The following is a 72,089-nucleotide window of genomic DNA, read 5'->3' as shown; positions in this document are numbered from 1 at the left end:
TTATTGTATTTTTGTTTTGTTTGTATTAAAAAATTACTCTAAAAACTACTACACTAGGGGCTTTCTTTCCCGTATCTGGGAGAATCTTCCTTTTTAATAGGAGCCCTGAACTCCACACCACGGGAGAAGAACACCATAAAGGAACATACTATATGCAAGATCTACAAGTCCTGATGGTACTTATTTTTAAACTACCTTAGGTTGTGGATACACTACTGTGTTTATAAAATTGACACTGGGTGAATCATTATTATTTTTTCACTATTCATCACATTTGAAAAAACGTTTTCTATACCAGCACACCTGTCATTGTTGTTTTGCAATATTACACTATTGTGGTTTTCTAAATCTCCTCATGGTCCACCCACGGAGTAACCGGGGAAGTAAGAAGATCGCGACCAGGAGAAGTTACACCCATTCTACAGGCTTGAACACACTTGTGATGCGGTACGCTTAATATTATTCTAGTTTCACTTGGAAACCACACAACACAAAAGGCGCCGGGTTCTACCACCCTTTCACAATTTTATTCAACAGGACTTTGGAAATAGAGTCCACACAAGAGAACCTACCTAGCAGCCCCCCAGAATTAGGGGATGTGTTTTGAACTTTAAATGGGATTTATCATTCTACTTACCTATAATAGTCTTGTTTTATTGGTAGCAGCGCTATTTGCACCACTGTTCACATATATATATATATATATATATATATATATATAAAAGCGTAAGCAACATCTGCATCTTATTAAGATCAAACTCCACTAAAGGAACCCAGTGTATTTAATGTGGATGAATTTGCTTTCACTGCTATGAATCACCTATTATGTACTGTACAGTATATATGGATGTGAACTGTTACCATTGTTTTTTATCCATTTTATTGTGAATACATTTTTTATGTAAAAGTGAAGTGTATAGTGACTTAAAGGAATATTGTGAATACTGTGAATACTGTACTGTTTACATCAGGAAGTTTCACACTCAGATTTTGTACTAATTCTGTTTGGGAACCTTTCGAACAGGATGTTCATCTAAAGGTGCAGCTCCTATCACAGCACAATAGGGGAGTACTTTTGTACGCTATATACATACATACATATATATATATATATATATACATATGAGATTAGCGGGTTCGAATTTTTCGGATTTAATCAGTTCTTTATCACCCTTTCTTATTTTCTGGATTTTTCTTATTGGCTAACCAAAACACGTGACGTCCGATAGCCAATAAGGAGATTCAGGTAAATCCGAATAAATCCGAATAAATCCGAGTATCCGAGTAAAACCGAACCCGCTCATCTCTAATATATAAATATATATATATATATATATATATTAGAGATGAGCGGGTTCAGTTCCCTGAGAACCGAACCCAACCGGACTTCACTAACCGAGCCCGGATCCGAGCCCAGCTCGGGTTTTCCTGCCAGACCCGGCAACCAAAACGAGGCAAAACGTCATCATCCCGCTGTCGGATTCTCGCGGGTTTTGGATTTCATATAAAGAGTCGCATGTCGCCGCCATTTTCACTCCAGAATTGGACAGTGTAGCGAGAGGACGTGTCTCCGTTCTCAGTGTCTGTACACGAAAGAGAAAGTGGGGTGGCGATTCCAGTGCTGTCTTGTGCTACTGAGTCCAGTGTAGTGTCTTATGCTGCATCAGTCCAGTCACAGTGGTGGTGTCCTCTGCTGCCATATGTCCATTGTAGCTGTATAAGTCCAGTGTAGTGGTGCTGTGTTATCCTGCATCAGTACAGTGGTAGTATCTTGTGCTGCATCAGTCCAGTCACAGTGGTTGTATCCTCTGCTGCCATATGTCCAGTGCTGCTGTATAAGTCCAGTCCATTGCAATGGTGCTGTGTTGTCCTGCATCAGTACAGTGGTGGTGTCCCTGTGCTGCCATATAAGCCCTGGGGAATTGCCGTATAAGTCTTGGGGTACTGCTGTATACGTCCAGTACAGTGGTGCAGCTGTATAAGTTCAGGGTTACTGCTGTATAAGCCCAGGGGTACTTCCGTATAAGTCCAGTACAGTGGTGCAGCTGTATAAGTCTTGAGGTACTGCCATATAAGTCATGTGGTACTGCCGTATAAGTCCAGTAAAGTGGTGTAGTTGTATAAGTTCAGGGGTACTGCCGTATATGCCCAGGGGTACTGCCATATAAGTCCAGTACAGTGGTGCAGCTGTATAAGCCTTGGGGTACTGCTGTATAAGTCCAGTACAGTGGTGAAGCTGTATAAGCCCTGGGGAACTGTCGTATAAGCCCAGCGGTACTGCTGTATAAGTCTTGGGGTACTGCTGTATAAGTCTTGGGGTACTGACGTATAAGTCCAGTACAGTGGTACAGCTGTATAAGTTCAGGGGTAGTGCCGTATAAGCCCAGGGGTACTGCCGTATATGTACAGTACAGTGGTGCATCTGTATAAGTCTTGGGATACTGCTGTATAAGTCCAGGGGTACTGCCGTATAAGTCCAATATAGTGGTGCAGCTGTATAAGTCTTGGGGTACTGCCGTAAAAGCAATGGGGTACTGCCGTATAAGTCCAGTATAGTGGTGCAGCTGTATAAGTCTTGGGGTACTGCTCTATAAGTCTAGCAGTGCTGCCATATAATTCCGGTGATACTGCTGTATATATTCAGTGGTACTACCATATAAATCCAGTACAGTGGTACTGCCATATATGTCTAGTGGTACTGCCGTATATTTCCAGTGGTACTGCCATATAGGTACAGTGGTACTGCCATATAAATCCAGTGGTACTGACATATAAATCCAGTCTAGTGATACTGCCATATAAGTTCAGTGATACTACCATATGTGTCCAGTGGTACTGCCATATAAATCCAGCAGTACTGCCGTGTAAATCCAGTCCAGGGGTGCTGCCGTATAAGTCCAGTGGTACTGACATATAAATAAAGTCCAGTGGTACTGCCATATAAATCCAGTGGTACTGCCATATAATTCCAGTGGTACTGCCATATTATTCCAGTGATACTGCCGTATATGTCCAGTGGTATTGCCGTAAAAATTCAGTGGTACTGCTGTATAAATTCTGTCCAGTGATACTGCTGTATAAGTCTAGTGATACTGCCATATATGTCCAGTGATACTGCCGTATAAATCCAGTGGTACTGCCATATAAATCCTGTTCAGTGGTACTGCCATATAAATCCTGTCCAGTGGTACTGCCATATATGTCCAGTGGTACTGCCATATAATTCTAGTGATACTGCCGTATATGTACAGTGGTACTGCCGTATAAATCCAGTGGTACTGACATATAAATCCAGTCCAGTGATACTGCCATATAAGTCCAGTGATACTACCGTATATGTCCAGTGGTACTGTCATATAAATCCAGCGGTACTGCCGTATAAATCCAGTCCAGTGGTACTGCCATATAAGTCCAGTGGTACTGCCAAATAAATACAGTTCAGTGGTACTGCCGTATAAGTCCAGTGGTACTGCCGTATATATCCAGTGATACTGCCGTATAAATCCAGTGGTACTGCCGTATAAATCCAGTGGTACTGCCGTATAAATCCAGTCCAGTGATACTGCTGTATAAGTCTAGTGATACTGCCGTATATGTCCAGTGATACTGCCGTATAAATCCAGTGGTACTGCCGTATAAATCCAGTCCAGTGGTACTGCCGTATAAATCCAGTCCAGTGGTGCTGCCATATAAGTTCAGTGGTGCTGTCCTGTGCTGTATATTATTTACTCCAAATAAAGGGGTTATTCATATTTAAGCCAAATAATTTTTACAGGGTTTGCCCTGCGTGGTGTCGAGGTAAGTTCTCATTGCTGCGTTTTGTTATATAACTCCAGAAAAATAATGAAGAACAAAAATGTGGAGGATAAAATAGTGAAAGATCAAGAACCCCTTCCTACTGCTGCTGCTGCCGCTGCTGTTGCTGATGGGAGTCGATCGTCATCCCAGAGGGGAAGTCGGAAGACCACTTGTACCACTTCAACTAAGCCAGTGATTGTCCAAAAGTCCTTTGCGAGGAAGATGAAATATGACAGCAGCCATCCTGTTGCAAATAAGAATTTACTTACCGATAATTCTATTTCTCGTAGTCCGTAGTGGATGCTGGGGACTCCGTCAGGACCATGGGGATTAGCGGCTCCGCAGGAGACAGGGCACAAAAGTAAAAGCTTTAGGATCAGGTGGTGTGCACTGGCTCCTCCCCCTATGACCCTCCTCCAAGCCTCAGTTAGGATACTGTGCCCGGACGAGCGTACACAATAAGGAAGGATTTTGAATCCCGGGTAAGACTCATACCAGCCACACCAATCACACTGTACAACCTGTGATCTGCACCCAGTTAACAGCATGATAACAGCGGAGCATCTGAAAAGATGGCTCACAACAATAATAACCCGATTTTTGTAACAATAACTATGTACAAGTATTGCAGACAATCCGCACTTGGGATGGGCGCCCAGCATCCACTACGGACTACGAGAAATAGAATTATCGGTAAGTAAATTCTTATTTTCTCTGACGTCCTAAGTGGATGCTGGGGACTCCGTCAGGACCATGGGGATTATACCAAAGCTCCCAAACGGGCGGGAGAGTGCGGATGACTCTGCAGCACCGAATGAGAGAAATCCAGGTCCTCCTCAGTCAGGGTGTGCCCCTGACCAAGTATCAGCTCGGCAAAGTTGTAATGCCGAGACCCCTCGGGCAGCCGCCCAAGATGAGCCCACCTTCCTTGTGGAATGGGCATTTACATATTTTGGCTGTGGCAGGCCTGCCACAGAATGTGCAAGCTGAATTGTATTACACATCCAACTAGCAATCGTCTGCTTAGAAGCAAGAGCACCCAGTTTTTTGGGTGCATACAGGATAACAGCAAGTCAGTTTTCCTGACTCCAGCCGTCCTGGAAACTATATTTTCAGGGCCCTGACAACATCTAGCAACTTGGAGTCCTCCAAGTCCCTAGTAGCCGCAGGTACCACAATAAGCTGGTTCGGGTGAAACACTGACACCACCTTAGGGAGAAACTGGGGATGAGTCCGCAGCTCTGCCGTGTCCGAATGGACAATCAGATATGGGCTTTTTTGAGACAAACGCCGCCAATTCTGACACTCGCCTGGCCGAGGCCAGGGCCAACAGCATGGTCACTTTCCCTGTGAGATATTTCAAATCCACAGATTTGAGCGGTTTAAACCAATGTGATTTTAGGAATCCCAGAACTACGTTGAGATCCCACAGTGCCACTGGAGGCACAAAAGGGGGTTGTATATGCAGTACTCCCTTGACAAACTTCTGGAATTCAGGAACTGAAGCCAATTCTTTCTGGAAGAAAATCGACAGGGCCGAAATTTGAACCTTAATGGACCCCAATTTGAGGCCCATAGACACTCCTGTTTGCAGGAAATGCAGGAAACGACCGAGTTGAAATTTCTTCATGGGGCCTTCCTGGCCTCACACCACGCAACATATTTTCGCCACATGTGGTGATAATGTTGTGCGGTCACCTCCTTCCTGGCTTTGACCAGGGTAGGAATGACCTCTTCCGGAATGCCTTTTTCCCTTAGGATCCGGCGTTCAACCGCCATGCCGTCAAACGCAGCCGCGGTAAGTCTTGGAACAGACATGGTACTTGCTGAAGCAAGTCCCTTCTTAGCGGCAGAGGCCATGAGTCCTCTGTGAGCATCTCTTGAAGTTCCGGGTACCAAGTCCTTCTTGGCCAATCCGGAGCCACGAGTATAGTTCTTACTCCTCTACGTCTTATAATTCTCAATACCTTGGGTATGAGAAGCAGAGGAGGGAAGACATACACCGACTGGTACACCCACGGTGTTACCAGAACGTCCACAGCTATTGCCTGAGGGTCTTTTGACCTGGCGCAATACTTGTCCAGTTTTTTGTTCAGGCGGGACGCCATCATGTCCACCTTTGGTCTTTTCCAACGGTTCACAATCATGTGGAAGACTTCCCGATGAAGTCCCCACTCTCCCAGGTGGAGGTTGTGCCTGCTGAGGAAGTCTGCTTCCCAGTTGTCCACTCCCGGAATGAACACTGCTGACAGTGCTATCACATGATTTTCCGCCCAGCGAAAAATCCTTGCAGTTTCTGCCATTGCCCTCCTGCTTCTTGTGCCGCCCTGTCTGTTTACGTGGGCGACTGCCGTGATGTTGTCCCACTGGATCAATACCGGCTGACCTTGAAGCAGAGGTCTTGCTAAGCTTAGAGCATTGTAAATTGCCCTTAGCTCCAGTATATTTATGTGGAGAAAAATCTCCAGACTTGATCACACTCCCTGGAAATTTTTTCCCTGTGTGACTGCTCCCCAGCCTCTCAGGCTGGCCTCCGTGGTCACCAGCATCCAATCCTGAATGCCGAATCTGCGGCCCTCTAGAAGATGAGCACTCTGTAACCACCACAGGAGAGACACCCTTGTCCTTGGAGATAGGGTTATCCGCTGATGCATCTGAAAATGCGATCCGGACCATTTGTCCAGCAGATCCCACTGAAAAGTTCTTGCGTGGAATCTGCCGAATGGAATCGCTTCGTAATAAGCCACCATTTTTCCCAGGACTCTTGTGCAATGATGCACTGACACTTTTCCTGGTTTTAGGAGGTTCCTGACTAGCTCGGATAACTCCCTTTCTTTCTCCTCCGGGAGAAACACCTTTTTCTGGACTGTGTCCAGAACCATCCCTAGGAACAGCAGACGTGTCGTCGGAAACGGCTGCGATTTTGGATATTTAGAATCCACCCGTGCTGTCGTAGAACTACTTGAGATAGTGCTACTCCGACTTCCAACTGTTCTCTGGACCTTGCCCTTATCAGGAGATCGTCCAAGTAAGGGATAATTAAGACGCCTTTTCTTTGAAGAAGAATCATCATTTCGGCCATTACCTTGGTAAAGACCCGGGGTGCCGTGGACAATCCAACGGCAGCGTCTGAAACTGATAGTGACAGTTCCGTACCACGAACCTGAGGTACCCTTGGTGAGAAGGGCAATTTGGGACATGGAGGTAAGCATCCTTGATGTCCAGGGACACCATATAGTCCCCTTCCTGGTTCGCTATCACTGCTCTGAGTGACTCCATCTTGATTTGAACCTTTGTAAGTAAGTGTTCAAAGATTTCCCATTTAGAATAGGTCTCACCGAGCCGTCTGGCTTCAGTACCACAATATAGTGTGGAATAATACCCCTTTCCTTGTTGTAGGAGGGGTACTTTGATTATCACCTGCTGGGAATACAGCTTGTGAATTGTTTCCAATACTGCCTCCCTGTCGGAGGAAGACGTTGGTAAAGCAGACATCAGGAGCCTGCGAGGGGGAGACGTCTCGAATTTCCAGTCTGTACCCCTGGGATACTACTTGTAGGATCCAGGGGTCCACTTGCGAGTGAGCCCACTACGCGCTGAAACTCTTGAGACGACCCCCCACCGCACTTGAGTCCGCTTGTACGGCCCCAGCGTCATGCTGAGGACTTGGCAGAAGCTGTGGAGGGCTTCTGTTCCTGGGAATGGGCTGCCTGCTGCAGTCTTCTTCCCTTTCCTCTATCCCTGGGCAGATATGACTGGCCTTTTGCCCGCTTGCCCTTATGGGGACGAAAGGACTGAGGCTGAAAAGACGGTGTCTTTTTCTGCTGAGATGTGATTTGGGGTAAAAAAGGTGGATTTTCCAGCTGTTGCCGAGGCCACCAGGTCCGATGGACCGACCCCAAATAACTCCTCCCCTTTATACGGCAATACTTCCATGTGCCGTTTGGAATCTGCATCACCTGACCACTGTCGTGTCCATAAACATCTTCTGGCAGATATGGACATCGCACTTACTCTTGATGCCAGAGTGCAAATATCCCTCTGTGCATCTCGCATATATAGAAATGCATCCTTTAAATGCTCTATAGTCAATAAAATACTGTCCCTGTCAAGGGTATCAATATTTTCAGTCAGGGAATCCGACCAAGCCACCCCAGCGCTGCACATCCAGGCTGAGGCGATCGCTGGTCGCAGTATAACACCAGTATGTGTGTATATACCTTTTTAGGATATTTTCCAGCCTCTCAGCTGGCTCCTTGAGGGCGGCCCTATCTGGAGACGGTACCGCCACTTGTTTTGATAAGCGTGTGAGCGCCTTATCCACCCTAAAGGGTGTTTCCCAACGCGCCCTAACTTCTGGCGGGAAAGGGTATACCGCCAATAATTTTCTATCGGGGGAAACCCACGCATCATCACACACTTCATTTAATTTATCTGATTCAGGAAAAACTACAGGTAGTTTTTTCACACCCCACATAATACCCTTCTTGTGGTACTTGTAGTATCAGAAATATGTAACACCTCCTTCATTGCCCTTAACATGTAACGTGTGGCCCTAAAGGAAAATACGTTTGTTTCTTCACCGTCGACACTGGAGTCAGTGTCCGTGTCTGTGTCTGTGCCAGTAGGACTCACTGAAAATAAAAAACCTAACAAACTTTTACTCTAAGCAGCTCTTTAGGAGAGCCACCTAGATTGCACCCTTCTCGGCCGGGCACAAAAATCTAACTGAGGCTTGGAGGAGGGTCATAGGGGGAGGAGCCAGTGCACACCACCTGATCCTAAAGCTTTTACTTTTGTGCCCTGTCTCCAGCGGAGCCGCTAATCCCCATGGTCCTGACGGAGTCCCCAGCATCCACTTAGGACGTCAGAGAAAAGCAGATAACTGAGGCCTTGACAGCTATGTTGGTGTTAGACGGGCATCCGGTATCCGCCATTAATGCAGTGGGACTGCAATGCCACTCCTAGATGGGCCAGATGTTTGTGCCGCACACTTGTGTCGCTTACCTGCACATCATTTACTTCTTTGCATGATGTGCTGTTTGGGGAATAGTTTTTTTTAAGTGCCATCCTGTCTGTCGCTGCAGTGCCACTCCTAGATTGGTCAGGTGTTTGTGCTGCACACTTGTGTCACTTAGCTTAGTCATACAGCTACCCCATTGCACCTCTTTTACTTGTTTGTATGATGTGCTGTTTAGGGATTACTTTTTTTAAGTGCCATCCTATCTGACACTGCAGTGCCACTCCTAGATGGGCCAGGTGTTTGTGCCGCTCACTTGTGTCGCTTAGCTTAGTCATACAGCTACCTCACTGCACCTCTTTTTCTTCTTTGCATTATGTGCTGTTTGGAGACTAGTGTTTTTAAATGCCATCCTGTCTGCCTACAGTGCCACTCCTAGATGGGCCAGCTGTTTGTGCCGCACACTTGTGTCGCTTAGCTTAGTCATACAGCCACCTTGGTGCAACTTTTAGACCTAAAAACAATATTGTGAGGTGTGAGGTGTTCAGAATAGACTGGAAATGAGTGGAAATGAATGTTATTGAGGTTAATAATAACGTAGGCTCAAAATTACCCCCAAATTCTATGATTTTAGCTGTTTTTATGTTTTTTAAAAAAAATCGTCCAGATCCAAAACCAAAAGCCGAAAGGGTGGTTTTGGCAAAACCAATCCAGATCCAAATCAAGAGCGAGGATCCAGAACCAAAACCAAAACACAAAACACGAAAAGTGCCCGCCACACATCTCTAATATATATATATATATATATATATATATATATGCAAAAGCCCTCACTCACTCACTCACTCACTCACTTACTCACTCACTCACTGAGTGACTTACTCATCACTAATTCTCTTACTTCCTGATATGTTAGGAAGCTGGAACTTAACATAGGTATCCATCAGGTGGGAAATAGGAAAACGACATAATTATAATTTTAATACACCTCTCCTAAGGGAATGAAAAGGGGGTTGACATACAGATGGAGCCTCTGTTATCTTGGCTCCTTGTGTGACTAGGCGCACCTAGACACTGTGAGCATCTCTGTCTGGATGGGTGCGCACGTCCGGACGGAGACGCTCCCCATTCACTTTAATGGAGAGCGTCTCTGTCCGGGCTCTGAATGGGAAGCAGCTCGTGCACTCCCGGCGTGACTAGGCGGAAGGATCACCTAGTCACGCCGGGAGTGTACGTCTGCATCTCAGCCAGCAAAGATAACGCTGGCTCCATCTGTCATGACGTCATTACCGATGCATGGATTGCGTTGTGTGAACATTAACAGACAATCAGATCAAAATTTGGTTTGTACCTCCAGTCAGGGCCTGCTCCAGGCCTACTAGCACTCTGAGTGAGAAAATTTTAAAGTGCCCCCCCTCTCTCCCTGGAAAAGAGGGTGTGGCCTTGCAACTTTATATATTTTCACTAGCGATGAGTTGGTTCGGTTCGTCGAGATCCGAACCCCCCCGAACTTCACCTACTTTACATGGGTCCGAGGCAGCCTCGGATCTTCCCGCCTTGCTCGGTTAACATGAATGTGGCCGAACGTCATCATCCAACTGTCGGATTCTCGTGAGATTCGTATTCTATATAAAGAGCTGCGCGTCGCCGCTATTTTCACTCGTGCAATGGAGATTGAACGGAGAGGATGTAGCTACGTTCTCTCCCTGAAAAACTCCATATCTGTGCTCAGTGTGCTGAAAATATCTGTGCTCAGTGTGCTGCAAATATCTGTGCTCAGTGTACTGCAAATATCTACGTTCTCTGCCTGAAAAGCTCCATATCTGTGCTCAGTGTGCTGCAAATATCTGTGCTCAGTGTGATGCATTTTGGTGACCAACAGTATATAGTTGTACAGTACAGTAGGCCATTGCTGTATTTTGCAGCTCTGTGTCACTGCAAGTATCCATTCCATATCTGTGCTGCATTTTTGTGAGCAGTATATATAGTAATACAGTGCAGCATTTTGGTGACCAACAGTATATAGTTGTACAGTACAGTAGGCCATTACTGTATCTTGCAGCTCTGTGTCACTGCAAGTATCCATTTCATATCTGTGTTGCATTTTTGTTTGCAGTATATATAGTAGTACAGTGCAGCATTTTGGTGACCAACAGTATATAGTTGTACAGTACAGTAGGCCATTGCTGTATCTTGCAGCTCTGTGTGACTGCAAGTATCCATTCCATATCTGTGCTGCATTTTTGTGAGCAGTATATATAGTAGTACAGTGCAGCATTTTGGTGACCAACAGTATATAGTTGTACAGTATAGTAGGCCATTGCTACTGATATAATAATATTACTGGCATATAATTCTACACATTAAAAAATGGAGAACAAAAATGTGGAGGGTGAAATAGGGAAAGATCAAGATCCACTTCCACCTAGTGCTGAAGCTGCTGCCACTAGTCATGGCAGAGACGATTCAATGCCATCAACGTCATCTGCCAAGGCCGATGCCCAATGTCATAGTAGAGAGCATGTAAAATCCAAAAAACTAAAGTTCAGTAAAATGACCCAAAAATCTAAACTAAAAGCGTCTGAGGAGAAGCGTAAACTTGTTCATGGCTAGTGAACTGAAAAGAGTTAAGATGGCAAAAGCACAGCAAAGAACTGTGCGATCTTCTAAATCACAAATCCCCAAGGAGAGTCCAATTGTGTCGGTTGAGATGCCTGACCTTCCCAACACTGGACGGGAAGAGGTGGCTCCTTCCACCATTTGCACGCCCCCTGCAAGTGCTGGAAGGAGCACACACAGTCCAGTTCCTGATAGTCAAATTGAAGATGTCACTGTTGAAGTACACCGGGATGAGGATATGGGTGTTGCTGGCGCTGAGGAGGAAATTGACAAGGAGGATTCTGATGGTGAGGTGGTTTGTATAAGTCAGGCACCTGGGGAGACACCTGTTGTCCGTGGGATGAATATGGCCATTGACATGCCTGGTGAAAATACAAAAAAATCACCTCTTCGGTGTGGAATTATTTTAACAGAAATGCGGACAACAGGTGTCAAGCCGTGTGTTGCCTTTGTCAAGCTGTAATAAGTAGGGGTAAGGATGTTAACCACCTAGGAACATCCTCCCTTATACGTCACCTGGATCGCATTCATCAGAAGTCATTGACAAGTTCAAAAACTTTGGGTGACAGCGGAAGCAGTCCACTGACAAGTAAATCCCTTCCTCTTGTAACCAAGCTCCTGCAAACCACACCACCAACTCCCTCAGTGTCAATTTCCTCCTTAGACAGGAACGCCAATAGTCCTGCAGGCCATGTCACTGGCAAGTTTGACGAGTCCTCTCCTGACTGGGATTCCTCCGATGGATCCTTGAGTGTAACGTCTACTGCTGCTGGCGCTGCTGTTGTAGCTGCTGGGAGTCGATCGTCATCCCAGAGGGAAGTCGGAAGACCACTTGTACTACTTCCAGTAAGCAATTGACTGTCCAACAGTCCTTTGCGAGGAAGATGAAATATCATAGCAGTCATCCTGTTGCAAAGCAGATAACTCAGGCCTTGACAGCTGTGTTGGTGTTAGACGTGCGTCCGGTATCCTGCGTTAGTTCACAGGGACTTTGAAAATTTCTTGAGGTAGTGTGTCCCCGGTACCAAATACCATCTAGGATCCTCTTCTCTAGGCAGGCGATAGCAAGATTATACCAATTAATATCAGTGATTTATAATTATTAATTACAGTGATCTTGCCAAATGATTCCAGCGATTTTGTCATTTTCGTCCAGTGATTTGGACCAATAATACCATTGATTAGAACGAATAATTCCTGTGATTTTGTCATTTTCTTCCAGTGATTTGGACCAATAATACAATTGATTAGAACGAATAATTCCTGTGATTTTGTCATTTTCTTCCAGTGATTTGAGCCAATAATACCATTGATTATATAGAACGAATCATTCCTGTGATATTGAGGTGTTTGTGTCGCTTAGCTTAGCCGTCCAGCGACCACAGTGCACCTCTTTTTCTCTTTTCTTTGCATCATGTGCTGTTTAGGGACTATTTTTTTAAGTGCCATCCTGTCTGACACTTCCGTATATGTCCAGTGGTACTGCCATTTGATATAATTCCCGACATTACTGCCATTTAATTCCAGTGATTTTGTCATTTTCTTCCAGTGATTTAGACCAATAATACCATTGAGTAGAACGAATAATTCCTGTGATTTTGTCATTTTCTTCCAGTGATTTGGACCAAAAATACCATTGATTAGAACGAATAATTCCTGTTATATTGAGGTGTTTGTGTTGCTTAGCTTAGCCGTCCAGCGACCACAGTGCACCTCTTTTTCTCTTTTCTTTGCATCATGTGCTGTTTGGGGCCAATTTTTTTAAGTGCCATCCTGTCTGACACTGCAGTACCACTCCTAGATGGGCCAGGTGTTTGTTCCGTCCACTTGGGTCGCTTAGCTTAGTCATCCAGCGACCTCGGTGCAAATTTTAGGACTAAAAATAATATTGTGAGGTGTGAGGTGTTCAGAATAGATTGGACATGAGTGGAAATTATGGTTATTGAGGTTAATAATACTATAGGATCAAAATTACCCCCAAATTCTATGATTGAATCTGTTTTTGAGGGTTTTTTGAAAAAAAAACACCCGAATCCAAAACACACCTGAATCCGACAAAAAAATTTCAGGGAGGTTTTGCCAAAACACGTCCGAATCCAAAACACGGCCGCGAGCCGAATCCAAAACCAAAACACAAAACCCGAAAAATTTCCGGTGTACATCTCTAATTTTCACACACCTCTACACACACAATTAGCACCCTTACACATAACGCCCTCAGTAGTGTACTTTAAACATAAGGGGCCTAATTCAGAGTTGATCGCAGCAGCAAATTTGTTAGCAATTGGGCAAAACCATGTGCACTACAGGTGGGAGAGATGTAACATGTGCAGAGAGAGTTAGATTTGGGTGGGTTGTGTTCAACCTGAAATCTAAATTGCAGTGTAAAAATAAAGCAGCCAATACTTACCCTGCACAGAAACAAAATAACCCACCCAAATGTAACACTTTGCAAATGTTATATCTGCCACACCTGCAGTGCACATGGGGTGTCATTCCGAGTTGATCGCTCGCTAGCTACTTTTTGCAGCCATGCAAACGCATAGTTGCTGCTCACTGTGGAGTGTATTTCAGCTTTGCAAGTGTGCGGACGCCTGTGCAGCCGAGCACTACAAAAATAGTTTGTGCAGTTTCTGAGTAGATCTGAACTTACTCAGCCGCTGCGATCACGTCAGCCTGTCCAGTCCCGGAATTGACGTCAGACACCTGCCCTGCAAACGCTTGGACACGCCTGCATTTTTCCAACCACTCCCTGAAAACGTTCAGTTGACACCCGTAAATGCCTTCTTCCTGTCAATCTTCTTGCGATCGGCTGTGCGAATGGATTCTTCATTAAATATATCACCCAGCAACGATTTGCTTTGTACCCATATGACGTGCCTGCGCATTGAGGTGCATACGCATGCACAGTAGTGACCTGATCGCTGCGCTGCGAAAAACAGCAACGTGCGAGCAGGTCGGAATGACCCCCATGGTTTTGCCCCCAGCATTGCTATATACACATAGTATGCCCCAGCAGTGCCAGATACACATTATATGACCCCCACATTGCCAGATACACTTTATATGCCCCCACAGTGCCAGATACACATGCCCACCACAGTGCCAGATACACATGCCCCCAGAGTGCCAGATACACATGCCCCCAGAGTGCCAGATACACTTTTCCCCAGAGTGCCAGACACACTTGCCCCCAGAGTGTCAGATACACTTACCCCCAGAGTGCCAGATACACAATACCCCCACATGTGTTCGGCTGCAGGACAGCTGCACTGAGTCTGCAGCAGCATCCGTCCTGTGGCCCGCTCCTATCAGTGGGTGTGTGTGCTGATGAGAGGGAGTGCTGTGGGCGGACTAAGGTGAAGCTCCTCTGTGCGCATTGTGTGGCATCGGCGTCTGATGTCAGATGCAGGCCTGCACAGAGCACACAGAGGAGTTTGTCCCACCCACAGCACTTCCCCCTCATCGACACACACAGACAAAGCCAGCGCAGTGCTGCAGGACCTGTCCTGCTTCTGGCTCCAGGCAGGCTCCAATATGGCAACATTAGCATACGGCGACCTTTAAGGGTGGCGCCCTGCGCTGCCACTCTATTGGAACATGCTTGGAGCAGTGTGCAGAATTTAATAAACTACGAAAATGGTCCTGTCACTTTTTACTGTATCTGCTACGGGTGCACCTCGGGTAACGCCAAGAACCATGGATTAATACTTACTTACGATAAGACGTCTCAAATTTACATCTCTACAGATTTACCAAATTGTTAACACTCATTTATATGTACAACCGTGAAAATTCAGAAACTCCCGTGCAAAGAACAGGAAGCACAGCTAGTATTAGCAGTGCAAGTGGGTGGGTACGCGTGAGTACGGCGTACCCTTAAGAATTTAGCCGTGGGTACCCCATACCCACTGCCGCCGGGCCGCCGCTCATTGCACTCACTATCTAGACCTGCAGTGGCCAACCCACGGCTCTCAAGCCACATGCGGCTCTTTCAACCTCCGCATGCGTCTCAATCGCCTCACAGCCACCGCTCGCTCCCTCCACTGCTGCTCACCGTGCTGCTGCTGTGAGGGGAGGAGAGCACAGCGTGCACCTCTCCTGCCCCTCAGTGTCTACCGTCAATTCGGCGCGGGCCCGTGAGCCAATCAGAGTTCACAGACCGGCAGCCAAGGCTCTTGATTGGCTGCCGGACCGCAAGCTTTGATTGAATCACAGATCAGTGCCTAATTGAAGGTAGTCACCCACACCACTGCCGGAGACTGAGGGGCAGGAGAGGTACACGCTGTGCTCTCCTCCCCTCACACACAGGACAGCAGCAGTGGAAGGGGGGGCTCTGTGAGGACATGTGTATCTGGCACTGGGGGCATTTCTGTAACTGGCACTGGGGGCATACCAAAGCCAGCGCGGCATGGAGTGAGTCAAACTGACTCATTACATGCCGCTGTGCCGAGGAGAGGAGCAGCAGGGACACAGCGGCCACGGGGAGGGGGGAGGAGAGAGGTGGAGAAGGGAGCTGCAGCAGCGCAGTGTAATTGGTGGAGGCGCTGCTGCAGAGGGTAAAATAGGGAAAGATCAAGATTCACTTCCACCTAGTGCTGAAGCTGCTGCCACTAGTCATGGCAGAGACGATGAAATGCCATCAACGTCGTCTGCCAAGGCCGATGCCCAATGTCATAGTAGAGAGCATGTAAAATCCAAAAAACAAAAGTTCAGTAAAATGACCCAAAAATCTAAACTAAAAGCATCTGAGGAGAAGCGTAAACTTGCCAATATGCCATTTACAACACGGAGTGGCAAGGAACGGCTGAGGCCCTGGCCTATGTTCATGGTTAGAGGTTCAGCTTCACATGAGGATGGAAGCACTCATCCTCCCACTAGAAAAATGAAAAGAGTTAAGCTGGCAAAAGCACAGCAAAGAACTGTGCGTTCTTCTAAATCACAAATGGATTCTGATGGTGAGGTGGTTTGTTTAAGTCAGGCACCCGGGGAGACACCTGTTGTCCATGGGATGAATAAGGCCATTGACATGCCTGGTCAAAACACAAAAAAAATCACCTCTTCGGTGTGGAATTATTTAAACAGAAATGCGGACAACTGGTGTCAAGCCGTGTGTTGCCTTTGTCAAGCTGTAATAAGTAGGGGTAAGGACATTAACCACCTAGGAACATCCTCCCTTATACGTCACCTGGAGCATATTCATCAGAAGTCATTGACAAGTTCAAAAACTTTGGGTGACAGTGAAAGCAGTCCACTGACAACTAAATTCCTTTTTTCCTCTTGTACCCAAGCTCCTGCAAACCACACCACCAACTACCTCAAAGTCAATTTCCTCCTTAGACAGGAACGCCAATAGTCCTGCAGGCCATGTCACTGGCAAGACTGACGAGTCCTCTCCTGACTGGAATTCCTTCGATGGATCCTTGAGTGTAACATCTACTGCTGCTGGCGCTGCTGTTGTTGCAACTGGGAGTCGATCATCATCCAAGAGGGGAAGTCAGAAGACCACTTGTACTACTTCCATTAAGCAATTGACTGTCCAACAGTCCTTTGCGAGGAAGATGAAATATCACAGCAGTCATCCTGTTGAAAAGCGGATAACTAAGGCCTTGACAACTATGTTGGTGTTAGACGTGCGTCCGGTATCTGCCGTTAGTTCACAGGGACTTAGAGAATTGCTTGAGGTAGTGTGTCCCCGGTACCAAATACAATCTATGTTCCACTTCTCTAGGTAGGCGATACCGAGAATGTACAGAGACGTCAGAAAAAGAGTCACCAGTGTCCTAAAAAATGCAGTTGTACCCAATGTCCACTTAACCACGGACATGTGGACAAGTGGAGCAGGGTACACTAGGGACTATATGACTGTGACAGCCCACTGGGTAGATGTATTGCCTCCTGCAGCAACAACAGCAGCGGCGGCACCAGTAGCAGCATCTCGCAAACGCCAACTCTTTCCTAGGAAGTCTACGATTTGTATCACCGCTTTCCATAAGAGGCACACAGCTGACAACCTCTTACGGAAACTGAGGAACATCATTGCAGATTGGCTTACCCCAATTGGACTCTCCTGGGGATTTGTGACATCGGACAACGCCACCAATATTGTGCGTGCATTACATGTGGGTAAATTCCAGCACGTCCCATGTTTTGCACATACAATGAATTTGGTGGTGCAGAATCTTTTTAAAAACGACAGGGGTGTGCAAGAGATGCTGTCGGTGTAACAAAGAATTGTGGGCCACTTTCGGCATTCAGCCACTGTGTGCTGAAGACTGGAGCACCAGCAAACACTCCTGAACATGCCCTGCCATCAGCTGAAGCAAGAGGTGGTAACGAGGTGGAATTCAACCCTCTATATGCTTCAGAGGATGGAGGAGCAGCAAAAGGCCATTCAAGCCTATACATCTGCCTACGATATAGGCAAAGGAGGGGGAATGCACCTGACTCAAGCGCAGTGGAGAATGATGTCTGTGTTGTGCAAGGTTCTGCAACCCTTTGAACTTGCCACACGTGAAGTCAGTTCAGACACTGCCAGCCTGAGTCAGGTCATTCCCTTCATCAGGCTTTTGCAGAAGCAGCTGAAGAGATTGAAGGAGGAGCTAAAATGAAGCGATTCCGCTAGGCATGTGGGACTTGTGGATGGAGCCCTTTATTCGCTTAACCAGGATTCACAGGTGGTCAATCTGTTGAAATCAGAGCACTACATTTTGGCCACCATGCTCGATCCTAGGTTTAAAGCCTATGTTGTATCTCTCTTTCCGGCAGACACAAGTCTGCAGATGTTCAAAGACCTGCTGGTGAGACAATTGTCAAGTTAAGCGGAACGTGACCCGCCAACAGCTCCTCCTTCATTTTCTCCCGCCACTGGAGCTGCCAGGAAAAGGATAACATTTCCAAAACCACCCACTGGCGGTGATGCAGGGCAGTCAGGAGCGATAGCTGACATCTGGTCCGGACTGAAGGACCTGCCAACGATTACTGTCATGTCGTCTACTGTCACTGCATATGATTCTGTCACCATTGAAAGAATGGTGGAGGCTTATATGAGTGACAGTATCCAAGTAGGCATGTCAGACAGTCCGTACATATACTGGCAGGAAAAAGAGGCAATTTGGAGGCCCTTGCGCAACTGGCTTTATTTTACTTAAGTTGCCCGCCCCCTCCAGTGTGTACTCCGAGAGACTGTTTAGTGCAGCCGGTAACCTTGCCAGCGATCGGGGTAGGAGGTTACTTCCAGAAAATGTGGAGAAGATGATGTTCATCAAAATGAATTATACTCAATTCCTCCGTGGAGACATTTACCAGCAATTGCCTCCAGAAAGTACACAACGACCTGTGATGGTGGATTCCAGTGGGGGCGAATTAATAATCTGTGAGGAGGGGGATGTACACAGTGAAAGGGGTGAGGAATCGAACGATGAGGAGGAGGTGGACATCTTGCCTCTGTAGAGCCAGTTTGTGCAAGGAGAGATTGATTGCTTTTTTGGTGGGGGCCCAAACCAACCAGTCATTTCAGCCACAGTCATGTGGCAGACCCTGTCGCTGAAATGATGGGTTTGTTAAAGTGTGCATGTCCTGTTTATACAACATAAGGGTGGCTGGGAGGGCCCAAGGACAATTCCATCTTGCACCTCTTTTTTTATTTATTTATCTTTGCATCATGTGATGTTTGTAGCCATTTTTTTAAGTGCCATCCTGTCTGACACTGCAGTGCCACTCCTAGATGAGTCAGGTGTTTGTGCCGCCCACTTGGGTCGCTTAGCTTAGTCATCCAGCGACCTCGGTGCAAATTTTAGGACTAAAAATAATATTGTGAGGTGTGAAGTGTTCAGAATAGACTGGAAATGAGTGGAAATTATGGTTATTGAGGTTAATAATACTATAGGATCAAAATTACCCCCAAATTCTATGATTTAATCTGTTTTTGAGGGGGTTTTGAAAAAAAACACCCGATTCCGACAAAAATTCTTAAGGGAGGTTTTTTCCAAAACGCTTCCAAATCCAAAACACGGCCGTGGAACCAAATCCAAAACCAAAACACAAAACCCGAAAAATGTCCGGTACACATCTCTAATATATACTAGACTAATATAGGGCTTGGAAGGAATTAAACCTAGGACCTCAGTGTAGTGCAGTGTCGGACTGAGGCATGAAGGGCCCACCGGGGGAATGCAGTGGTAGGGGCCATACTTAGGGGTGTGGTCAGCCTACAAAGGGGGTGTGGCCAGCCTCCACAGAGGATTAAAATACACTGTTGTCTTGTGCAGTGTAATGCAACATATCTATCATGTATAATACAAGTGCACAGTCTGGAACCTGATCCCTAGAGGAAAGAGTGGGCCCTCAGGCAGTGGGGCCCACCGTTGGTTTCCCCTGTACTCCTGTGGGCCAGTCCGACCCTGGTGTAGTGAGACATTATTGCTAACCTCTATGCTAAGTGCATAATATGGCTGTACCATTAGCTGAAACCAGTTTCTTCAGTCCACTGCGCACCCATAGTGGCGTGGGGATCTCTGCAATTCAATACTTTCTATAATGTATAGTGTCACTGAGTATTGATTTCTTCTTTAACCACTTAAATGGCATGGTCAGATCACATGTGACCGCATTGCCCCACTGTTTCCCCCAGTGTTTGTCCCCCCATTCTGCAAATGTGCATAATATAATATTTAAATATTTAAAAAAAATACTTTTAAACTATATTAAATAAAAAAAATAGTAAAAAAAAATTACGTGAACTGTTTTGATGGGTGGTGGAGGGGGGGGGGGACCCATACCCATATGTGTACTTCTCAATACATTCTGTAGTGTTGCCCCAGAAAATAACTTCCAGGTGGCCTTATCATTTGAAAGAGGCCTCTTTCATACAGGGTGCCCCTTACATTCTACACTTTATTGTCCTCCTCCCCATCCCCCGATCTTCATCTTTTTTTACTGTAGTGTAGGACTCAGTGAAAACATGCTCTGTGGTGTAGTTGTGCACCATTGTGATTACATCATTAGCTTACATCATTAGCTTATACAGTACCTCTAACCCTAGTGCCCACCAACCGTAAGTAGGTATGATTAAAAGCATATTTACCAATCCTGGCACATCCACAAACCTAATTATATCTAAACCTAGAAGTACTGTATCCTCCGCCTGAGTACCAAAGACCAGGAAGTGCCACATTTTTGTGCTTTGGAAATGTCTTATTATCAGGGACAGATCCACAACAAAATGCCAGGGAAGCGCACCATGTCAAGGAAATGGGAAGGTGTTATTTGCACGCAGCTTTGGTGCGCATGTACCTGAAAAGTGGGTGTGGCCATGCAACAAGATCATGGCTTCATCACAACAATAGGTGTGGCCTCAAAGGGAATGCCGTATCCAGTAACGGTGGGAGGGTGATGCCTTGGAGAGGCAGAGAGTAACAGGAGAGAAATGGTGATGCAGAGATAGTGACACAAGGGAGAGGGTTGGGCTGTGGGTGACGGGGAGTCAGTGGGTGGCAGGAAATGGTGACTGTGATAAGCAGTAGGCAATGCCATGAAATGGGTGACAGGGAAAGAAAGTGGGTGATGCCAGGGGAAGGCAGTGGTTAACTTAGAGGATGGTGGGACAATGCAGTTGGTGACAGGGAGAGGATGACAGGAGAGAGGCGATGGGAAGAGATACTGGGAAATGTAGAGGTGGTGGGTGACAGGAAAGGCTGATGGGGAAAGGTGGTGGGAGACAGAGAGAAGGTGATGGTGAGAGGCAGTAAGTGACAAGGATTGGGTGGCAGGAAAAGGCAGTGGGTGACAGGGAGAAGCATGATGGGGAGATGGTGATGCCTTGGAAAGGCAAAGGGTCACAGGTAAGAGGATGATGGGGAGATAGTTATGCAGGGTAGAGGCAGAGGGTGAGGCAGCAGTTACAGGGAGAGATAGTAGGAGACAGAGAGGCACTGAGTGAAAGGGTGAGGCAGATCCAGGATGCCAGGAAATTGATGATAGGGGTAGGAAGTGGGTGATGCCAGGGGGAGGCCATGGGTCATGTAGAGGATGATGGGGAGAAGAAGTGGGTGAAATGAACAGGGTGACAGAAGAGAGAGGAGACCGGGAGAGATAATGAGAGATGGAGAGGCAGTGGGTGACAGTAAAGGGTAATGGGGAAAGGTAGTGGTTAACAGATACAAGGTGATGGGGAGAGGGTGACAGGGAGAGACAGTGAGTGATGCCAGGGGATTAGTAACAGGCAGAGGCAGTGGATAATGCCAGGGGGAGCCAGTGGGTGATATAGAGGATGACAATAAGAAGCAGTGGGTGACAGGAGAGAGAGGTGATGGGGAGAGATAGTGGGAGACAGAGAGGCAGTGAGTGACAGGAAAGGACAGGAAATGGTGAAGGGGAAATTCAGTGGGTGACAGGGAGAAGGTGGTCAGAAGAGGGTGACAGAGAGAAACAGTGGTTTACAGAGAGAAGCAGGGGGTAAAAGAGAGCGATGCCTTGAAGAGGCTCTCTGCTGATACTGTGCCAGAGGTGCCAGCATGCTGTAAACTTATGCTGATCAGAGGGGGAACCCAAGCTATAAGCAAAGAGGTGATCAGCAATGGCAGATCTATTTTTAATTCAATTGGATTGAATCCAGCTGGTTGAGGAGAGCTGCATGGTGTGGATTTGTCTGTGGACTATCAGGTTCCCTGAATTCTGAGCCTGGTGGCTCCAGCACATGCAGTGGGGGTAAGCTCCCTTAATAACAACAGCCAGGTGAGCCTGATTTATTAATTATCAATTGAAAGAGTGACACTGATTGTCACTGTATATAGAAAACTCTTGCAAGTGTTGAATACATTCTAGTGTATCTCCCTGTTGTGAATACCTTTCTCCTGGGACATTGCATATTATCAGCAGTCACAGTAAGATGGGGAAAATGGGGCAGACAGCTGCTGATGCACGATTGGAAAAATATGTCCGTTCTCAAGCAAGTGGTGGTTCACATATACCCCAGTCTACACCACAAACCATTCTTTCTAAAGCAAACAGTTCCTTTATTTCTCCAGAAGTCACATTACAGAAGTACTGTACTAAAGGCAGTAAATTCTAGTGAGCATTGCTTATCAGAGAAAATTGGTACGGTTCAATCAGATCAAATGTTTATGTGACAAATTTGGGTGAGACTCTTTTTTCGCGGGGGGGGGGGGGGCAATTTGCGGTGGAAAGGGCACACCAGACTCCTTTTCGTCCATTACCTCCAGGAGTGCCACCCCCAAACCCTTATCACAAAATTGTTGAATTATCAGCATCAGGACATAATGTTAAATTTGTCTCATACCAAGAGGAGATTAGAATGGGGTGAAAGTATCCGTGTTTCCAGACTTTGCAATAGAGGTTCAAGAGGACAGAGCCAAGTTTATACCAATAAAAAAGAGACTGCGAGAATTAAATATACAATATTCTATGCTTTTTCCCTACAAATTAGGGGCTGTGAAAGATGGAGAGACCACATTTTTCTCGACACCAAAAGTGGCTGCCACATGGATGAACTGTCGTGTGCATGAAGCATGATAGACGGCCACTGTTTAATTTTATATTAAGGCCCCCAACTAAATAATACACAGAAAAGGCAGTGCTAATAGTGAATAATTAAAAATGGATGGTCTGTGAGGTGTAAACAATTTAATAAGTATAAAATACACACATGCACTAAAACACTTGTATTAAAGGAAAATAATAAAATATTCACCCCAAAAAATATCTGTGCAAAATTTTGCCACTAAGGGCTGGACTACATGAATTTTTAGAAGGACAATTCTTACTCCTATGGAGCTGAAGGCTCAGTCCCATGTACCAAAGTCCGACTGTAACATCCGCTGGAGGGTACTCCCAGTTGGGAATTGATGATAAGAATCCTCACCAGAGCTGCGGGTGTCTTGATTGCATCAGTCTGTAATAGGTACGTACCAAGGAGAAGTCCGTATAGAAAAGTCCAGTCCAAAGAGTAACAGGCATGCACAGTAAAGAGATGGTTCTGTGAATTGGGGTATGGAGATGCCCACCAATGCGTTTCGCTGCCAGGCTGTGCAGCTTTTTCAAGGTAGTTCTAGGGCTCCACAAACAGCGTATTTATACCATTCTAATTGCATAATCAATGACACCTGACAGACCAATCCATTCAAATAAAAACAACTCAAATTCACTTAATTTAATATAAAACCTTTCAGTTTATTGCTCAGAAGACAGGCATAACATTTTGTAATTAATCCTATAATAACTCTATAATTAAAAGTCCATAATCGTGAAATTAAGAAACACTTCCGGGACATGGGGCGCAAGTGCGGTCACATGGTTTCCAGCCTGTGATGTCAGCGCCGGTCTTTGACACCCACCTTGCGTCTCAGTCTCGGAGAGTTAGAGGAAATGTCCAAATAGTGGTCACATGACATCCAGTATACAGCCTCATTTCCGGACTTTGAAATGCATTTTGCGTTTCAAGTCCCGGAAGTATACCGGACCTAGTTTGTATATATACTACGGCTCATAATAAAGTGATTATTTTATTAAGGAATTTAGTCTCTCTTTCTCTAAATCATGATTTTCGTATGATAAAGACAGCCAACACCTGACAAACAATTATAATAATTCATATTATATGGATTCAAAATATCCTGTGTTCTCCCTAGTGAGGCGCAGGCGCAGTATGGTGGCTTCCATTGGATAGCATCCAGACTGGTGCCTTACACTCCATTTACCTGGGAAACACTTAGACAATTATGGTCCGACTAAACATATTACAGCATAGGGAAATAACATCCAATTTTCACTCAATGTCTGTGGTCTATATTGATATTAGGTCAACGACATAATTAATCTTGTTTGACATTTAGTTTTACTCCAAACGAGAGACGAAAGAATACAGAATAAAATATCAATAAAAAAATAAAAAAATAAAAGCAAGGAAAAGAGGGAACCCAAAAGACAGAATCATATCGAAGTCCAGCAAAAGGTGTATCCTATAAAACAACATTTAACTCTACTGAATCATTCAAACCCGCAGGGTAGATGCAATTCATCTTCAGCATCCAGAACACCTCCTGTTTACATAATTTAATATAGCGATCACCACCTCTCACGGTTTTCGGAATATGTTCAACACCTAGTATTCTCAAACACTTCGGATTTCCATTATGGGCATCATTATAGTGCTTTCAGACACTATGAGTCAAAACTCTCTTTAAAATGTTTCTACGGTGCTCCAAAAAACGAATTTTTAGAGGTCTTGTGGTCCTCCCTATATAATTCAAACCACACCCACATACTAATAGATAGATTACATATGATGTTGTGCAATTAATAAAACTTTTAATCTCATAAGGTATATCATCACATTTTGTCTTAACTGACAATGAATGGTCCAGAGTATAGTCACAAGTAATGCATCTGTTTTTACCGCATTTAAAGAAACCTTTTGTTTTTTGGTTGTATTGTGTAAGCCAATTGCTTCCACTTAATTCGTCTTTTCCACTTTCCCTAATAACCTTCAGGCAACTGGGTGCTAGGGCATTCTTCAAGGTCTTATTTCGCCTAAAAAGAAATCAGGGTTTTTCCGGAAGGATATTACACAGAATATTATCTTGTTTAAGAATATTATCATTCTTAAGTACGATATTTTGAATCTCATAATGGCACATATTAAAAGTAGAAATGAAGGAAATGTCATTCTCCTGTACATCATCTCTAATTGTTTCTTTTCCTTGGTACTAACAATGTTTTTCTATCCAGAGCTCTTACTTCTTGTACTGCTTTCTGTACTAGATGCTCTGTATAGTCTCTTATGAGGAAAGATTCGGCCATATCTTTGGCCTGTCTATCATAGGATGTTAAATCGGAACAATTGCGTTGTAGCCTAAGCAATTGTCCTTTGGGTATACACTTCTTCCAGGGCAGGAAATGAGCACTTTTATAATGAAGATAGGCATTAGTGTTGTTCTCAATTGTGAGGGTAATATCCAAGAAATTTATTGAGGAGGGGTGGTAGGAATAAATAACTAATAAATTGTAAGGATTTGTATTCAAAGAAGAAACAAAATAGTGAGCAGATTCGTGATCCCCATCCCAAATAATAAAAAGATCATCAATATAACAGCCATAGAGGACCAGGTGCGCGCCGAGTAGTAAGTAGAACGTGTCTAAGAAAAGGAAATAATTGTGTTTCAAAATAAAATAAGTAGAATCAAGAATAAAGTCTCAATGTTTCTCAGCAAGGTCACCATCCTGTTTTAACCTTGTGGCTATTGTCTGTAAACCTAAATCATGAGGTATATTTGTATATAATCTCTGTACATCAAGAGTTAAGAAGGTGTAAGATTCCTTCCATTCAATTGGATTAATAAGATTCAAAAAATGTGTGGTATCTTTGATATGTGACCTTAGCTGAGAGACTTGACGCTGCAGGAAGGAATCAACATAAAAAGATAGATTAGAAGTTAAAGAATTCACACCAGAAATAATAGAACGGCCCGTGGGTGCTGTGAGGGATTTTTGAATTTTTGGGAGATGATAATATACAGGTACAGTTGGATGAGGACAATAGAGAAACTGTAATTCATCTTTTGTGATGACTTTATCATCAAGAGCCTGAGATAAAAGATCTTGAAGTTCCACCAGATACTCTTGAGTAGGATCTTTATTCAAAGTGATATAAAACTCTTTGTTATTCAATTGCCTATCAACTTCCTGTATGTAATCTGTTCTATCCTGTATTATAAGACCTCCCCCTTTATCCGCCGCTTTCACTATGATTGAATTATCTTTCATAAGTTTGCGTAGGGCCTTCTCCTCCCACTTTGATAAATTTGATTTCTTTTTTGATAATTTGGTAGTGTCTGTACATCATTTTGTTAATTCATCTAATGTAGTCTTATAGAAACTTTCAATATTTGGTCCTTTAGATTTTATAGGGAAAACGTTATTTCTGACCCTTTTTGTTAATATCAAAAATAGGTCTGGTTTTTTATTTATCTTCAGCTTCACTCTCACTGAGGAGAGCAGATAGTACCTCTAACACTGCTGTATCTCCCGTATCTAATAAAATGGGGAAGGCTTCTTCTCTATTCTTTTTTAAGGTTTGTTTAGCAAAATATTTTTTTCTACAAAGGGTTCTAATAAATCTGTTTAATTCTACGAATAAATCAAAGATATTAGGAGGGGTTGAAGGACAGAATTTGAGTCCCTTCGCTAATAGGTGCAATTCATTATCGGACAACTTCTTGGATGACAAATTAAATATGTTTTTTATCTGACCTGCTATTTTAGATCTGTTTAATTTCTTATTTGCTTTCTTCCACCCCTGCTTCCTCTAGGCTTGAATTTCTTCTTCATTTTGGTGGCTCTCTTTGCCACTCTCTGTCCCTGTCCTGTAGATATCTCTTCCGCTGATCTAAAAAACTTTCTGATGTAGTGCCAGTATTTTCTGCCCTAGACTTAGGTTTGGCTCCCAAATCTGAGCATCTAGCTGGAATACTCTCCTCATTGTTTTTGTTGGTCAATTGAACATCATTCTCTCTGAAACCACTAAGTTGAGATGTTTTAGTATATCTCCCTCTATAATTTCTAGGACTATTCACTTGTCGTGTATTTGCCCAGTTCATCTGTCTAACTGTATTATCTTTTTTAATATTCTCATCTATCCAAGTTTTAGTTTAGTAATTCATAAATCCCTCACAGCACCCCCGGGCCGTCCTATTATTTCTGGTGTGAATTCTTTAACTTCTAATCTATCTTTTTATGTTGATTCCTTCCTGCAGCCTCGAGTCTCTCAGCTAAGGTCACATATCAAAGATACCACACATTTTTTTAATCTTATTAATCCAATTGAATGGAAGGAATCTTACACCTTCCTAACTCTTGATGTACAGAGTTTATATACAAATATACCTCATGATTTAGGTTTACAGACAATAGCCACAAGGTTAAAACAGGATGGTGACCTCGCTGAGAAACATCGAGACTTTATTTTTGATTCTATTTATTTTATTTTGAAACACAATTATTTCCTTTTCTTAGACACGTTCTACTTACAGGTGATGGGAACGGCCATGGGGACCAGGTTCGCGCCGTGTTACGCTAACCTCTACATGGGTGAGGTCGAAGATCGACTCGTGTGGGGGGGGGGGGTGGATTCGGCGCACACCTGATCCTCTATGGCCGTTATATTGATGATCTTTTTATTATTTGGGATGGGGATCACGAATCTGCTCACTCTTTTGTCTCTTCTTTGAATACAAATCCTTACAATTTATTAGTTACTTATTCCTACCACCCCTCCACAATACATTTCTTGGATATTACCCTCACAATTGAGAACAATAGAATTACAACATGTATTTTTATTAAGGAAGTGGGCACTAATGCCTATCTTCATTATAAAAGTGCTAATTTCTTGCCCTGGAAGAAGTGTATACCCAAAGTACAATTGCTTAGGCTATGACACAATTGTTCCGATTTAACATCCTATGATAGACAGACCAAAGATATGGCCAAATCTTTCCTCATAAGAGACTATCCAGAGCATCTAGTACAGAAAGCAGTACAAGAAGTAAGAGCTCTGGATAGAGAAACATTGTTAGTACCAAGGAAAAGAACAATTAGAGATGATGTACAGGAGAATGACATTTCCTTAATTTCTACTTTTAGTATGTGCCATTATGAGATTAAAAATATCGTACTTAAGAATGATAATATTCTTAAACAAGATAATATTCTGTGTAATATCCTTCCGGAAAAACACCAATTTATTTTTAGGCAAAATAAGACCTTGAAGAATGCCCTAGCACCCAATTGCCTGAAGGTTATTAGGGAAAGTGGAAAAGACGAATTAAGTGGAAGCAATTGGCTTACACAATACAACCAAAAAACTAAAGGTTTCTTTAAATGCGGTAAAAACAGATGCATTACTTGTGACTATACTCTGGACCATTCGTTGTCAGTTAAGACAAAATGTGATGATATACCTTATGAGATAAAAAGTTTTATTAATTGCACGACATCGTATGTAATCTATCTATTAGTGTGTGGGTGTGGTTTGAATTATATAGGGAGGATCACAAGACCTCTAAAAATTCTTTTTTTGGAGCACCGTAGAAACATTTTAAAGAGAGTTTTGACTCATAGTGTCTCAAAGCACTATAATGATGCCCATAATGGAAATCCGAAGTGTTTGAGAATACTAGGTGTTGAACATATTCTGAAAACCGTGAGAGGTGGTGATCGCTATATTAAATTATGTAAACAGGAGGTGTTCTGGATGCTGAAGATGAATTGCATCTACCCTGCGGGTTTGAATGATTCAGTAGAGTTAAATGTTGTTTTATAGGATACACCTTATGCTTGACTTCAATATGATTCTGTCTTTTGGGTTCCCTCTTTTCCTTGCTTTTTTTTATTATTATTTATATTTTATTCTGTATTCTTTCATCTCTCGTTTGGAGTAAAACGAAATGTCAAACAAGATTAATTATGTCGTTGACCTAATATCAATAAAGACCACAGACATTGAGTGAATATTGGATGTTATTTCCCTATTACTCAGAATCAGATAGAAAAAATTATTAGGATTATCTGTTTCAGAGGTTCATATATTTAATATACAAATTTTGGTTTTCTATTTACATCCATAAACAAAATAATAACTAGTATTAGGGATATATTGGACTTATAATTAATTTTATGCTGTAATATGTTTAGTCGGACCATAATTGTCTAAGTGTTTCCCAGGTAAATGGAGCGCAAGGTACCAGTCTGGATGCTATCCAATGGAAGCCACCATACTGCGCCTCACTTGGGAGAACACAGGATATTTTGAATCCATATAATATAAATTATTATAATTGTTTGTCAGGTGTTGGCTGTCTTTATCATACGAAAATCATGATTTAGAGAAAGAGAGACTAAATTCCTTAATAAAATAATCACTTTATTATGAGCCGTAGTATATATACAATCTAGGTCCGGTATACTTCTGGGACTTGAAACGCAAAATGCGTTTCAAAGTCCGGAAATGAGGCTGTATACTGGACATCATGTGACCACTATTTGGACATTTCCTCTAACTCTCCAAGACTGAGACGCAAGGTGCGTGTCAAAGACCGGCGCTGACATCACAGGGCGGAAACCATGTGACCGCACTTGCGCCCCATGTCCTGGAAGTGTTTCTTAATTTCACTATTACGGACTTTTAATTATAGAGTTATTATAGGATTAATTACAAAATGTTATGCCTGTCTTCTGAGCAATAAAACTGAAAGGTTTTATATTAAATTAAGTGAATTTGAGTTGTTTTTATTTGAATAGATTGGTCTGTCAGGTGTCATTGGTTATGCAATTAGAATGGAATAAATACACTGTTTGTGGAGCCCTAGAACTACCTTGAAAAAGCTGCACAGCCTGGCAGCGAAATGCGTTGGTGGGCGTCTCCATACCCCAATTCACAGAACCATCTCTTTACTGTGCATGCCTGTTACTCTTTGTACTGGACTTTTCTATACAGACTTCTCCTTGGTACGTACCTATTACAGACTGATGCAATCAAGACACCCGCAGCTCTGGTGAGGATTCTGATCATCAATTCCCAACTGGGAGTACCCTCCAGCGGATGTTACAGTCGGACTTTGGTACATGATACTGAGCCTTAAGCTCCATAGGAGTAAGAATTGTCCTTCTACAAATTCATGTAGTCCAGCCCTTAGTGGCAAAATTTTGCACAGATAATTTTTTGGGTGAATATTTTATTATTTTCCTTTAATACAAGTGTTTTAGTGCATGTGTATATTTTATACTTATTAAATTGTTTACACATCACAGACCATCCATTTTTAATTATTCACTATTAGCGCTGCCTTTTCTGTGTATAGTTTCTATGTTATATGTAGGAGCAGAGGCAGAACTCTGGGAGTCAACGGAGTCATCTGCCGCTGGGCTCCTGCTCTGAAGGGGGGCACCTCTCCTCCCATTCTGTGACATCATTGAATTAAGTTAATTGATAGGTGTCGCTGTTTTTTCAGTGGCCGACTTCCTCACTGGTCCCTGCAATTTACAAATCACACCCTCTTTATTATACTGAATATACTCATTTTACAAGTATCACACCCAGGATTACAAACCACAACCTATTACACTGGAAGCAGACACCTTACTGATGAAGCTATTTGCTCCTGTATGGGAAATATGAGAATTTTAACTATATGAAGATACTTCTCTGATGACAATTACACCTAACTTCATGTAGTTAGAATTCTCATGCTTCCTCTACAGGAGCAAATAGCTCCATCACTAAAGTGTCTGCTGTCAGTATAACAGGTCATGGGTTCTAATCCTGGGTATGACTGCCAAGAAATGTGTAATTTAAAATAAAATACAATTAAATGTATAAATACAGTATATAAATTGTTTTCAGAACACTCCATACATACACAAACACACACACACACACACACACACACACACACACACACACATATATATATACACACACACGCACACATACATAGATATATTTATCTTAATATAGGAAATAGGGGGGCATAAATATTTATCTTGCCTCCGGGCGACTGTGATGAACTTACGCCACTGTGTAGGAGTGACTATCCTATTTTTTGACATCTGCTTATTGGTGTACCAGCCTTGTGTGAGCGCCTGACTTCCAACTTCTTGGTATTTTTTGTTTTTGCCCCAACTAAATAAGCATATTTAGTCCCATTATAATAGATGGTTAATTTGTAATCATTTATATGTTTGCCAAATAGCAATGAGTAAAGAAGAAATTATAGGGGAAGTTAACGAAATGGTTTACAGTATGTAGGGATCTACAGATACTATTGGTTGGGGCGGAATTCGGTATGGGATATATAGTGACTTGAAGTTGAAATATACCGTTTTTTAGAGTTGGGAATATATATAGTAATTGGAATTACGGAGAAAATGCCATGGTGGCGCTTAGTATTTATTGCCTCTGCCAAGATGTATTGTAATGTTGTTGTTAGGGTCTCCTGCCCTGTGCTGCCACGTCGTCATGGCAACCGGGAGACAAGTGCTAGCGGAGTAACCTGAGCGCAGCTGATACTCCGGTTCGGGTCTTTTGCTGTGCAGTGGTTACAGGCTCTGTGCACGGCAGGGGATCCGGTGCTGGGTTTTGTGCCCACAGTCTGTGAGGTCTGAGTGGGGCGTGGACAGCACCTGCTTTATAAGGCCTCTTCTCAGGTTAAGCAGATGCTGCTGAATCTTTGTTGGTTAGTCAGTTCCTGAAAGTTAGCCAGTACTGTGTAGCTTTGTATTTGTTGTTGCTTACTGCAAATAGGCCTGGGGATTTGGTACTACACTCTGCCAATCCAGACCTAGCAGTAAGACTGGAGTCAGTCGTTTAGCTTGCTGGGGTTCTTTTACTACTCTGTGAACTTAGCAAGTTTGCGGCTGTATTCTAAGACTTGCCTGCCTAAATCCTGTCTCACTGTGCAAGGTGTCAGGTGTCAGTTTAGTGGCAGTAAGCTGAACCTGTGCACTGCAAGTGAGAATTAGGATTGTGGAGACTCTCCTTGTGTCTATCATTCCATCTCTGACCAAGGAGTTTACTGCCACACCCGTTGGTAACCCTTTAGGGTTTTGCTGTTGCCCTTAGCAACAGCATTTCGGGTTCTCTACGTATTAAAAAACAACATCTTGCTTTTCCCATCTGAGCATTACTAATACTAGGGAGACACCCAGTTCCTTAGCCTCTGGGCTTCTCTGTTCACTTTGTGTGTATTTTGTTACCCTATCACCTTCTGTGTCTGTCTGTGAGTTCATTTGCTTTGCATACCTATCCGTTCAGACACCAGTACATTCCTGCAGGCACTGGTGTGCATAACAGTTCAAACACCAGTACATTCCTGCAGGCACTGGAGTGCATAACAGTTCTGACACCAGTACATTCCTGCAGGCACTGGTGTGCATAACATATTCAGCAGCCTAATACTCCTGTTGAAATTTTGTGGGAATATGGAGCATACCCCTCAAAATACGTTGCAACAGGTGGTCGATCAGGTGCAGGTCCTGAGTCGACAATTTAATGATTTGTCCATTAAAATGCACACCTCCCAGGCCGCTGGCAGAGCTCCCGCAGCAGCAGCACCTTCAGGGGTTAAGGAGCCGAAAGTAAATCTCCCGGATCATTTTTCTGGAGATCGCTCGCAGTTCTTTTGTTTCAAGGAGAGCTGCAAGCTATACTTCCGGCTTAGGCCTCAGTCTTCTGGGTCGGAGATTCAGCGGGTGGGCATAGTGATTTCCTTGCTACAAGGAGACCCACAGGTCTGGGCATATGGGTTGCAGCCTGACTGTCCGTCGCTTAAAAGTGTTGATGCTTTTTTTACGGCACTGGGCATGTTGTATGATGACCCTGACAAGACGGCCTCAGCCGAGGCTCAGATTTCGATCCTTAAGCAAGGGCGAAGGCCAGTTGAGGTTTACTGTACGGAGTTTCGGAGGTTGGCCCATGATACCCAGTGGAATGACCCAGCCCTGAGACACCAGTACCGAAGAGGTCTTTCTAACCAGATAAAGGACCAACTGGTACAATATCCCTTGCCTGATAGATTGGATCAGCTCATGCAGTTATCCATCCGGGTGGATAGACGGCTGAGAGAGCGTAGGCTTGAAAGGGAGACTGAGGTTTCCTTCTTTCCCAAGGGAACCTCAGACTCTGAGGAATTTTCCGAGGAGCCTATGCAGATTGGGGCTACCCGCCTCTCCTCGCGTGAGAAGACGCGGAGGAGACAGCAGGGGTTGTGTTTGTACTGTGGGAATAAAGGTCATATGGTAGTATCATGAACAGAAAAGCCGGAAAACTTCAGGGCCTGAGGGTGATGGGAAATATCCTGTCAGGCCAGAAGTCAGAATTTCCCAAGAAGACTTTTATCATTCCGGTGGCCTTGAAGATCCTCGGTCAAACTGTCAAGACTGAGGCCTTTGTGGACAGTGGGGCCGACGGGGTTTTTATGGACCGCCAATTCGCCCTGAAACACTCTGTTCCCTTAGTACCCTTGGCATCGGAAATTGAGATTTGTGGGTTAAACGGGGAACCATTATCCCAAGGTAAAATTACCTCTTGCACTAGCCAGATTTCTTTGTTTATTGGAGCCACACACTCTGAAAAATTGTCCTTTTATGTGACTGTCTGTACTTTTGCCCCATTGGTGTTGGGGTTACCCTGGTTAAGGGCCCACAATCCTCAATTTGACTGGGTCTCTGGGGAGATTCTTAGTTGGGGTACTGATTGTTTCAGGAGTTGCTTGAGCCTTCCAGTCAGGCTCTCGCAGCTAAGTTTGCCAGGATTGCCAGGGTGTTATGCAGATTTTGCGGACGTGTTCTCCAAAAAAGTTGCAGAGGTACTACCTCCCCATCGCCCCTATGACTGTGCCATTGATTTGTTGCCAAATGCTAAGCTTCCCAAGAGCAGGTTGTACTCCCTGTCACGTCCTGAGACTCAGGCTATGGCAGAGTACATTCAGGAGAACTTGGCTAAGGGATTTATCAGACCTTCACAGTCTCCAGTTGGGTCGGGGTTCTTCTGCGTGGGTAAAAAGGATGGTTCGTTGCGACCCTGCATCGACTTCAGGGAATTGAACCGTATCACGATTAAAAACTCATACCCACTGCCTCTCATTTCGGTCTTGTTTGACCAGCTTCGTACTGCCACCATTTTTTCTAAGATTGACCTACGCGGTGCGTACAATCTAATCCGAATAAGAGAGGGGGATGAATGGAAGACTGCCTTTAATACCCACTCAGGGCATTATGAATATTTGGTGATGCCTTTTGGGCTCTGTAATGCCCCGGCAGTCTTCCAGGATTTCATGAATGATGTGCTCAGGGAATATTTGGATAGATTCTTAGTTGTATACTTAGATGACATCCTAATCTTCTCCAATTCCCTGGAGGAACATCGGAAGCATGTACGCTTAGTCCTCCAGAAACTCAGAGACCACCGGCTTGGGGCGAAGCTGGAGAAGTGCGAATTTGAAGTTCAGCAAATCGCATTTCTAGGATATATTATCTCCCCAGAAGGTTTCCAAATGGAGGGTTCCAAGGTACAGGCAGTCCTGGATTGGGTGCAGCCCACTAGTTTGAAGGCGCTTCAGCGTTTCCTGGGCTTTGCGAATTTTTATAGACGATTTATCGCTGGATTTTCGTCTATAGTGGCGCCTTTGGTGGCACTCACTAAGAAAGGGGCGGATGTTGCTCACTGGTCTTGTGAGGCTAAAGCGGCTTTTGCCCGTCTCAAACGGGCATTTGTATCGGCCAAGGTGCTGCGACACCCAGATCCAGAGCGTCCTTTTGTGGTGGAGGTGGATGCCTCTGAGATGGGTATTGGGGCAGTGCTTTCTCAGATGGGAGTGTCTGATAATCGCCTTCATCCCTGTGCTTACTTTTCCCGTAAATTTTCGCCTGCCGAGATGAATTATGACGTGTGTAACCGGGAATTGTTGGCTATTAAGGATGCACTCGAGGAGTGGAGACACTGGCTTGAGGGGGCTAAGTTTGTGGTCTCAATTCTCACCTACCATAAGAATCTGGCATATTTAGAGTCAGCGAAGTGTCTCAATGCCAGGCAGGCACGATGGGCTTTGTTTTTTGCTCGCTTTAATTTTTTGATAACATATCGCCCTGAGTCAAAAAACATCAAGGCTGATGCGCTCTCGCGGAGTTTTGCTCCAATCCAGGAGACCACCGAGGAGCCGTTGCCCATTGTGTCCCCATCATGTATTAAAGTGGGCATTACCCAGGACCTCTTATCATTAGTCCTTAGAGCACAGGAGCAGGCTCCTCCAGACCTTCCGGTAGGTCTTTTGTTTGTGCCTCCTAGGTTAAGACAGCGAGTGTTCCTGGAATTCCATGCCAAGAAGTCGGCAGGTCACCCGGGTATTGCCAGAACTCGGGAGTTGCTATCTAGGGTGGTGTGGTGGCCCTCGGTGGCTAAGGATGTGGATCAGTGGGTTCGGGCATGTGACATCTGTGCCCGAAATAAGACTCCTAGAGGGGTTCCTGTTGGCCCATTACATCCACTCTCTATCCCATCTAAGCCATGGACCCACATTTCAATGGATTTTGTGGTGGACTTGCCCAAATCCTCGGGGATGACAGCCATCTGGGTTGTCGTTGACATGTTTTCGAAGATGGCGCACTTCGTTCCACTGGTTGGGCTGCCATCGGCCAGACGCCTGTCTGAATTATTTATGCTGCATGTTGTGCGTCTCCACGGGTTGCCACTTGATGTGGTCTCTGACCGCGGATCCCAATTTGTGGCCAAATTCTGGAGGGCATTTTGTTCCGATCTCCAGATTTCTGTCAGCTTGTCGTCAGGCTACCATCCGCAGTCTAATGGGCAGACTGAAAGGGTGAACCAGTCCTTGGAGCAGTTCCTCAGGTGTTATGTCTCCAAGTGTCAGACTGACTGGGTTGCTCATCTGTCCATGGCGGAGTTTGCCTATAACAACGCGGCTCACTCTGCTACAGGGATCTCTCCCTTCCTTTGTGTGTATGGGCATCATCCTAAGGCCAATTCTTTTGACCCCCTGGACTCCACGCCTGGTGGTTCCTCTGTGGTTTCGGTCCTTAGAGGTATTTGGCGGAAAGTGAAGAAAGCCCTTGTGTCTGTGTCATTAGTGACCAAAAGGGTTTTTGATAAGCGGAAAAGACCCTGCAGCTTCAAATTAGGAGACTTCGTCTGGTTGTCTACCAAGAATTTGAAGTTGAGACAGCCATCTCATAAGTTAGGCCCCCGGTTCATCGGCCCTTATAAGATCACCAGGGTTATCAATCCGGTGGCATTTCAGTTAGATCTGCCCCGTTCTTTGGGTATCAATAAAACATTTCATTGTTCCCTTTTAAAACGGGCGATTAGTAATCCTTCTTCCAGTGGAAGACCTTCCCCTCTTCTTATACGTGGCCAGAGGGAGTTTGTTGTTGAAAGGATTCTTGACTCCAAGATGGTTCGGGGTCGGCTGTCATTTTTGGTGCACTGGAAGGGGTATGGCCCGGAGGAGCGGTCGTGGGTGCGCAGTTGTGATCTTCATGCCCCCAGACTGATACGCTCTTTCTTCTCGCAGTTCCCCGATAAACCCGGTGGTAGGGGTTCTTTGACCCCTCGTCAGAGGGGGGGTACTGTTAGGGTCTCCTGCCCTGTGCTGCCACATCGTCATGGCAACCGGGAGACAAGCGCTAGCGGAGTAACCTGAGCGCAGCTGATACTCCGGTTCGGGTCTTTTGCTGTGCAGTGGTTACAGGCTCTGTGCACGGCAGGGGATCCGGTGCTGGTTTTTGTGCCCACAGTCTGTGAGGTCTGAGTGGGGCGTGGACAGCACCTGCTTTATAAGGCCTCTTCTCAGGTTAAGCAGATGCTGCTGAATCTTTGTTGGTTAGTCAGTTCCTGAAAGTTAGCCAGTACTGTGTAGCTTTGTATTTGTTGTTGCTTACTGCAAATAGGCCTGGGGATTTGGTACTACACTCTGCCAATCCAGACCTAGCAGTAAGACTGGAGTCAGTCGTTTAGCTTGCTGGGGTTCTTTTACCACTCTGTGAACTTAGCAAGTTTGCGGCTGTATTCTAAGACTTGCCTGCCTAAATCCTGTCTCACTGTGCAAGGTGTCAGGTGTCAGTTTAGTGGCAGTAAGCTGAACCTGTGCACTGCAAGTGAGAATTAGGATTGTGGAGACTCTCCGTGTGTCTATCATTCCATCTCTGACCAAGGAGTTTACTGCCACACCCGTTGGTAACCCTTTAGGGTTTTGCTGTTGCCCTTAGCAACAGCATTTCGGGTTCTCTACGTATTAAAAAACAACATCTTGCTTTTCCCATCTGAGCATTACTAATACTAGGGAGACACCCAGTTCCTTAGCCTCTGGGCTTCTCTGTTCACTTTGTGTGTATTTTGTTACCCTATCACCTTCTGTGTCTGTCTGTGAGTTCATTTGCTTTGCATACCTATCCGTTCAGACACCAGTACATTCCTGCAGGCACTGGTGTGCATAACAGTTCAAACACCAGTACATTCCTGCAGGCACTGGAGTGCATAACAGTTCTGACACCAGTACATTCCTGCAGGCACTGGTGTGCATAACAGTTGTCTTGTTGTTTTTCTATTTTCTTTTTTGGGAGGATTAAGGTATGCCACAGTTGGGTTAGTATACATCGTGAGGGGTAAAGGAAAGTGTACTGTATATGTTTTGGGGGGTTTTTCACTGTGACATGCAATAGTTGCTTATGGAACATTATGACAATATGGTCTTGAATCTTATGTAAGAATGTAAAGATTCCTGCTAGTGTTGATAGGGGTACACCAGTAAATGATGTAGATATTTGTCTGTTATGCTTTATAAATACATATGGTTAAAAGTCTAACCTGGAACGTAAGGTGTATAAATTATAGCTTAAAACATTCCCTAGTTCTTAAACAGCTTCTGCAGTATGGGGCAGAAATTGTCTGTTTAACTGAAATGCATTTGACTGAGGGTAGGCTTCTGTCTTTGAAGAGGCTAAGGGTTGGATGGGCATATCATGCACCATACAATCATCTTCAAGTAGAGTGTTCATAGCTGTTATAAAAAAAACCTATACCCTTTGTATATCATACAGTTAACATAGATTCAGGAGGTAGATATGTCTTTCTAACTTGCACTATGTATTCAATTCAGCTATTACTTTTGGCAATTTATATACCACCACCCTTTTCATATGTGGTCTTAAAACGAGCAGTACAATTTGTAGCATCTTCACCAGAGTCTCCTGTCATTTGCCTTAGCAATTTCAACAATGTATCAGATCCTCTTATACTGTAGATAGAGTATGTGGAAGAAAACACTATCTTATTTGCCTCTAGATAATAGAGGACTAGCAACATTTGTAGTAAATTTAGGTTGGATTTAAACATCCTGGAGTGCGACAGTTTTCAAGTTTTTCTCAGTAATATCATTCATTTTCAAGAATAGATTTAACTCTTGTTTCTAAAAATATATTGTCATGGGTTAATACAGTGGAATATAAAACAAAAGGTATATCTAATCACTTACCACTTACACTACAGCTAGATATGGTGGTAGATAGGGGGCAATCCTTTTAGAAACTTCATCCATCTTGGTTGATACAGATGGAGGATGGATTAGATCTGGAAGCTTCTCGGTTGGATTTTTTAAAGTAAAAGGAAAGTTTGGCTTAGATGACTGTGGTTTGGGATGCATTCAAAGCATATATGCAGGGGTCATTGATAAAGAAGGTAAATGAATTGAAAATGGCATAAAGAAAAACTGCCACGGAATCAGAAACTAAGTGTAATATCCTGAGATGGCATACTTGAACGATAAATTAGAGATATCCAAGATTGCGTGATTGGAAGCGCAAAAAAGGTGGACAACACATTTGTATGATGGGGCATCTTGCTGGATGTTATTTACTTTACATTCCAGGTATCTAAATTCTGACAGATCTGGTAGTTAACTGGCATACTTTGCACAGGCTGATAGGCCTGTGCTAAGAATTCAGATTCTAAAAGGTGCAAATGTTACAACTACCGCCGACATAGTGGAAGTATTTTAAAAAAAAAATTGTGAAATCTATAAAAATAGATTGTTTTGTAGTAGGACAAACACAAAGATTGAGTGTCTGCACTATGGGGGTAATTCAGACCTGATCACTCACTAGCAGTTCTTTGCAGCACTGCAATCAGATAGTCGCCACCTACAGGAAGTGTATTTTAGCTGTGCAAGTGTGCGAACGCATGTGCAGCCAAGCAGTACAAAAGATCTTTTGCTGATTCTGAGTAGCCAAGGACTTACTCAGCCACTGCGATCACTTCAGCCTGTCCGGGACTGGATTTGATGTCAGGCACCCGCCATGCTAACGTTTGGACACGCCTGCAATTTCCCAACCAGTCCCAGAAAACAGTCAGTTGACACCCACAAATGCCTTCTTCCTGTCAATCTCCTTGCAATCGGCTGTGCAAATGGATTCTTCGGAAAACCCATCGCACAGCAACGATCCGCTTTGTACCCAAGCGGTGCGGTGCATACGCATGTGAAGTTCTGACCTGATCGCAGTGCAGCAAAAAAAAGCTAGTGTGCGATCAGGTCTGAATTACCCCCTTTATCAGAATATATGGATGCTATTGGTATTACTACCCTCTCAGTAGAAGCACAAGAAGTTTTAGAGGCTCCCTTTACAATGAAGGGAAAATGAACTAGCTATTAAGGCATTCCTAGGTGGCAAGACTCCTTTGGGTATATTTACTAAAACTCAATTATGGAATCCTATTTGTGAATCTTCAAAAATGATTGAAATTGATTTTTTTAGATTTTCTAAAATCCTTTAAAAATCGCTCATTTACTAAAATTCGATTTTGCATTCAATTTTCAAATCAAATTTGATGTGGATTCATGTTTGGAAGGGATTCAGTGTTGAAGTTATGAAATTCCTTCCAAACTCAAACCTCAAATCCAATTTAAAATCCCCAGCAAAATCGAATGCAAAATCGAACAGAACTACCTCATTGCTTCCTATTGGTCCAAATGTATCATATGCACACTAATTAAAGGAGAAGCTCTCTCTTTACACTGTTTTATACATGACAACCTAAGTGATGATTTTTTTTTTGTTTTAGAATTACAGCTGAACTATTTGGAAATAAGGTTAGCCATAATCTGCCTTCCAGCCTGCCTTCCACTTTCTGTGCTCACATAGTTAGTTGCTGTTAGAAAACCTCTGCCTGCTCCCTGTTTATTACTGTGGGGAGTGGTTTATTTAATGTGCGATTATGCAATAGATGGCAGCACAGCACAATATCGAACACTTTTGCCAAATGGCATAAAAATATGCCTTCTGTATATATTTTGTTAAAATAAACCAAAGATGCATTCTATCATGGATTGGGTAGCTAAATGTGCCTCTTTATACTTATGCTCAGCAGAAGTTTGTGGCTTTGACAATGGAGTCGGAAGCTAGGAGCAACAGATATAGCCTAAATAACCCTTGTTTATGGAAGGGGAACAAATTATAACAATATAGTAACAATTACTATTAGCTGCTTTATTAGCACATACTGGTATCTTACACAACAACTATACATCTGGCATTTGTCCCATAAGAATTTTTGCAGACAGGTATGAATTGCTGAGGATGTAGGCATCATGGGACAAGCCAGGATAGCCAGTTACAACACATGATTTTAAAAAATTAATTGGGGGATATTTAGTTGTTTGAAAAGTCAGTTGGGTGTCTGTTTTTTCATATCTAATAGACAAGAAAAAACAGACACCCAACTGACATTTCAAACATTTGAATTCCCCCCATTATATCATTGCCCAATATTGTGCTCTGGTGCTATCTATTGCACAATCACAGAATAATTATGATGTAAACTCATGAATCTGCTGATGGTGCTCTGATTGATCCTCCAGGGTTATCTCAGTCAGGTGGTGATTTGAATTGTGCAGGTAGGTGCACAACATACCATAACCTTGGATATCCATTATTACTACTTCCACACTGCTCTACATGCTTTTGGGTACATAGAAAGTCATCACTATCAATTTCCTACTATTAGAAGGGAAGCGCTCACTATACTGCCAGTTGGGATCCCGGACGTTGCAATGCAGATGCCGGAATCCCGAGTAGCTGTGAAAAATCGACACCAGTATCTCAGCGCCACAGAATTTCCTCCCTCTACGGATGTCCATGACACCCATAGAGGGAAAATAATTCCTGACCACATTGACCACAGCATGGCAAGCGCAGTGAGCCCACAAAGGGCTTGCTAGCACTTGCTCCGCTGCCAGAAAAGCTGTGCTCATGATCCCGTTGTCTGTATACTGATGGCCGGGATCCCGCCCACTGGCTTTTCATACCGATCTCCATTAGAATGGTGTTTAAAAGCCAAAATCGAATGTGTAACATCATTCTAAGCATTTATGGATTTGAGGTTCGATTTTAAGTTTGATTTCAAATCAATTTGCAAATTGAATTTTAGTAAATGAGTGACTTTTATGTTGGCCTGTGGGAAAACATCAATGTTTTTCAGATATTCGATTTCTATTGGGATGTGAGTTAAATTTGGCAATCGATTTGGTCTTCAGTAAATCTGATCAACCCAAATCGAATGGAGTTCAAACAGAAACAGAATGCCAAATTCCCTAAGGCATACTATGAAGATAATATTCTTCCAGAATCTATGTCTGAGGCAGTAATAATAGTTTTACCAAACCCAGGAAAAGATCCAATATTGCCGAAATAATATACACCTATTTCTTTAATTTCTACCAATGCAAAATTCTTTACACTCTTCTTAATCATGTTATTACTACAATAATTCATCCTGATTAGACTGGGTTTGTGCCAGGAAAATCTACATCAGTCAATTTTTGAAGGTTATATATGCATCTGCAAATTTCCGATGGGTAGGAGTCTTCTGCAATGGTAGTTTGAATGCTACCAAGGCGTTCCATTCTGCTCTTCCTATGGGAAGTAATTAGAGCACTTGGGATAGGCCCCGGTTATATTAAGTGGGTAAATTGTTATACAGGACCCTCAGGGCTCGGATATCTATAAATGGGTTTGTCTCATCTTTATTTCCGCAATATAGGGGTATGAGACAGGGATGTCCCTTGTCTCTGACCCTATTTGCATTGGCAATAGAACCAATGGCGAGTATTCTACAATTTCACCCAGAGATAGTAGGCTTTAAAGCAGGGGATAGAATAGATACAGTAGCATTATATGCTGATGATTTATTATTATTTCTATCTAATTATAATATCTCCATGCCGGTAAAACTTCAGGTGCTATATATATTTGGTAAATATTCAGATCTTAAAATAAATTGGGCAAAATCTCAAATTCTTCTGCACTGTGGGTATGTCTGGATGATTCTCATAATCATTTTCCTCTTCAATGGGTAAATACAGTATGTTATCCTCTCTGGTCTGGAAAAATTAAATGCCAAGAATTCAGTTAAATACTTTGCCTAGGCCTTGGCAAATGGGAGGCTTAGCTTTCCCTAATTTTAAATTATATTTCTTTGCCGCTTAGCTAGCACATTTGAGGATATGGATAAGGAAAGACTTTGAAAAAGAATTGATTTATTTGTTACTTTCACAAACTTCACCAGGGAATTCTCCTTTACAGGCTCTCCTGGTGGGAGGGTCTTCTCGTAAAATGTATCGATGTTTACACAGGCTATTAAAATTTGGGGTTACGTATCAAGGTTAATGAAGTATGAGGGTTTACACCCAGACACTCCTCTATTAAAATCTAAAAGATTAATTGAATTAAGTCATGTATAAATTGACCAAGTATGGGGTTGTAAAGACGTATTTTCCATAGGCCAAATATATGATAAAAATAATTTGAAATCTTTTTCTCAAATGATTTGCCTGCTGCTTATTTTTATAGGTATCTACAATTAAGGCATGCTCTTTCTGTTCAGTTTTATGGACTGTGGCCCTCATTCCGAGTTGTTCGCTCGCTAGCCGCTTTTCGCAGCAGTGCACACGCTAAGCCGCCGCCCTCTGGGAGTGAATCTTAGCTTAGCAGAATTGCGAACGAAAGATTCGCAAAATTGTGAATAGAAATTTCTTAGCAGTTTCTGAGTAGCTCGAGACTTACTCTGCCACTGCGATCAGTTCAGTCAGTTTCGTTCCTGGTTTGACGTCACAAACACACCCAGCGTTCGCCCAGGCACTCCCCCGTTTCTCCAGCCACTCCCGCGTTTTTCCCAGAAACTGCAGCGTTTTTTCACACACACCCATAAAACGGCCAGTTTCCGTCCAGAAACACCCACTTCCTGTCAATCACACTCCGATCACCAGAACGAAGAAAAAAACTTGTAATGCCGTGAGTAAAATACCAAACTTCTTAGCAAATTTACTTGACGCAGCCGCAGTGCGAACATTGCGCATGCGCAGTTAGCGGAAAATCGCACCGATGCGAAGGAAAATAACGAGCGAACAACTCGGAATGAGGGCCTGTATCCATATATAATAGACTCTCTAATAAAAAAAATTCTAATGGTCCTTGGGTCAAGTAGAATAATTTCACGCATAAATGATTTCCTTTTGAATATATGAATATACATCATTGTAAAGTTCTTCATAGACTTAAAGATAAATGGGTGTCAGATGTTGGTCCAATAAGTGATGAAGCATGGAGTACGGCAATGACATCTCCAAGGGGACCTATAAACTAGATTAGATTCCAGCAAATTTAATATTTTATCCTGCACAGGACATATCATACCCCAGTAAGGCTCGTGAAATTGGAGGGTAGAAAGACAGATGACTATCTAAAATGCAAGATGGCAGTAAGAAGATTTTGGCACCTTTTATGGGAATGCATGGTGGTCGGTGCATTTTGGAATTAGGTTATTAGTGTTATTTAGATACTAGTAACCAACTATGGTAGTGACACCCAGGCTCTGCTCTTTGGGTATACTGTATTTGAAAGTAAAGGCCTGGATAAATATACCACACAATGGGGGGGAATTCAAATGTTTGAAAAGTCAGTTGGGTGTCTGTTTTTTCCTATCTAATGACAAGAAAAAACAGACACCTAACCGACCTTTCAAATATTTGAATTCCCCCAAATATGTGTTTAATTTATGTATATTAGCTACGGTAGTTATTGCTAGGGCCTGGATGCTTCAATAGGTCCAGACATTAAGGCTTGGAAAGTTCTGGTAAATTCAGCTGTACTGCATGAGAAATATGTTTACTACTCTCATAATGCTAAGCCTAAATACGAAGTTGAGGAGTAGGTAGCTTCAGTCTACATATTATAATATAGTGGTAGAAATTAACTAGCAAGATGGGATATAGATATAAAGATGAGTAGGTAGACCATATTGTGTAAATTGAATTTTGATAAAGTGCAAAATTGTCACATCACACTGAGATAATGTATGGTAAATATAGCCTATACACATATTGGCATACGATGTAAAATGAATATACTTGTAACTTAATGGTTGTGGCTTCGTGATCAGTGTCTGCCATTGACATGCGTTAAGATTAAAATAAATTTAGGTTATAAATATAAATATATAGTCACTTAATTCACAAATAATATTTACATATATAACAGTAAAAAATAAAAGCAATATAAAATGTGTATAAGTATGGAACAATTATGAATATTTTGCGCTATATAAGACACTGTTTTAAAAAAAAGTAATAAATGTATAGATATGTGAATTGTCATCGCCGAGTATAATTATTATTATTACCAGTTATTTATATAGCGCACACATATTCCGCAGCGCTTTACAGAGAATATTTGGCCATTCACATCAGTCCCTGCCCCAGCTTACAATCTATATTCCCTATCACATGTCTACGCACACACATTCATGTTAGAGTTAATTTTGTTAGGAGTCAATTAACCTACCTGTATATTTTTGGATTGTGGGAGGAAACTGGAGTACCCAGAGAAAAAGCACGCAAGTATGGGGAGAATATACAAACTCCACACAGTTAGAGCCATGGTGGGAATAGAACCCATGACCTCAGTGCTTTGAGGTAGTAATGCTAGCCATTACACCGTCCGCACTGCCCAAGGTGGAGACAAATATATCAAATTAGTAAACACTGGAAAACACATTAAGAGAGGTTTAAGTGTTTGGCTAAAATTGTACTACGTATGTTATGTATTGTATGTTTGTAAAGTTTTTGATGTGATGTGCTTATGTCAAGTCAAACAGTAAAAAACAGTAAAATATTACTCTATTTAAAAAAGTAGCATAAACCACTATAATGAGAATATACTGATGACCCTAAGCAGATTTTAACAAGAGCCCAAACAGATCCATGGTTTCCTGTAAAACGGGACCTCTATAACAGGCATGGGCACTAGAAGCATTTGAAATGGATCCTGGGAACATGATACTGGCACTCGGGCAGAAAGAACAATATTCAGGCACATCTAAATACAACTCCAGACCAAAAAAACTGCTGGAAAATCCTCTCAGTGTTCTTTTCAGCCCCTCAGTGTACTGCTGTGATATGACCATAAGCTAGATCCAGCACAGTTCTCCTATACGGCTGTGGAACAACAAGCTGTTCTACCACATCCTCATCAAAATTTTTCATTTGATACAAGAGTTAATTGCGGAGGGCAATGTGTGCGTATGTAAGCCAGTTATCATAACTGAATACTGGTTCCCCATTGATATCTTTCAAGTTTTCTCTGGCTCTTATCAAACTGGGGCCCCTTAACTATTCTGATGCAAACAGATCCTTTCTCATTTCAAGATGAGGCATAATTTCAGCACATTCTACAGCTTCTCCTTCCTCTGAAGGAGGTACTTCATTTTGTTACTCATTGTCTACTACTTCCCTAGCCATACTAGCAAAAGGACATGGTTTTGAGGATTTTTAGGTCACAATTGTGCCCATTATTTGACCATATGGGATTCCCATAATTTCCAAATAGGGGAAAGTCTCTCCCTGTTATAGCAGCATTTACTAAGGAAGTGACCACTTCCACAGAATAGCTGAACCACAAGGGGTCTTAATATTTACTTCAGCAGTATTATAGTGTATGATGTCACCATGTATTCAAGTTACACCAACAGCTGTTCACTGTGGGCGCATGACTACCAGCAGAACCCACAGGGCTGTACCGCATTATTGTCTCCTATAACGAAAGGCAGCTCCACAAACACAGCCGCTAGCTGCAGTGCTGCCCACAGTGAGGTGCGCCTGGCTCCTACTCACACCATTAGTAACATAGTAACATAGTATCTGAGGTTGAAAAAAGACAATTGTCCATCAACCTATTTGTGGTCTCCTATGCATAATGATTTGACTAAAATTTCTGACTGATGCTGCTGTCAGCCGTTGCATTTTATCCCTATTTATAGTAACTATAATGCATGACTATGCACCATACCCCTGGATATCCTTATCCATTAGGAATTTATCTAACCCATTCTTAAAGGTGTTGACAGATTCCGCCATTACAACTCCCTCAGGCAGGGAATTCCAAACACGTATTGTCCTTACCGTGAAAAAGCCTTTACGTCGTATTGTGCTGAATCTCCTCTCCTCTAACCTGAGCGAGTGTCCACGAGTCCTCTGTGTTGATCTAACCAAAAACAGGTCCCGCGCAAGCTCTGTGTATTGTCCCCTTATATATTTGTAGATGTTGATCATATCCCCTCTTAGTCTCCGCTTTTCCAATGTAAACATGCCTAGTCTTTCAAGCCTTTCCTTGTATTCCATCGTCTCCATGCCCTTAATTAGTTTGGTCGCCCTCCTCTGAACCTTTTCTAGCTCCAGGATATCCTTTTTGTAGTACGGTGCCCAGAATTGTACACAGTATTCAAGGTATGGCCTCACTAGGGATTTATATAACAGGAGTATAATATTCTCGTCCCTAGCATCAATACCCCGTTTTATGCATGCTAATATCTTATTAGCCTTCTTTGCTGCAGTCCTACTTTGGGTACTACTGCTTAGTTTGCTATCTATGAGGACACCTAAGTCCTTTTCCAGTACAGAATCCCCTAATTTTACCCCATTTAGTAGGTAGGTGTAATTTTTGTTCTTGTTACCACAGTGCATTACCTTACACTTGTCTGTGTTGAAGCGCATTCTTCATTTGGCTGCCCATGCTTCTAATTTAACTAAGTCGTTCTGAAGAGACTCGGCATCCTCCTCTGTATTTATAGCCTTACACAATTTGGTATCATCTGCAAAAATTGACACCATGCTCTCTAGACCTTCTGTTAGGTCGTTAATGAAAATATTGAACAATAGCGGTCCTAATACTGAGCCTTGCGGCACACCACTTAGCACTTCAGTCCAAGTTGAAAAAGATTCATTAACCACAACGCGCTGCTCCCTATTATCTAACCAGTTTTTGACCCAAGTGCATATTGTGCTTCCTAGCCCTGATTCTTGTAGCTTGTAGATAAGTCTTATGTGTGGTACAGTATCGAACGCTTTGGCAAAGTCTAAAAAGATTACATCCACGTCTTTACCCTGATCTAGGTTTGCGCTTACTGTTTCATAAAAGCCAAGTAAGTTGGTTTGACAGGATCTGTCCTTCATAAACCCATGTTGATTCCTTTTAATGACCTTATTGACTTCAAGGAACTTCTGAATACTATCTCTTAGAATACCTTCCAATACTTTCCCCACTATAGATGTAAGACTAACTGGTCTATAATTACCTGGTTCAGCTTTACTTCCCTCTTTGAATATAGGCACTACTTGCGCTATATGCCAGTCTTTGGGAACCATACCTGATATAACTGAATCCATAAAGATCAAAGATAGCGGTTTTGCCAGTTCAGAGTGAAGCTCCATTAGAACCCTTGGGTGAATACCATCGGGCCCTGGTGATTTATTAATCTTTAAATGTTTTAATCGGTCACAGACTACTTCCTCGCTTAAATAAGTACCTATCAGTGGGATATTCTCATTATTGAGATTGTGTGTCAGTCCCTGAATTGGGTCCTCTCTAGTGAATATTGTTGAAAAAAACTCATTTAGTGTGTCCGCTATGTCATTATCATTTTTGCTTAAGACTCCCAACTTGTCTTTTAAAGGGCCTATACTCTCCTTCTTTAATCTCTTGCTATTAATGTATTTAAAGAATTTTTTGGTATTCACTTTGCTTTCCTTTGCTACTAGTTTTTCAGTTTCTACTTTAGCCGCTCTTATTTCCTTTTTGCAAATTTTGTTACATTCCTTATAGTGCTGAAATGACTCTGCTTCCCCGTCAGATTTGTATTTTTAAATGCTCGCCTTTTCTTGCCCATAAGTTCCTTAATCTTTTTGTTAAGCCACATCGGTTTATGATTTTTATTCCTTTTTTTGCTGCTCGTAGGAATAAATTTGAGTGTATTTTTAGCTAGCAGGAATTTTAGTACCTCCCATTTCTCCATAGTATTTTTTCCTAAAAACAAACCTTCCCATTCAATATCCCTGAAAAATACCCTCATCTTTTCAAAATTTGCTTTGCTAAAGTTTAGAGTCCTAGCTGAGCCAGTATAGGGCTGTTTATGGAAACTGATATTGAATGTGACCATATTGTGGTCGCTGTTTCCTATGGGTTCCCCTACTATAATACCTGATACCAAATCCCCATTGTTTGTTAATACCAGGTCTAAGATTGCATTGTACCTAGTTGGTTCCTCAATTAGTTGTACTAAGTAGTTATCATTAAGTGTGTTTAAAAACATATTGCCCCTAGCAGTATCACATGAATCGTTTTTCCAGTTTATCTCTGGACAGTTAAATTCTCCCATCACTATGTCTCCTACTCCTGCTGCTCTTTCAATTTGCTTTAGTAACAATTCCTCATCAGATGCGTTGATACCAGGCGGCCTATAGCATACACCCAATACTAACTTTTTTATTCCTTTTTCCCCGCATGCAATTTCTACCCATAATGTCTCAGTGTCTACAGTCCCCTCCTGAATATCTTCCCGTATATCAGGTTTTAAAAACAGCTTTACGTAAAGACACACCCCTCCACCATTTTTATTTAGTCTGTCTCTCCTAAACAGTGTATAGCCCTCTAGATTGACTGTCCAATCATGAGATTCATCCCACTAAGTTTCAGTAATGCCTATAATATCATACTGTTTGCTTGCTGCAAGTATTTCTAGTTCACCCTTTTTACCAGTAATACTTCTGGCGTTTACATACATACAACTAAGATAAGTATTTTCCCTTGCGTTAGGGACATCTTTCACCTTATGTAGCAATGATGACCTGTAATCGTCATTGGTTAGTGCTTTGGTAAAATCTCTTTTAGTACCCATGTTAGTAACCTTACCGCCTGCTCTTACCCTCCCCCCAACTTATCCCCCATTTCGTTTACTACCGCCATCCCCACTATTCTCACTGCATGACCCATTGCCTACATTATTACACATCTAGCAAGGCAGCGTTCTGCTCCCTCCCTGGACCCCCTCTCTGGTCCCCCTCTCCGGCTGCATGCTCCTCCTGTCACAGTCAGTGCCCATCCAAAACTCCACCCACTCCCTTCCTCATGGCCCCCACCCATGTCTTTCTGCTGTGTAGCAGCAGCAGGCTTCAGGGAGAGAGTGTGCTCTAACCCCACCCCGCGTGTGCCTCTCTTCTTGTACTGTGTGGAGAGGGACACTCCTGGGGAACAGAAGCCGGCAGTTGAGTTAAAATGGGATAAGAGATGTACTGTAAGTAGTGAATAGTTGCCCCTGTGTCACACATTCACACACATTCTCTATCTTTCCACACACACACACACACACACACACACACACACACACACACAGTCTCTATCTCTCTCCGCCTCTACCTTATGCAATGTGTATAAGGTGTAATACTGTGAGGTTTAATGTAACTAAAGTATGCTACTGTGTGGTGTAATGTGAGTAACAGATTCTACTGTGTGGTGTAATGTGACTAACGGACGCTACTGTGTGGTGTAATGTGAGTAACAGATTCTACTGTGTGGTGTAATGTGACTAACGGACGCTACTGTGTGGTGTAATGTGAGTAACAGATTCTACTGTGTGGTGTAATGTGAATCACGAATGATACTGTGTGGTGTAATGTGAATAACGGATGCTACTATGTGGTGTAATGTGACTAACGGACACTGCTGTGTGGTGTAATGTGATTTGGTACTATTCTGTGAGCATGCCTTTTCCCCATAAAGCTACAGCACTATATTTTTGATGCACACAGTCCTATTTTAAATATGAAGAGAAGTACTGAAAGGAAAAGGATTGTCTCTTTGTTGGCGCACTTTCAAGAGAAGAATGTGTGTATTTAAAATATAACTTTTAATTCCATATGATTAAAAATGCCTGAGAACGTGAAAAATAATGAGACAGCAATCACATACACTACATGCAATGAAAACTAAGTGTAATAAAAATAAATTAAATTATCAAATCCTCTTATGTGTCCTTATTGTATTTATATAATTTGTAATTCTTAAGTGTGTACCACAATAATCTGAAGATAACCGTACAATATCGGTTATTTAAATCAATCCTCAATTTATTGGGATGCCTCTATTAAATCGAATCATGAACAAATATAATATTGTAATCGATAATCATATTGCGATTGGATATTTGTTCAATATATATACAATTCTGCACATGTACATGGGACCGAGCCAGACTGAATCTATTCTGCAACACTGCAACAGTTACACCTGGAGCTAGAGGGTTCTATGACCTTCTTTGAGAATGAAATACTGCATCCATTTCATTACATATTGTATCCTGCAGGGGATAATAGTATTCACTCTTTAAGGATACAGTTCCACCCTATGAGCTCTCATTGATCAATTTTACATATCATCGGAGTGTACCTATATCTTGTGCTGATTTAAATAGACAGCATTAATTCATATATAAATTCTCACTATGTGTATCTACTTACTCTTAATCAATCATATATACACTCCTCTATTTGTTTATCATGCAAACTATCTTGCAGGGGGCAACTATATATCAAAAATGCAGCTATGCCATATGCATTTGGATTAAATAGATGTAAACTGTCTACAATTTGTGTTGATTACACTAGATATCCACAGTCTAAATACTATGCTGGTTTAATGCAGCAAAATAGCTCATTTGTATCTCTTATATGTAACTCTTCTATGCAACAATCCATAACATTTATGGTGTTATTATAAACATTGCAACAGTTACAATTGGAGCTGTTGGTTTCTATTTCCCATATTTAAGAATTAATTACTATGTCCATTCTTTACAGGAAAAAACCTGCAGGAAATAACTATGTTTGCTTTTAAAAGATACTGCTCCACCATATGAGCTTATTGTTATATAGATAGAGATAAGCTGTATATCTATGTGTGTTTATTATGCAAAGTTGCCACCACCTGCATTAAAATATACTTGTGTGCTATGCTGATTGAAATAAACAGCATGTACCAGTCAGTTATGACTGCATAATAAACTTGCTTAATTAAATCAGGTATGCTGGTATGAATATACTGAAATTGCGTGCTTATTTAATACGAAAAAAAGGGCTAATTTGTATATATCTCATGTCATTTTTCTTACAAGTTGCAACAATCCATTACTTTTGTGCTGTTATTATAATTGTTGCACCAGTTACAACTGGAGCTGTAGGATTCTATTTCCCTTATTAGGGATAATCTGCTATATCAATTAATTACATATGCAATCCTACAAGGAGTAGTTGCATTTGCTTTTAAAGGATACTGCTCCACCACATGAGCCTTTTGCTGTCTAAATAAGAATGAGCTATGCTCCTATGTGCGTTTATTGTACAGAATTAACATAGCCTGCAATAAAGTATATCCATGTATTGCATTAATTAAGGTTAACAGCATATACCAGTAGATTGTATCTGCAGGGTAAGCTAACTTGATTAGATCAGATGTGCTGGTACTAGTATACTGAGATTGAAACTCTATCTCATTTTAAGCATACAGATCCCGCAGTTTAAACTGATCTGAATTGATATAACCTATTGCAGTGAGCATCGGTCCCTTCCTAGTCCCTAACTGTGAGCATATTCCATATATTGTACATCGTTTTCACAGAATTGTATTAGGCATTACACACACACACATTTGTTAATGCGGACACATAGTTAATGAGCCGGCGTGCTAACGCCGCTCTGAAACGCCCACGTGCACGTTTCACTTTAGCTTCGTCAGGGCAAACCCGATTGCCCTGCACGGAGATACTATAATGGCTAGAGAGGCCAATGGCAGCGCGGTTCGGTGGTCACGTGATCTCCCATTCAGGAGACGTACTATCACGTCTCCTTCTCGCCGTGATTAATCAGATAGACAGCACCTAATATGTTATAAACAATACAGTGTAAGTGGTGAATATAGATTATATCAATGGACCGGACAGAATAGTAATAATACATAATAATAAATTCATGATACGTTCTGTCGCATCTCCTTCCCTCCGTAGCTGATCAGATAGGCAGCACCTCTTATATTATAAACACTCCAGTGTAAGTGGTTGACACAGATTATATCCGGGGACCGGACACTGATTAATAAATTCAAAATAATAAATAAAAAAGGATTATATGTAGGGGAGGCTGCATTTTAAAAAAAAAGGGATTATTGTAGGAAAATTAAACCTTGTATTAAATAGATAATAAGTGTAAATTATACAAGCGTTTTGTTCTAAAAAGACCCAGGGCAGAAAGATGAATATATACAAATATGATAAGCTGCTGTTACTACTGACAATTAGGTAGGGTTCTATACATACTGATATAAATTATGATAATTCGAGTTATATCTTCATTAGTTTATATGATAATAATTCTAATAAGTGTTTGGATATACAAGTGCTAGTGTTAAAAATATGTATATAAAAATGAAAAAATGTGAAACCGTGATGTGTGGTGAATTGGAAAATTATGGTTATTTAAATGATGAAAATGTGAAACCAAGATAAGTGAAAAATGTTGAGGTGCACCTTGGTGAACTTAATGTGATAAATTGTATATATTAAACCATACTTAATGTGAAATCATGTACTCAAAAAAATGTGTAAAACAGGGTGAAATGTGACTAAATCTGCAACCAAATCTAATTAAAAGAGTGAAAATGTGAATGAAGTGACAATAAGTGAGTGTGTACATGATATATATAATATATGATGAAATAAAATAAAATAAAATTAGCTTAACTATACATTATCTTGATATCATATCTGGTTTTAATTTTAATTCTGAGACCAAGATCCCAAGTTTAGATATCAGTACATTCCCATTCTGTTGTCATTAAGGAATATTAATATTCCCAAAAATTATTATTATTATCAATATCGTTTTAGGTGGTTCTTGTCACTTTAGTACATAGTTCTTATTGTCCAACGTCTGGAAACATAATAATAACTTATTCGCCACTATTTATGAAATAAATAAGGCAATGTCAAAAATGCAGTAAGACCCTATGTTGGGCCAGAATTGGCTAAGTCCCGGAATTCAAACCACACAATCTACACAGTTTAAATGGTTGCTAGCTATCTGGGCTCTTGCATGATTATGAGCACGAAATGCATTACCACTATATATAGTTGGTACTAACACTACATTGGATTGTTAACATTATAACCAGGATACTGACATGGATTAGTAGGTATTTACTCCTACAGTTTATGAAAGAGGTAAGTAACTTACAAACATGAAATAGTAGGTGTTTACTCCTACAGTTTATAAAAAAGGTAAGTAGCTGTTGTTCTCGTTCAGCCCTTTAGGATATTGACTCCCCATCAGAAATATCATCTTACTCTCAAACCTGAGGAGGTCTCTATCAATATCACCCCCCCGAATACCCATGCTGAAATGTTTCATACCAAAAGCCTGGAGACCCTTTGGGATCCCATTGTGTTAGTGCAGGAAGTGGTTAGCTACGGGGGTCAAGGATTTGAATCTTGATTTATCCTGTCTGGCATTCCTGATATTACCAACATGCTCGAGTAATCTAACCTTCAAAGGTCTTATCGTCTTGCCGATATATATCTTATCACAAGGGCAAGTTAGTTGGTATACCACTCCAGATGTTGTACAATCAATGTAGCTATCAATGTGCCACTTTCTGCCATACTTATCCTGATAATCAGTTTTGGGAATCATATATTGGCAGGCCTTGCATTGCCTGCAACAATAAGAGCCTTTCTTATGATGGATTGGTTTCTTTTGGGGTGATAAATGACTCCTAACCAGTATGTCTTTTAGGTTACGAGACCTCCTCCAACTGGTTTGTACCTTTTCAGGCAGAATTTCTTTGAGATCATTGTCCGTTTTTAAAATCGACCAGTGTCTCTGTAGGATAGTACTAATTTCGCGCCATTTGTTATTAAAGGTGCCAATGTATCTCACTGGTTCTTCCTTGGGAGTTCTAACCTTGGGGACAAGTAAAGAATCCCTAGAATAGGTTTTGATATCTCGTTTTGCTGATTTAATGATCCTACTGCTATAACCTCTTTGCTTTAATCTATCTGTGAGTTGTTGTTCTCTCACAGAAAAATTGGTGGGATCTGAACAGTTTCTCTTAGTATGTAATAATTCACCTTTAGGTATCCCCTTGATGGTCGCCGGTAAGTGTGAACTGGTTGAATGTAAAATACTGTTTGTGGCCGTTTTTTTACGGAATATATCTGTTGAGATTGACCCATCATCTTCAATTCTTATGGTAAGATCCAAAAAGTTTATCGTTTGCTGACGCATTTCACCAGTAAGCTTCAGGTTCAGATCATTCTTATTGAGGACCGATATAAATTCCTCCAAGAGAGTTTGATCACCATCCCAAAGGATGAGGATATCATCAATATATCTTAAATAGATTATAATGTGATCAGTGTACTTCTCATGACTATCCTGAAAAACTATTTCTCTCTCCCACCATCCCAGGTAGAGGCCAGCATATGTGGGGGCACATGCCGTCCCCATAGCTGTGCCCTTAACCTGGAGATGTACCGCTCATTGCATGTGAAATAGTTCTTGGTAAGTATAAACTCCAGTAGGGAGAGAAGAAAGGTATTAAAGTCCTGCTGAAGGCACATGTCTAAAAAGAACTTGATCGCCTCTATCCCTTTTGTATGGTTAATACTAGTATGCAAGCTCTCGACATCGTATGTTGCTATCCATGTACCAGGGGTAACTGTGATATTTTGAAGTCTGGTTAAGACATCCATCGTGTCCCTGACGTAGGAAGGTAATGAGATCACGAAGTGTCGTAAGTACTGATCAACGTAAATACTTGCTTTCTCAGTGAGACTTCCCACGCCAGAGACAATGGGCCTCCCTGGTGGTGTGGTCTCACTTTTATGGACTTTTGGGAGCAGGTATAGTGTTGGTGTAATCGGCTTGTCGTTCTTCAGGAAGTCAAAGTCTCTCTTGGGGATAATACCCTGAGTCAATGCTTGTGAGATGATATTATGATACTGTATTTGGAAATTCGATGATGGATTGAAAGTCAGAGGTTTATAGCATGACCTATCTCTCAACTGTTTATTTAATTCCTTGATGTACATAGTCCTTGGCCACAAAACTATATTGCCCCCTTTATCAGAGGGCTTAATAACAGTGTCTTGCCATTGGGAGATATCCTTTAAGGCAGATCTTTCTTCCTGAGACAAATTATCACTATGTAACTGATGAAAATGATGTTCTCTAAAGAGAATGTCCAAGTCCCTAGACACTAAGTCCAGATAGACCTGGACAGGAGGACAGATTTTGTAATCCGGAAAGAAAGTGGACTTCTTTTTAATTTTAGTCGCATCAAAAGGTTGTAATATATGGGGGGTCTCTTATACTCTCAGTATCAAGTTCCTCCAGCATCTCTATCATAATATGATCTTCTGCAGTTAAAGAAGCAGAAGCAGATGGAGAATCATCCATCAGGGGGGTGATTTCAAGAGAGGGCTCCCTGTTCTTAAAGAATTTCTTAAAAAGGATTTTCCTTGTGAATAAATGGAGCTCCTTCTCACATTCAAATCGGTCAGGTTTGTTAGTGGGGGAAAAAGAGAGTCCCTTGGATAACAGGGAGCTTTGAGTAGATGTAAGAACTCGCTCTGTCAAATTAATGATACGTAAACTATCTGATGTCACTTCCGATATCTCCTCTGCTCTCTGGGTTCTTCTCTCCAGTCGCGCATATCACGTTTTCTTCTTTCCCCCCTTCCCCCTCCTGGTCTTATACTTTCTCTCCCTATGTCTTCCCTGATTTCCTTCCTTTTAAATATGGGGGGAAGGGGACACAAATTTTCTTTTTGGCACATAGCACCAAAATGTCTACTTACAGCTCTCCCCAGCATACCACACCTAAAACATTTGATCACATCACTGTCAAGTCTTTTACGTGCAAGCTTTCTAGCCCCACTGGCCCATATTTGAACTGAGGCCCTCATTCTGAGTTGTTCGCTTGCTAGCTGCTTTTAGCAGCCGTGCAAACGCTAAGCCACCGCCCTCTGGGAGTGTATTTTAGCTTAGCAGAAGTGCAAACGAAAGGATCGCAGAGCGGCAACAAAATTATTTTGTGCAGTTTCAGAGTAGCTTCAGACCTACTCAGCGCTTGCGATCACTTCAGACTAGTCAGTTGTTTTGACGTCACGAACACGCCCTGCGTTCGGCCAGCCATGCCTACGTTTCCCCAGCCACGCCTGCGTTTTTATCTGGCACGCCTGTGTTTTTCCGTTCTTACCCTGTAAACGGTCAGTTGACACCCAGAAACGGCCACTTCCTGTCAATCACTCTGCTGCCAGCAGTGTGACTGAAAAGCTTTGCTAGACCTTGTGTGAAACTACATCCTTCGTTGTAATAGTACGACGCGCGTGCGCATTGCGCTGCATACGCATGCGCAGAAGTGCCGGGGTTTTTTGCCTGATCGCTGCGCTGTGACCGAAATCTGCTAGGGAACAACTCGGAATGACCCCCTAAGTACTTACAGTCTCTTCATTTTTGAGTTCTCTTAACCGCCCAGGACCCTTTTCCCACAGAACAGTCTTAACAGGTTTTAAAGAAATGCGCTGTCATGGATCTAGGGGCTGCTGTGGTATAGCCAGCAGTTCCTCAGCCACCAGATACATTTCCACCATCTCTACTAGCTGATTAGCTGTCTTAGGATTCCCCTGGCTCACCAACTTGCACAAAACCATACGCAGGGACTTTAAATAATGGTCCATAACAACTCTTTCCACTATCTGGGATTTAGTTACTATCTCTGGTTGTAACAATTTTTTGGTTGGGTGGATGAGGTCGGGCATTTGTGAGTGGGGAAATTTGTCCATGTAGCACATCCAGTGATGCATATGTTGCCCTTGAACTGACAGGGTATCTCCCAGGTGAGTCAGAATTTATGTTTTTAAGTCTTCAAAGTCCAAAGCATCTGACAACATTTAAGAGGACAGCTGAGCGGGAGAGTTGGCCTAAAGTACAGTGGGCTGGAACCCTTTCTTCAGATGAGCCTCAAAAAGCTGATTTTGATTTAAATCAAATCAGCTTTTTGAGGCTCATCTGAAGAAAGGGTTCCAGCCCACTGTACTTTAGGCCAACTCTCCCGCTCAGCTGTCCTCTTAAATGTTGTCAGATACTTCTTGACATCATCAGTCTCTGTCATTTCTTAAAGAAATGACTAGCTCATATGGAGCTAGAGTTGACAGGGACATTTGGTGAAGCATTTCCTGGTCATGCCGCGAGATGCTGCACCACCTCTTTAAGAATCTCACTGTCCTGGTGCTGTTGCCTCTGGACAGGATGTACTAAAGGGAAAATGCGATAAAACACCCGTTTTCGTATGTCCAAACACCAGACCACCACGTTTCCACCACACAGGGTATCGCCATCTATGGGCTTCTTATCGTTGGCCACCGCAACCCGCCGCCTACGCCTCCCCCCCCCCCCCGCTGCAGATGATGACCCCACTTCCCCCTGGCATACCTTCCTCCATGAAGCCTGGACCCAGAAGGTAATCTCCTCCTCCCCCTAGCAATGCAGACAGAGGTCCTTACGGCTGCAGGGGGGAGAAGGAGGCGCTGGGGACAGCCTGCTGCCTGCTTCCCAGCAGGGGAGCAGGTGAAGAGCCCGGGGAAGTGACAGAGATCCCCCGCACACCACCTCACAGGTATCGCGGGGGGCCTCCGTCACCGCATTGTGTTATTGTTTGCATTTGTTAGTACATATGTGATCAACATCGCTGCGATAAGCAGCGAGGGAGGCGATGTATGTTGATACATCCCACCCTCTGTATCACCTCAACTTCCAATTGATGTTGCCTGGTGACTTCTTGCTGGACCTTGGTGGCTTTCTGCTGTGCTGCTGTTGCGTGTAGCAAGGCCTTAATTATGTCCTTCATGTTGACGAGCTTTTACAGAAGTTGTGTAGCCATTTTCACTCAGGCTATGTGTCAGTACTGGTTTCCAAAAAAGGTGAGTCAGGCCCTTTAACTGTACAAGTTTCCACAATTGTGCAGACAAAGCACCACTTGGAATTGCTTCTGTGTGTGAGGCACCACAGCTACCAGCATGTCACTCTGTGATAAAGCCTCTGCAGAGTATTGCACCTGCAGTTTTACTCTCAAAGCTGCTGCTACCTTCACTTATGCACAAAAAATCAGAAATGAAATGGTATGCTCTTCCACAGCCAGTGACCTGTTTAATTCCTTCCTGAATGCTCTGGCATCTTCTCTTCATTTGATCTCACAAATGAAGGTGAAGTATATATGCTCTTCTCATCTGCCTACTCTATTACCTCTCCTCTTGTTCCTATACCCTCACACATAAGTAAGTCTCTGTCTCCTGTGCTCATCCAAACCTTAACTAAAATCTGTAATCTCTATCTACTGGTATCTTTCCATCCCTGATCAAACATACAGTGATTACTCACATTCTGAAAAAACTAAATTCTGACCCTAATTCTCTCTCAGATTACCATCCTATTTCTCAGCTCACATGCCTCTCCAAACTACTGTACTTGAGAGACTTGCCTACACGTGCCTCACACACTTTCTTAACTCACACAATGTTTTGGACCCACTTCAGTCAGGCTTTCGTGACAAACACTCCACAGAGACATCACTTAATAAAGTAGTGAATGATCTGGTCACTGCTAATTGATGACTCTCTTCTCATGCAAACACTACAATCCCTATGTCTTCAGGGCACAGCCATTTATTGGTTCTCATTCTACCTACAGATGTAGCCACACTAATTGTGACTGCCACTAGCAATGTGTGCCATGCCAGCATGTATGTGCATATATTGGCACCCACAACCCAAACACATTGCATTGTCAGGTCACGGGTGAAAATAGGTGCAGCCAGGCACAGCTAGTCATTGCCACAATGCACATGCGTACACATCATGACAATTATGAGCCTGACTACATCTGTATCTAATCGCTCTTTTAGGGCAGGATGTATTTTAGTCCAAGTTCGGTGGCCATGCGGGATGCTGGCTGGACTTGGACTATTTTCAAAGAAGCAATCATGTACTAGGCATGGTTTAGACTTGTACATGGTTGCCCCTTTAAAAAATGTCTGAGTTTGGTCAGCATCCTGAATGGCCACTGAATTCAGACTTCATTATATCCTGGCTACAGTGTTCGTTTAACTGAATCCACCTCCTCTTCTCTACCTCTATCAAGTGGTATCGCAAGGCTCAATCTTAGGGCCTCTGCTTTTCTCAATACAAACCACATCTCTTGGCAAACTGATCAGCTCTTTCAGATTTCATAAATCACCCATGACTTTATTCCGACGAACTTAACAGTTATAACTAGCTAGCTTATCACTAAGAAATAAACACACGGACACCAACTGCTAGATTTAAAAGGTCAAACAGATATTTATTGTTTGGTGACCTGTCGTTTAAACTAAGAATATTGGAGGATGGCAAGAAAAAGGCGCTACCAACTCACCAGCACCAGTCAACTATAATAAACCATAAAATAGGAGGGGCCTCACAACCGCCTCCTTAACATAACCTGCACTGCGCAGGCTCACCCCCCTTACTTTAGCAGAGCCGTGGACGAACCCGCACGGGAACATCCGTAGTCCACCCGCAAGGGGAGGGCATACTCGCTGTTCATTCAAAAGGGGGTGCCCCACAGTGACCACTTATGTAACTATTTGACCGCTGGCTGGTAGCGACTTTCCGCCACAACAAGGATTTTAACAAAAAACCACAGACCGCCATCCACCAACAACAGGAGAAGAGATTCAACCGGACAGTACTCTAAAAATACTGTCCAAGAACACACCAATACCCGCAGGGGAAAGGTGAATACCATCTTCCCTATAAAACTGCACATTGTGCAGCACCAAAAGCGGATGCCTAACCACTAAACCTCCTATTGCCTGCACGTATACTGACACTGCGGAATTAAACTTTCTTCCTAGCTTTTTCTATAGCGGAGAAACGAATGGCACCCCGCCAATGGAAACGGGGCACTATGTCGGACCACACCACTATCACCCGTAGCCAAGATGCCCGTAACGCCACTAAGTCCGCTTTGATACTCAAGATGAGATCAATGCCTTTGACCCTCCCCATATCATTCCCCCCGAGGTGAATGACAACCCAGCCGGGCCGCCCCCACCTCCGCTCATGGCGAAACAGCAAGCGAAGTAAACCCATCCAACATAAACCTCTAACTCCTAACCATCTAACTACCTTGTCCCCAAATAGTTCGCCCGTTCGTCCTGCCATTGGATGCCTCTCCGCCCAAAAAATAAAAGAATGGCCAATGAGCCAAATCTGATCCGAAATGTCCAAAGTAGCTGCAAAAAGAAAATTCCTTACCGTCAAAACAAATTAACTTAAACATGCAAGTAAGAACCCGAGTGAAGGAGAAAACTCAAAAAACCTCCCGTGAACCGTGTGTGAATGCCAATTGTAATTCGGAAAATTTAAAAATTCACTTCACACCCTCCATTTCTGAACGCTAGCCGTTCAAAAAATGACGAGTAAAACACGTTTCCGGGTTCGCGCAACAGGCGCAATAACAACAATACTTAACGGATCCTTATACTAGGCGCAAGCCTAGCCAACTGAATACCGGTTGCCCAAACCCAAACGGTATCCCGCCCGCAGGGGCAAGACCCACTCACCGGGGAGGGCCTTAGTCAACGATTCTCCACAGGAAGGGCGGCACCAATAGACCCCCAACCTCCGCATCAGGTACCAGCTCCCTAAACTTGTCGAACTCAAAACGCGACAGTGCGTCAGCAATTCTGTTGTCAACCCCTGGGACATGCGCAGCCGTGAAATGAATGTTATGCCTCAAGCACTTGAGCACAAGATAACGCAACAAGCGCAGAGCCTCAGGAGAGGACGAGCGCTGGTTATTAACGGCGTGCACGACGCCCAGATTGTCGCAGTGAAATATAATACTCCGATCCGACAAGCTGGGTGCCCACAACTCAACCGCCACTATCAAGGGGAATAACTCAAGCAGGAGCAAGTTCTTTGTAAACCCTCGGGTCACCCATGCTGTGGGCCAAGGCGCGGCGCACCACTGTGTTCTGAAAAAAGCCCCAAAGCCCGAACAACCAGCAGCGTCGGTGAAAAGTTGTAACGCAGCATTGGAACAGCGTTTCGCTGACCACAACACCTCCCGGTTAAAAGAAACCAAGAAAGTGGACCAGGTTCTCAAGTCCTCCCTGACCTCGCGCGAAATATAAACCGTATGGTGAGGTTTCCGTACCCCCGCTATGGCTCTCTCAAGTTTACGGCAGAAAACCCGGCCCATGGGTATGATCCTGCACGCAAAATTAAATGACCCGAGCAACGACTGAACCCGTTGTAGTCTGACCCTGCGCGAGAGGAGGCACTGCTCTATGAGACCCAACAATTTGAGCACCTTATCGGCCGGAAGCCGGCAACAGCCGGCTTCCGAATCGATTTCAATGCCCAAGTAACTGAGGCATGCCATGGGCCCCTCGGTCTTATCCGAGACCACGGGAACGCCCAGGCGACCGAATAAACTCTGAGCTAAACCCAGTACATCCCCGCACGCCGACCCCACCCTTGGACCCACAAAGAGAAAATCGTCTAGGTAGTGGGCGACCCCCGGGTGGCCGGAGGCCGACACTATGCACCAATGCTAAAATGAGCTGAATTTCTCAAAATAGGCACAAGAAATGGAACACCCCATGGGCAAGCACCTGTCTACATAATACCCACCCCTTAACCTGAAACCAAGGAAACGCAGGGAGTCGGGGTGGATGGGCAGGAGGCGGAAAGCGGACTCAATGTCCAGCTTGGCCTTTGGACTAACCGCAGGGCCTCATCAAACGATTGATATCGCACCCTGCAAGCTTCCTCCGGGATGGAGTCGTTGACCGAGCCGCAACGGGGGTGTGACAAATGCTGGATGAGGCGGAATTTACCCTGAGCTTTCTTGGGGACCACCCCTAACGGTGAAATGCACAGCCGGGGCAGGGGGGGGGGACGGGAAAGGGCCGCACATGCGCCCCAAATCGATTTCCGCCCGAACCTTACGGGCGACCACGGAGGGGAAATCCCGTGCGGATTTTAAATTGCGCCTGGAGACCACGAGGACCGAATCCGGGATGGGAAGCCTGAAACCGCTACGAAAACCTTCCAACAAAAACAACCCCGAAGTGACGTCGGGGTAACTGCCCAACCATTTAGCCAATTCGGGGACGTTGATGGGGGAAAACGCCTTACTTTCCACTTCCGGGCACCTCGGCAGCATCAGAGGGCCTGGACCCGGAAGGGGACTGGCAATCTTTGGCCGGGTGCCCCCCGCCGCACGCCTTGCAGGAGTGGCGAAAACGGCAGTTAGCCCCCCGGGAACACTTGCCCTCGTTGAAGGCAAAGCATTTCCCTTTATTCCCCGTGGGCGGGCTCGGCCAGACATTTAAACCCGGCTTACCGCCCTGGGCTTCATAAAGGGGCCTATTCTGATGAGTGACCTCTAACCAAACTTCCACGTCCTTGAAACCCAAGGGTAGTGTTGAGTTACCGTCTTGGTTACGACGGAATTTCTCATCGTAATCCCTCCACGCGTAACCCTTGGATGTCAAGTACATTTCATGCACCAGGTACAAATACTTGACCATGTTGTGATATTCCTTAGGCCTCGTCTCGGCGTAGCACGCCGTGAACACTAAAAACCCCCGGAGCCACTGGTGAAAATTGCGAAATGCATTCTCGCCAATGCCACCACCCTTCTTGGCCTTATCGAAAGCCTTCCGCATGTCATCCGTAAGGGTGAACATGTCGACGTATTTACCTCTCTTAATCTTCTCCCTCATCCGTTTACGTAAACCCCTGGTGACCGCAGTGTTAGCGCAGTGCACCATTTCCGTAAAACGCGGAGGGTCAGGCGTGGCTGCCGCAGCTGCGCCCTTAGCCTTCCTCTCTTTCTTGTGCAAGCGATGCGCAATGAGCCTAGCTAACTTACGCGGGCGCCTGGGGGACCCGGAAGACCTAGAATCAGAAGAGGAGCTGGAAGAAGAGCTATCAGAAGAAGGATTAACTGTCTCACCCGTTCCCGGAGGACCCCCCGCGTCCACTGCTGCGATGGCGGGGCCGGATGGAACCTCTTCAGGGACCCGAGATCCCCCCATCTCCACATGTTCAGCCTGCTTCGCCGCTCCTGTCTGTGCCTCGCTGGATGTTGCTGTCTTCGTGGCCCCCGACAATCCGGCCGGGAGAAAGACCCCCCTCGCCGTACCTGCACCTGTTGGGGAAACAGAAGGGGAGGGGGACGGGAGGCACAAAATCAGCCACCTCCGGGGGGGAACCGGAGGTAGCGGGGGAGGGGGAGCCGCAAGCGGGGGCCGCGAACCGAGTGCGGGCAACCCCGGTGTCGCGACGCCCGTCATTTCAAACGCAGCGCCAGACGCTGGAGGCACCGTGCCCGGGGAAGTAAAACCAGCGTGCCAAGTGGACGGAGCCTGTGAAAACGTCGACGCCCAGTAAGGCGTCTGGCCGAGGGCCCCTGGGGTAAAACCACTGGAGTAAGAACCCCCCCATTGCGCAAAACCCGGACCACTCGGTGTGGGCCATGAGGTCACCGATCCCTGCGCGTGCGTAAACGCCGCCGGCAAATAAGTGGACGAAAAGGGGGCAGGACCCCCGCGGAATGCGGGTGCCGCCCCGGAAGTCATGACCGGGAGCTGCAATGACCCCGACCAGGCCACTGCCACCGAAGCCGCCGGAAGGAAACCCGCGGGCGAAGCCGTATACGTGCCGCCCCGGTACCCGAATGGAGCGGCCAAGGAACTTGGTCCTGACCCCATCTGGTGCACCAGGAGCTGGCCAGCAGACGGCATCGGCTCGCTGGGCCACAGGCCACTCACAGGCGGCAGCAGTATCTGGGACACCGGGAGCGCCCCGGGGTAAATCCCAGATGTCTGCCCGCTGACGCCCGACACCCCGCTGCCCCCCACGATATTGGCACCTATGGAAACGGTGGGGGGAAACAGAGCCTGCGCATGCTCAAACGCAGGCCCCGCACCCCCCGTTGTCCCTGGACCAGAAGGCAGGGACACTACATTCTGCACCAGCCAGGCACCCGCAGGGGAGCTGGCCGGTGAAAGCCCCGTCATTCCCCTCCTCCCCGCTGATTTGCGGCACCCACCCGCCGGGTCACGTGACCCGCCAATCGCGGCCGTGTGGAGAGGCGTACTAACGCCTGTGGAGGCCGGAGCCCCGGCGCGCGCGGCTCTGCCGCTGCGCCGGGCTCCGGGAACGGCCGACGCTGGGGAAGCACCGCCGCCCGTGGAGAGCAGGACCCTGTCTCCGGCGGGCGGCGAAGCGGAGGGGGGGACCGCGCGCACCCGCGGCCGGCGATAGCCCGCTGCCGCGAGCGGTCGGGAGGCCTCAGCCAGGCGGCGGGGGGGGGGGGGGGGGGGCGCTGATCTTCTGGGACGGGGCATGCTGCAGCAAAACAGTGTGGATAACACCTAAAGCGTACACTGACTGTAATATAAAGGGAGGGAGCAGTAGTATATGCAGTATTTAAAAGAGGGGAAATAACTGACAAAATGCTGACAGTATGCCTTACCCTCATCCAAGAAAAACTGGCAAGAGGAAGATGGCTGCCAAAACCCTGAACTATATACCCCTGTGCAAACTCCTCCTACCTATCCCTAATAGGCACCCATCTGTCACCTGACCACCACTGTCAATCACTAAGGCTAGCCCTGCCTATCCTCAACACATGTCAGAAAAATTCAGGGAGTTTATGTGGCTTCGAGCCTATGCGGATCTCTGCCTGCCTTATCATCTATATGCACATGATACTCAAATCTACCTATCCTTCCTAGATTTGTCACCATCTGTATTGATCCAGGTCACTGAATGCGTTTCTGCAATTTCATCTTGGATGGGAGGGACCAGTGGTGTCACAAGGGGGGGTACGGCTCGCAACTGGGTGTTACCCGCCGAGGGGTGACACCAAAATGCCGGCTCCTGCTCAGTGACAGGAGCCGAGTGCTGCACTGTCACATTATGTGCAACACTCGGATCCTGTCACTATGTAGGAGCTGGCACTGCAGAAAAAGCACTCTGCGGGAGGCAGCACGCACCCCCCGAACCCCCCTAGTGATGAAAAACGGGGTCGGGAAGCGAAGCTCTGCCTCCTCTTGTGAAGCCCCGTCCCCTCTTGTGAAGCCCAACCCCTTTTTCTGGTGGCGCCTCACCGGGTGTATAAGAAGTAAGTTACGCCTCTGGGAGGGACTGTTGTTTTAATCAACTAATCAACTAAACATTACTAAAAACTTTTTCAGACACACAGAGTTGCTGCATGAATTGTTTTATTAACTTGTTACATTAAATGGTTCTTTTTGCTTGCAAGATTATAACCTTTTGACATTTTATTATCATTTATGGTTACTATTGCTGTTTGAAATTTTGCTACATATGATCATAAACTATTATTGAATATTACTGAGCCTCGTTTGTTCATTCAATAGACAGCACAATTTGTACTTTAACAGTATTAAGATAATATAACAACCTCTAAGTGCAGTGATATTGTGTATGTGTGTACATATATATATATATATATATACACACAGAGTAAAAACCACAGCACTCACCGCACCAGAAGCGGGGCACAGCTATGCACTTACCACTCACAGGGTGGGGTGCATGTAACACTGCACTCTCCACCACAGAAGCGGGGTACACAGCTGTACTTACCACTCACAGGGCGGGGTGCATGTAGCCCATGACCACATCGCTCTAATAAATACAAACAGAGAACCCAGCACTCACCAAAGTAAACTCACTTATCCTCAACAATTCAATAAATAAATGATGGGGGTTTAGTTGGTGGATTGGCCAATGCACGGAAGCCTGTATACCGATTCAAGGTACCCCACCTTCATACAGGTCCTACACTATCACAGAGTCTTAAAACCTGACTACCACACTGCTGCATCATCTGCCTGCTAGATGTAATGTGTACCTGCCACAGACTTTATGGCTTTTAAAGGCACACTAGTCACCTATTGCACTGGCTCAAAGATGATTGCTAAAAAACAGCTGAGACAGGTTCAGGATAATAAAGTCCACACAGGGGTGCATGAGAAAGCTAGTGGCCACGGTTAATAAGAGCTAACCATAGATTAACCCCTTCATATACACACAGAGTAAAAACCACAGCACTCACCGCACCAGAAGCGGGGCACAGCTATGCACTTACCACTCACAGGGTGGGGTGCATGTAACACTGCACTCTCCACCACAGAAGCGGGGTACACAGCTGTACTTACCACTCACAGGGCGGGGTGCATGTAGCCCATGACCACATCGCTCTAATAAATACAAACAGAGAACCCAGCACTCACCAAAGTAAACTCACTTATCCTCAACAATTCAATAAATAAATGATGGGGGTTTAGTTGGTGGATTGGCCAATGCACGGAAGCCTGTATACCGATTCAAGGTACCCCACCTTCATACAGGTCCTACACTATCACAGAGTCTTAAAACCTGACTACCACACTGCTGCATCATCTGCCTGCTAGATGTAATGTGTACCTGCCACAGACTTTATGGCTTTTAAAGGCACACTAGTCACCTATTGCACTGGCTCAAAGATGATTGCTAAAAAACAGCTGAGACAGGTTCAGGATAATAAAGTCCACACAGGGGTGCATGAGAAAGCTAGTGGCCACGGTTAATAAGAGCTAACCATAGATTAACCCCTTCATATACACACAGAGTAAAAACCACAGCACTCACCGCACCAGAAGCGGGGCACAGCTATGCACTTACCACTCACAGGGTGGGGTGCATGTAACACTGCACTCTCCACCACAGAAGCGGGGTACACAGCTGTACTTACCACTCACAGGGCGGGGTGCATGTAGCCCATGACCACATCGCTCTAATAAATACAAACAGAGAACCCAGCACTCACCAAAGTAAACTCACTTATCCTCAACAATTCAATAAATAAATGATGGGGGTTTAGTTGGTGGATTGGCCAATGCACGGAAGCCTGTATACCGATTCAAGGTACCCCACCTTCATACAGGTCCTACACTATCACAGAGTCTTAAAACCTGACTACCACACTGCTGCATCATCTGCCTGCTAGATGTAATGTGTACCTGCCACAGACTTTATGGCTTTTAAAGGCACACTAGTCACCTATTGCACTGGCTCAAAGATGATTGCTAAAAAACAGCTGAGACAGGTTCAGGATAATAAAGTCCACACAGGGGTGCATGAGAAAGCTAGTGGCCACGGTTAATAAGAGCTAACCATAGATTAACCCCTTCATATACACACAGAGTAAAAACCACAGCACTCACCGCACCAGAAGCGGGGCACAGCTATGCACTTACCACTCACAGGGTGGGGTGCATGTAACACTGCACTCTCCACCACAGAAGCGGGGTACACAGCTGTACTTACCACTCACAGGGCGGGGTGCATGTAGCCCATGACCACATCGCTCTAATAAATACAAACAGAGAACCCAGCACTCACCAAAGTAAACTCACTTATCCTCAACAATTCAATAAATAAATGATGGGGGTTTAGTTGGTGGATTGGCCAATGCACGGAAGCCTGTATACCGATTCAAGGTACCCCACCTTCATACAGGTCCTACACTATCACAGAGTCTTAAAACCTGACTACCACACTGCTGCATCATCTGCCTGCTAGATGTAATGTGTACCTGCCACAGACTTTATGGCTTTTAAAGGCACACTAGTCACCTATTGCACTGGCTCAAAGATGATTGCTAAAAAACAGCTGAGACAGGTTCAGGATAATAAAGTCCACACAGGGGTGCATGAGAAAGCTAGTGGCCACGGTTAATAAGAGCTAACCATAGATTAACCCCTTCATATACACACAGAGTAAAAACCACAGCACTCACCGCACCAGAAGCGGGGCACAGCTATGCACTTACCACTCACAGGGTGGGGTGCATGTAACACTGCATTCTCCACCGCAGAAGCGGGGTACACAGCTGTACTTACCACTCACAGGGCGGGGTGCATGTAGCCCATGACCACATCGCTCTAATAAATACAAACAGAGAACCCAGCACTCACCAAAGTAAACTCACTTATCCTCAACAATTCAATAAATAAATGATGGGGGTTTAGTTGGTGGATTGGCCAATGCACGGAAGCCTGTATACCGATTCAAGGTACCCCACCTTCATACAGGTCCTACACTATCACAGAGTCTTAAAACCTGACTACCACACTGCTGCATCATCTGCCTGCTAGATGTAATGTGTACCTGCCACAGACTTTATGGCTTTTAAAGGCACACTAGTCACCTATTGCACTGGCTCAAAGATGATTGCTAAAAAACAGCTGAGACAGGTTCAGGATAATAAAGTCCACACAGGGGTGCATGAGAAAGCTAGTGGCCACGGTTAATAAGAGCTAACCATAGATTAACCCCTTCATATACACACAGAGTAAAAACCACAGCACTCACCGCACCAGAAGCGGGGCACAGCTATGCACTTACCACTCACAGGGTGGGGTGCATGTAACACTGCACTCTCCACCACAGAAGCGGGGTACACAGCTGTACTTACCACTCACAGGGCGGGGTGCATGTAGCCCATGACCACATCGCTCTAATAAATACAAACAGAGAACCCAGCACTCACCAAAGTAAACTCACTTATCCTCAACAATTCAATAAATAAATGATGGGGGTTTAGTTGGTGGATTGGCCAATGCACGGAAGCCTGTATACCGATTCAAGGTACCCCACCTTCATACAGGTCCTACACTATCACAGAGTCTTAAAACCTGACTAAGGTTTTAAGACTCTGTGATAGTGTAGGACCTGTATGAAGGTGGGGTACCTTGAATCGGTATACAGGCTTCCGTGCATTGGCCAATCCACCAACTAAACCCCCATCATTTATTTATTGAATTGTTGAGGATAAGTGAGTTTACTTTGGTGAGTGCTGGGTTCTCTGTTTGTATTTATTAGAGCGATGTGGTCATGGGCTACATGCACCCCGCCCTGTGAGTGGTAAGTACAGCTGTGTACCCTGCTTCTGTGGTGGAGAGTGCAGTGTTACATGCACCCCACCCTGTGAGTGGTAAGTGCATAGCTGTGCCCCGCTTCTGGTGCGGTGAGTGCTGTGGTTTTTACTCTGTGTGTATATGAAGGGGTTAATCTATGGTTAGCTCTTATTAACCGTGGCCACTAGCTTTCTCATGCACCCCTGTGTGGACTTTATTATCCTGAACCTGTCTCAGCTGTTTTTTAGCAATCATCTTTGAGCCAGTGCAATAGGTGACTAGTGTGCCTTTAAAAGCCATAAAGTCTGTGGCAGGTACACATTACATCTAGCAGGCAGATGATGCAGCAGTGTGGTAGTCAGGTTTTAAGACTCTGTGATAGTGTAGGACCTGTATGAAGGTGGGGTACCTTGAATCGGTATACAGGCTTCCGTGCATTGGCCAATCCACCAACTAAACCCCCATCATTTATTTATTGAATTGTTGAGGATAAGTGAGTTTACTTTGGTGAGTGCTGGGTTCTCTGTTTGTATTTATTAGAGCGATGTGGTCATGGGCTACATGCACCCCGCCCTGTGAGTGGTAAGTACAGCTGTGTACCCCGCTTCTGTGGTGGAGAGTGCAGTGTTACATGCACCCCACCCTGTGAGTGGTAAGTGCATAGCTGTGCCCCGCTTCTGGTGCGGTGAGTGCTGTGGTTTTTACTCTGTGTGTATATGAAGGGGTTAATCTATGGTTAGCTCTTATTAACCGTGGCCACTAGCTTTCTCATGCACCCCTGTGTGGACTTTATTATCCTGAACCTGTCTCAGCTGTTTTTTAGCAATCATCTTTGAGCCAGTGCAATAGGTGACTAGTGTGCCTTTAAAAGCCATAAAGTCTGTGGCAGGTACACATTACATCTAGCAGGCAGATGATGCAGCAGTGTGGTAGTCAGGTTTTAAGACTCTGTGATAGTGTAGGACCTGTATGAAGGTGGGGTACCTTGAATCGGTATACAGGCTTCCGTGCATTGGCCAATCCACCAACTAAACCCCCATCATTTATTTATTGAATTGTTGAGGATAAGTGAGTTTACTTTGGTGAGTGCTGGGTTCTCTGTTTGTATTTATTAGAGCGATGTGGTCATGGGCTACATGCACCCCGCCCTGTGAGTGGTAAGTACAGCTGTGTACCCCGCTTCTGTGGTGGAGAGTGCAGTGTTACATGCACCCCACCCTGTGAGTGGTAAGTGCATAGCTGTGCCCCGCTTCTGGTGCGGTGAGTGCTGTGGTTTTTACTCTGTGTGTATATGAAGGGGTTAATCTATGGTTAGCTCTTATTAACCGTGGCCACTAACTTTCTCATGCACCCCTGTGTGGACTTTATTATCCTGAACCTGTCTCAGCTGTTTTTTAGCAATCATCTTTGAGCCAGTGCAATAGGTGACTAGTGTGCCTTTAAAAGCCATAAAGTCTGTGGCAGGTACACATTACATCTAGCAGGCAGATGATGCAGCAGTGTGGTAGTCAGGTTTTAAGACTCTGTGATAGTGTAGGACCTGTATGAAGGTGGGGTACCTTGAATCGGTATACAGGCTTCCGTGCATTGGCCAATCCACCAACTAAACCCCCATCATTTATTTATTGAATTGTTGAGGATAAGTGAGTTTACTTTGGTGAGTGCTGGGTTCTCTGTTTGTATTTATTAGAGCGATGTGGTCATGGGCTACATGCACCCCGCCCTGTGAGTGGTAAGTACAGCTGTGTACCCCGCTTCTGTGGTGGAGAGTGCAGTGTTACATGCACCCCACCCTGTGAGTGGTAAGTGCATAGCTGTGCCCCGCTTCTGGTGCGGTGAGTGCTGTGGTTTTTACTCTGTGTGTATATGAAGGGGTTAATCTATGGTTAGCTCTTATTAACCGTGGCCACTAGCTTTCTCATGCACCCCTGTGTGGACTTTATTATCCTGAACCTGTCTCAGCTGTTTTTTAGCAATCATCTTTGAGCCAGTGCAATAGGTGACTAGTGTGCCTTTAAAAGCCATAAAGTCTGTGGCAGGTACACATTACATCTAGCAGGCAGATGATGCAGCAGTGTGGTAGTCAGGTTTTAAGACTCTGTGATAGTGTAGGACCTGTATGAAGGTGGGGTACCTTGAATCGGTATACAGGCTTCCGTGCATTGGCCAATCCACCAACTAAACCCCCATCATTTATTTATTGAATTGTTGAGGATAAGTGAGTTTACTTTGGTGAGTGCTGGGTTCTCTGTTTGTATATATATATATACATACATACACACACAGTAGTGCGACTTTATTCACATTATATAATGCAATAGTGTCCTTTCTTCACGTTACATCACACAGTAGTACAACTTTAACTTATATACATTACTAATCACATTAGTGCTCCTTATTTACATTACATAACACTGAATTGATCCGTACTTACATTATACCATACCATATTGCTCTTTATTCACGTTAGACCACACAGTAGTGCCTTTTCAATACATTATGCCACACGGTAGAGCACCTTATACACATAATTCCACACATTAGTAATGCCTTTATACACATAATACCACAAAGTAATGCCCCTTACACATACGACACACATTATTAATGTCCTTATGAACATAATGCACCTTACACATTATGCCAACCTTTATTAATGCCCTTATACACAAAATGAAATACATAATGCCCTTTATACATGTGTCGCACA

The sequence above is a fragment of the Pseudophryne corroboree genome, chromosome 1, assembly GCF_028390025.1.
Source record: "Pseudophryne corroboree isolate aPseCor3 chromosome 1, aPseCor3.hap2, whole genome shotgun sequence".
Lineage (NCBI taxonomy): Eukaryota > Metazoa > Chordata > Amphibia > Anura > Myobatrachidae > Pseudophryne > Pseudophryne corroboree.
The sequence above is the reverse complement of the archived record's forward strand: the minus strand, read 5'-3'. Positions refer to the sequence as shown.